The following is a 72,089-nucleotide window of genomic DNA, read 5'->3' as shown; positions in this document are numbered from 1 at the left end:
AGCTAGGAAGAGACCTCGAGAGGTCACCTCATCCAACCTCCCACTCAAAGCAGGGCTCATTAGAGCAAGGTTGCTCAGTGCCTTGTCTAGTCAAATTCTGAGTATTTCCAAGGGTAGAGATTCACCAGCCTCTCCGGGTGACCTGTTCCAGTTTTGAACATCCATATATTAAAAAAAAAAGTTCTTGTACTGAGTTAGAATTTCCCATGTGTACCAACTTGTGTTCATTTTCTCTTGTCTTTACACTATGAGAAGCATCTCTGTGCACACCTGACAAGAGTCTGGCTCCATCTTCTCTGTGCCCTGACATTAGGCAGTTATAGAGAGCAACAGGGTCCCCTTGAAGTCTTTTCACTTTAAGTCTGAACAAACCTAGTTCTCAACCTTTCATCATATGTCCCATATTCCAGCTTCTGATGGTCTTGGCACTTGCCCTATCTCAAAGTTAGGACCATATCAAAGTAAGGATCGTATGTTGCTTGTGTCTAATTTCCCTTCATCTGCAATTACCAACTGTTACAATTTGGCTTTTTCAAGCTCCTGGACCCTGAAACATGTAGCTATGGCACTTTTTCTTAGCAGAGAACAGTCCTAAGGATGTCTGTAAAAGCTCTACCCAAACTTACATATATTTACTAATTCATTCTATGAGTCTAAATACACGTGAGAGAAGGTAAAAGTATTTAAGATGTCATTCCAAACTCTCCCTGTGGACACACCTGAAGAGAGGCCTAATGATATGGCTACAGGGTGATCAATCCCCACATTTAAAGAATATTAATGTCACGTAAAATGAAATGGGCTTTTAAGTTAATTTGCTACTTCTAAGGCAGAACCATGCCAAAGTTTGTTTTTTTCCATCACTTTTAAAAAGTAGTAAGAAAAGAATACAAGATCGTATGCTTTTCTAGTGCTGACTTGTTCAGTAGCAATCTCTGATATGAAAGAGGTGTTTTGCCATGGTCTATTGGACAGAATGAAGAACAATGCCCTCCCCAATGTCATTGTTCATTGATGTATTCAGTGATTGCTACTTTTTGATCGGGAATGTGTTCAATCATGTAATAGGGAGAATTTCATCTCTCTGAATGAGCTGTTGAAGTGGAGGTTTTCCATTTAGCTAGATTCAAAAGCAAGTCTCAGGAGTTTTCAAAGAATGATTAAAGTGGGTACAAAATATCTGTGTACTGGAGAGCGATCTTTCTGCCCTTTTATGAAATATTGGAAGAATAGTCTACGAAGCGAACAAACTGATGCGAAAATTATATTGCAAGTCCTAGAATACACATACTGAAAACACTAAACTGCTATAGGAAAAGCTGAAGTTGTGGCATCAGTAATCTATTTTTATAGACAGCCAGGGATATGCACTGATTAAGTAAATCTTCAAAAGTTTAAAATTGACATCAACCAAAATCTTGTGAATTACTAGTATTGCATTTTTGGAAGTATGCGTGTATGTCAGATAAATTTTCATGCACCTTTATTTTGTGCATGATAATTGCAAGACAGTTCATCATTAAAAAAACATAAAAAATCTTTTCTTCCCTCAGACTTTCCTATTATCAAGTCAAACCTACCTGCTTTGCCTTCAATTCCACGATTTTATTTTTCTTTCTAAATATAAATGCTAACTTCTTTCTGGAGCCAGTCATAACACAAATGGTAATTTGCTTGTATTTAATTATACATTTACATATAAAATGATAAGAAATTTGTATGTAGAAATTTGACATTCACATTTTTGTACACATGAATTACATATAGCTCTAAGTTGTCATTCAAATGCCCTATCTGGACAACTAGTACATATACAGTATTCATACTTGTTTTCTGTGATTACTGCTAGAAGAATTAGCTTTTGCAAATGATTATGTCTGAAAACAAAGTACATCATGGATATTAAAAAAAAAAGGAACCAAATTTTTGACCTTCTTAAGAGATTTGGTCTGGATTCATTGTGAAGAATTAGTGAGGACTACTGCAACTTCCTCTTTCATCTGATGTCTCATTCCTAGTTAATTGGACACTGAATTGGGCAGTCAGAGTGGAAACATGGATCAAAAGGATCTTAGAAATAATCATTAATTCAAACAAACTGTTTGTTTTTGTTTTGTTTTGTTTTTTTAAATTTGGTTAGTTTTGTCCTACACTGAAATAAAAGGTTGCTGAGCTGATAGTGCTGTGTGCACTCAACTGTGCTTAACTGATATGTGGGAAGGATTATGAGAAGAAAAATGTGAATTTTATTCCTAAAATGAGCTCCAACACTGAAGTTTTTTCTGGGGGAACAGGAGAAAGAGAGAGAGGTGTTTATGACTCATTCACCTTGTCCTTCACTCAAATTTCATGCTTGTGTTTCTAAATATGGTGAAAGAAAAGTCTTTCTTCACTTGCAACTTTGTGAACATTTTATTTGCAGTAAACACTGGTATATGAGCTTTATAGGAGGTTTATGATATCTGGCAATTATGAACAACATGTACTACTGGATTCTGCACAGTGATACAGTAACTGCAGACTGTATGTTGGGCTAATTGTGCTGCTGCTACCATCTATGCCACCAACTGCATTTTAGCTTTTTTTTTGGAACTGCAGACCTCCTTTCCACTTGAAATAATTAAAACCAGCAGATAACATAATACCAAAGTACTCCTAACCTCTAAACAACACTTCTGTATTAGTTCTGTAAAAAATTGTGAAAAGTGAAGGTAGAATTCATAAAATTAAAGTGTGCTATCCCCCACAACCTGGATAGTGAACAGAGAGAGTTTCAGTCTTCAGGAGTGCTTATATTTTTTCACATCTTTCTTTTATTTAAATTATTAGACAAAAAACTTGGGACAGTACCAGGGCTTTCACCTACTCAAATTTCTTCCTCTTGTGTCCCCAGAAATTTCTCTGACAAACCAGAAACACCAAATGGTGCTCTCTTCCACAGATACCCTGCAGGCATATTTGGAGGTGGCTGTGCATCCTGACTGGGAGACAGTTGATAGTTGGCTCAGAAATAAGATGTTATAGTCTTCCAGCCAAGAAAAGTTGCCACAGCAGTGATGATGCCATGAATAGAATTTATGGGCTATTGTGTATTTATCCACTGTCATTGCTAAGCAGTACAAGCAGGCTAGCAAAACTCCCATCAGCCATAGCATCTGTTAAGCTTTAAAGCATAACTTCAAAATTAGACCCTGTGTTTGCAAATCCAGTGCCATGCAAAAAGTGCCATCTGGCCCAGATCTATTTGAGAGTAAATCAGTTTATTTTGTGAAACTGGGGAGAGACAGACCCAAAAAACCACAAGGCATTTGCATCGAGAATTTACAGTAGCTGACATAGACACAAGAATCAACCATTTCTGAGTGATAGGATAGTGCAAAACAATGCACACTATGACTCCCCAGAATAATCTCAGCAAGAGGGAAGAAGAGGGATTCCTATTGGGCTTTTCTAAAGTTTTAATAAGGTATAAGGATGTTTGAAAAGGAGATGGATTTCTATAGGACGTAATAAAATGCGATGTGGGTCCTAAAGTATCCTAAAACCACACGATTAAACTAGGTACCAGAACAAATAAAGACAGAATATTTCTGGAAATAAATGGCCTCATTTTACCTTCTGTAACACCTGCAAGCTGTATCAATTGCTTTGTGGTGGGAAAAGAATTTTCAGGCAGCACAAAAATAATCTCTGAACCTTAAGCACCTAGCAGTATCAAAAAGATGTCACAGCTCGTCAGTGATTAGTTCCTCGTGATAGGAACAGCTTCTGGAATATTGAATGGGTAATCTTTATTTGACACTTTTTGAGAGACTTCAGATATGTGCCAAGAGCCTGAAAAATAATACTTATTCTAAACTATAGTTATAAAAGAAGGTCAAAAACTTAAACTGCTGGTCAACTATTTTTCTGGATTCTGCACGCACAAGTGAGGAACCCTGGAGATAGTATTCAAAGATACAGACCCAAGCACTAACATTAAAGGAGTGAAGAAATAATATGGAAGTTATCAGTCACAAAGTATTTCAAACTTACAGAGTTTTAGAGCAATGCCTTAGGAGGCAGCCTAAAAACAGCACTGATACAAGGTCAGGATTTTTCAAGTGAAGCCCTGAGAGATACTGAATTCAGCTGTGCTGAAAGAAGTTGGGCCTGGCCATGCTCTTTGGAATGGGACAAGTTGAGCCAGTGTGAGGGCACGGTGGCTGTGCAGCCTCATCCAAAGTTAACAGGATGTATCTTGAAGAAGCCTCTGCTGAGTAAATCCAACTGACCACGTTGTTTTTTGGGGCCTTTGCATTGTGATGAGAGGAAAATCACTCACTAATGGAAGATATGTTCAACTTCCACCTTCCAGAGAGAAAGCAGAATCTACAACTAGTCACTTCTGGATATCTGAGTTGCCATTCCAGGCGCTCAATTCTATGTTCCAGGCAAACAGACAAAAACCCTGCTAACAGTATGTGTTGAGGTGGGCACTAAATTAATTCATACTTCAACAAGTAGCGCAATCTGAGATTTGTGAGGAATGAGGATTTCTTTAAGGCAGACCAGGGAGTAACCTCAGCAGAAATCATGACGTAGATGCATGCCCCACAGCTGGGAGCATCCTGGAATGAAACCAGGACTGTATTTACGAGTCAGATACAAGCACCTGAGAACAGGCATTAATCAGAGGATTTTGTGTATAGTGGTTGATAATGGGAGAAAAGTCTTTCCTCAGCAGCTCTCCCCTTAATGTCAGAAATTTTTAAGTCATGCTAAATTGTTTCTCAAATCAGAAATGTTATATGGAAATGGGGGGCTCATTTTTCATTTTAGGTTGCTATGCTCTTGAGTTTCCATGTTCAAACAATGAGACACTGCACTACTGAGCAGTTTCTCTGGTATGCTGATAAAGTAAATGGGAAGGCAGTCTTATCACATAGAGAATCAAGCAACTGATGGAAAAGGCAAAAATAACAGGGAGGTATCCAGAGCTTGAAATGTTTATCCACTGTCAGATACACAGATTGACTAGTCAGTAAACCAAATGAGCGGTGAAAGGAACTGTTGAGGCAGAGCAAGGAGGTGAAAATCATATGGTGGAGAACCTGGAGTTCTTTTCTGGGTTGGTTCTTTTGATTTTAGTAATTTTATCTCTTTGTGAAGCACTGCCTCTCTTTATGTTAAAATACACACTGTTGCAAGACAGGCATTCTTTATTTTTTAGTAAGATCATATCCTATAGAAGAAGCCTCTGAGCAGCAGCATCAGAGACAAAGGTAGGGCCATGGCACAGTATGTGTCAATAATACATAGCAGGATCAGGAAGCCAGTGGATTCCTGGGGAATTCCCAGGCAAATGCCATGTGTGCTCACACCTTGCAAGTCTGATGTTGACTAGTGAGCTCCTGCCACACAGCAAAGTCCTGCTACTTACCTATAGTGTAACATACATATATTTAAACATTACACTTAACAATTTAAAATATGTTAACACCAAAGGAATTTCTTTGAAGTGGGAATTGAAGTGGCACCCATTTTAGGCTTCAAAAAATTACTAATAAAAAGAAGTTTGTTCCTAGTACTCTGCAAGATTTATGGAGATTCTTATCTTCAGACATGCATACTTTATTCTAGCTTAAGGTTGTGAAGGATTTGGATCTTATTTTTTAATACAATGGGTCTTGCTTATGGCAGTTATAAAATTTAAATAAGATATCTTATCAATTGTACTACATTAAAAATTATAATTTGGTGCATTATCAATTAAAATGTAAAGCAACTGTTTTCACATTATTTTTATAAAGCTCAGACCTAAGATAATTTTAAATCAAGCAATTTAAAATCACTGATTCAAATCACTCCCCTACTGTTTTGCCTCTTTCAGGAGAGATGGGATTAAAGACTAGGGTTTTTTTATGAGAGAAATGTTTGAAAATGTTTGTATGTGACTGCTTGGTCGGGAACTCATGATTTACACCATTAAAGAAAGAGAAAAAAAAAATCTTGCAGCAGCATTGTGGCAAAGCTTTTAAAGACAGAACAGTCAGGGCATGTAAAACTGCAGTTACTATAGTAACAGGATCTTAGTCCTTTATAAATGAATGTGGAGAATTTGGGGATGTACAATCTGACATAACAGCACCGTGAAACTAGTCGCATTCATCACTCTTAGCATAAATTTGTGTTACAGTAGAATGAAAAAAGCCCCATCTGCGGTGGAGCACGTAGAGGGGGTAAAAAGGATTACACTAGGGATCATGCATGTGTATGAGGAGATGGACACTGTTGTAGAGAGTGGATAACACAAATAGTCAATGCCTTGGTGTGATTTCCTCAAACAAGACTCCTAGATTAATTGATGACATTAACAAACTCATAGATAGAATTCTTAGGAGATCCTGTATAGAAAGAAGAGGACTTGGATACTCAAGTAACACCTAGAAGGAAAATTAGAGAGGCTTGGGAAACACCTCTGTTCTGAAACTTGCAGTTAGATGTATTTTGGATCCACGCTTATCACCACTAGGTCCATTTTAAAAAAAAAGAGGATGTGTACTCCTCTTCTGAACCATTTGTAGCCTAGGGTAGGTGAATAGGGGTTTGTTTTGTTTTGTTTTTTGAGAGAGTAGCATTCGTTATATTACTTATATTTTTGCCTGAGGGCATAAGGAGAATAAAATTAGTGAGATTTTTATGGGTTGTCAGGTGTTCTGTTTGGAACATGTGTTTAATAAGTGTTAGATAATAACAGGCAGTAATATGTAAACTACATAATGAAGTTAGAAGCCTGAAGCTATGATTTTATTATAAAATCTTTATGATAAATGGTTGCTAGTTACTAAATCTGCTATAACTGGAGTCTGCTATAACCTTCTTTTGAGAAGAAATCTGTTCTGCCCCAGATTTCCTTATGCTGCATGAACTTGAATTTACAACAGTTCCTCTGTCTAAAAGGGAGAAAATAGTAACCCTAAAACACAGGGTGCTAAGACTAATGTAAATACTAATAAAAAGTATTATAGAATCTGAAGCACTTCAATAACATGCTCACATAACATGCTTAGAGTAGTTTAAATGAGCTTAGGGATACCGTAAAATAAATGCAGTTCAAGTTCTTTGTGCCTTGGAAATATTTCTTGTTAGTGGAAACATAGCTGTACATACCATAAGAGTACAGCACCATGTAATGTTATGGAAGTAGGGAGAGAAAATTAAATTTACTTTCCTATTCAGTGAGTTCTGCCAAGGCAGGAAGAGAGAGGAAAGAGGAGAAAAATAGTACTTCTTGTTTTCTTCATGTGCTCTCCATTCTTTTAAGTTACTGAGTTATTGGATTTAACTGGAATCTGCTGTGAAGGAGGATGAAAGACATTCACATCAGGAAAGGCATGAATGTGTAGATTTAAAGGGCATTATCTATTTTATAGACAATATCTTGAACTTAATAAAAAAGGTTTCATTAAGTGGTTTTATTTAGAGTTTTACACAATTAACAAGCAGTAGCATTTCAGAAGGTTGTAACTTTCCCTGCTCATTTTCCCTCCTATCCGAGTTTCACAGTATGAATGAAGTGTGTAAACTTTTCACAATAAAATAGTACTTGAAAGCCCAGGGGGAGTCCCTTGTCCAGACTGGCTGCTGGGAATCTTCATAAAGAGCTATTCAGGAGATAAATATTAATTACAAGCTTGAAAACAACAGCAGTATTGCAGTGATATGTCTCGGAGGCTGGACTGTTGTGATGACTTGCCATAGGTGAACATTTAAAGGCACATGCTAATAGGCTAATTGAACTGTAATGCATATTATTTTGGACATCTGAGCAGTGAAGTGTGGTGTTATAGAGCCCGTTGGCCATCCTTTCTCATCCTGGTCTTTCTCTAGATATAGCATGCAGCCTGTCATTAGTGTTCGAGTGCTCGTTGTGGGCTGTGAAATTTTGAGCTAAGTTAAAAATTTGCTTGGGTAGATGGAACATTTTTGTTATGCACTTACTATAAGAAATTTGAAGATTCACAAATCTTTGCCTTATAGTTAGTATGAAAAAAGAAGGGGGAAACGAAAGAAAGAAGAAAAAAAATTCCTGTGCTGCCCATTTAGATAAGATCAAGCAAGGTTTAGAGTAGTAATAAAAAACATTATGAGCTGTTGTATTCTGACAACAGAGTCGCTTAAACTTCAGTATGACTGGAATGAAAAGCTTAAGATAAAAAGGATGCTATTTGTCACCAAAAAGTCGGAATGTGCTGACAATTTTATAGAATTCAGGTTGGCCACCTATCAGCTAATGAATGCAATGGCTATTTTAAACCAGCATTAAATATATATACATTAGTCAATTGAAGCTACTGTTACTTGCTCATTAAAAATAATGTACAGACTGTGGCCTCTAAGTATTCTGGGATGGTTCTTTCCAATTCTTCCTGTTCAAACTGTTTCACTGTGTATAAACTGAGCACACAGATTACGACTTCTGCTATTTTAAGTTATCTGGAAGTCTCAGCTTTACTAGCAAAGGAAGATATATAAAGGTGATATAGGTCTGAGGCATGGAAGATCCAAGTAAGTATTTCAAAAATAAAATATAAATTGAAGCTCAGAATTAAAACAACAGTATTTTTGAAGGGCTTGAGGAGGATTCAGGCACTGTAGTGTCTGATCTAAGAGTCAATATCTTCTGTCTTATCTTTCTGAATGCCCTAGAAATTAATTCATCTTATGGATTTATAAGATTTCAAATAATAATGAGTACTGGAAGTCTAAGGACTGCAACATTTAGTCATCTTGACAAAAATATAATAATGTCTCCTAAGAAATATTAGAAAGCAGACAGGTGATATACTAACACATATGTAAAATCACTACTAGATGAAGTACTGTTAAAGATTACAGCATCTATAGACCAGTTCATAATGAATACATGATCACATCAGAACTGGCAAAAACTCTCTGGGAATCATTTATTCATTAAAAAATTGCATTTCAGTGCATTACAAACCGCCATCTTGACCCAACTTCAAGGAGCAAGTTCAGGCAAAGCGAAGTAATACATCTAGAAAACATTGAAACACCATTACTCAAAATGATTTGGGGTTTTTTTTGGTTGTTTTTTTTTTTTTTTTTTTTGAGAGCTGGTTGTCCAAGAGAATTGGGTACAAGTCCTAGAACTACTATTGAGATGCTGGTGTTCCTTCTACTTACACACCTTCTCAGCATCTGAGAAATATGGATTCAGCTCTGCTGTCTGCCAAATTGAGAAGAGGGACAGGAACTTAGGTATATTGCTTTTCCAAGTCAAGTGATATGGAGTATTTGAAGATGGCTTTCTCTTAATCTTTCCTATTTAAAGTGTTCCACTTTGCAAAAATAATGAATTATTCATTGGACAAGGAAAATAGAGAAAGTAAGAACTCTGACCTGAAGCATCAATTATTCATGCAACTTTAGATCCCATGACTTTAAGTGGAGAGGTGAATAGTAGTCAAAAAGTTTTTGACTAAAATCTTCTCAAGGATTATCTTTTTCATATCTTTGCCCTAATTGCATATATTATATGTGAAGATTATCCCATTATTTGTATGAAAAAGACAAGATCATATAGTAAAAATATTCGTTGGTGTCACTTTCTCCACTCTTTCTATATGCTTTTTACTCTCTTTTATTCTTAACAGTATTAAATCTTTCTATGCTGTCTGTTCTTGTTTCCCAAATTTCTGTAGATCATTCAGTAATTGCTTTTTTCCCCAGTTATGGACATTCCAAATTTAGCTGTATGGTTGATTTAAAACAAAGCTTTGAATCTGAACTAAGTCCAGCCTTACAAAAAGTTTCTTTAACAGGAGAGAGGGAAAAATCATACACAGCTGATCATTTGATTTAGGTATTCTTTCTCACAGGCTTACTGTAGTTTCACAGCCTGCCAGAGCCCCACAGAGTATATTAGCCAGGATATTATACAGTATAGTCGCCCTTTCCAGTAAGTCTCATTGTATAAATTTACCATTCCCTTATACTGTGACTTAGTTATCAACCAAAATGCAGTATTCATGGGGAGTTTCAAACAACTAATGGCTTTGTGATGCAATCATTTGAACATGCACCAACTTTTTTAAATTTTTTTTTTTTTTTTTTTTTTACTGGTACAATGCTGTATGACTTACAAAGGATTAAAAATGTATATAAATATATGTTGGTAGTAGCACAGCATCTGTAAAATGTTAATACATATTTTATGGTGCATTCACAGTACATTATGAATGATAAATAGGTGACAATAGATGCCTTTATAAAATATTTATCATGCACTCTGGTTTTAGTTATGCTATAAGCTGCTCAAGAGTCTTCAACAGAGAGTGAATAGAGTTATCAAGGTTACAGTAAGCTATTTATAATGAAATGTGCAAGCTTAAAATTAAGTACTGCAAATGATGACAAAAAGTTGACAAGCTACAATTATACAATAAACTGTAGTCTGATACAGAATAGCTCCCTGAGGTGTTCCATCTTTCTTTGAAACATGGCATAAGGAGCACTTGTATCAAATTTTCAGCCTTCGGAGTATAGCAAAATGAAATCATATCCATCACAAATCCCCTAATGAGTCTTTGAAGAAATGTATGTGGTAAGTTTGGAAATATAATTTTGGAAAATCAAGAACTATTTCTGTTGTTAAATGACTGATTGATGTCCTACATGTCGTTGTGGTACTGACAAAACAATTCAAAATACAGAATTTTTCAAAAAATTTTCAAATTAATTTCTTCTCCTTATCTAGGAGTGAAGAATAAGTTTTAGGTATCAGTTTTCTAACTCTACATAACCTAATATAACCTAATTCTTTTTGCTTCTCCAAACAAGCGATAAAAATTACAGTATAATTTTATCTTCTTAAAACTTGCTTTCGGTTTTCCTTACTCCGAAATGATAAGCTTTAAAGGAATTTCAGATATTAATATTAGAAGAGCAGTGCTGAGATGAAAAGAAATGGTAATATTAGTTCATATTTAATTAGGAGACAAAACTTTTATTATACAGATATATATATGCTTTTTTTGAACAATGACTATTAAAATATTCCTTGAGAGATAAGACTATAGTCTAGAAAAAGTCTACCTAGACTTTACAGAGACTTTAATCTACAGATATGAGGCTAAAAATAGCCTTTGTTTACATCACAGTTAAAGATCAATACTTACAAAAGAATTTAACCTTGTGAGAATATTTCCTACTGTATTGCTCTGTGTTCTGTGGTCTCCTGGGAACCTAAAAGTTATCTCTAAAGGAAGAAATAAATGAGTTTCTCCATCTAAGTGATGTCTTGATAACATCAGAAACTGAATTTTGGTTAAAAATTCTAAAATGGTCACTCTAGTGGAAACTTACCTATGCTGTCCCACTAACAAGCTCCAGACTGAAGTAGGAAGGACCACTACTAAGAAAAACACATTGTCCACTTTTCCATGTCCATTTAGCTTTTGACATGTCTACAGAAACTTCCATTATGCCTGCAAAATAATTCAGAAATCATCATCAGAATTTGATGTGTATATTCTTGTCCTGAAGAAATATTAGAAGTGTCTGAAATACCATTTCAAAATATTCAAAGGAGGTAAGTGTCACAAATCTCTCCAAAATCTGGAGTGATCTAGGCATCTAATTTTCTTGGAGTCTTGTAAAACTTTAGTGTCACTTCATATACAGTATCTTAGATAAGTTTTCTTATTTCCTGCTGTTACAGAGATAAATTCAGTGTTCCAGCACTGTTAGGATTCCCCTATTTTTTAATCTGTATTGTTCTGTAAGACTGGATGGCTGCAGTTTCCTAAAGTATTTACTGTCTTTTCTTCTTGCTATGGATACAGTGGGAAACTGGTAAAGTTAGTTAGTTATAGGCAAATCAGGATGTCCTTGAGCTGAAAATTTTTGAAGGTTAGACAGTACTTATGTATCAAATATACTTCTCCCATTCTTTTATCTTCTGTATATTTTTCTTGTAACTGTAAGGAGATGGTGTTTAATGTTAATTGCACCTTTGTTTTGGCCCATCAGGATTATTCTTGTCTTCTTCCCTTATATTCTTGGATCTGCAAATACAAGTAATTTTTAAAAAGAACATTTCTTCCTGGCTATTTAATCCACCATCCTTATAACTGACACTTAGCGCTATAGTGTTACCTAAAATACTAAAAGAAGGAATTCACTGTGACTTTCAAATTTTCTCTCTCCTGTCATGATTTAGTATTTCTTTCTTGATAGCAACATTATTTTCCACCTAAAATTATGCAGCTGGCAAAAACTAAAATAACAATAAACTGTTAAGGGTCTGGATCAGGATGTGGAGTTACATCAGCTGATGTAAATTATTACAGCTCCATAGTCTTCAACTGACACGCACCAACAGTCCTGACAGGGAGATTCTATTTATGTTTGCTTAATGAGATGTACAACTTCACAGGAGGAGAGTCTTTTCTTCTCTGAATGCCATGTTTGTTTCTAGCTTGTTGAAATGTTCATGAACTATATTCAATTAGAATTACTTAATCCTAAATTGTACTCCTGTTGGTAATTGCCTGACATATAAAAGGCATCATAGAATTGCTTCCAGGCACTGTATTTCCAGGAGTATTTTAATATTCATATTCATTAGTAGAGAAAGATTTTCTTTAAAATATAATATATTTTTAAAAAATATATCTTTTAAAAATACATATTTTAAAGTGGCTTGATTTGTAATAAATGTAGGTGAGTAGTCTGCCAGACTTGAACGGTAAATACAGTGAGCTAAATTCATATCCTATTAAACTCACACAGACAGGCCCTTAGCTGGTGCAACAAAATCATATCAATTTTCTGATTGTTTTTATTGCTTATTTGTTCCAAAATGACCTTCAATAAGCACTGCTTTCCTTCTCATCTCTTCAAACAGAAAGAGGTCAGTAAAAACATGGCTGTCAAATATCTGTCAGAACAGATTTATTGTACTGCTTAAACCTGTTGAAGTGGATTTTTTTCTCCTTCTCTCCTATAATCTGACCCAGGGGTTAAACTCTCAAGTATATTATTTTATTTATTTTTTCTCTTGCTTCTTGACAACCTACAAGAAACAAAACAGGTGTGAGTCAAATCTCCGGGGCATGGAGTGTTTGAGTGAGTATGAAGCTTCTTACTGCTGGCAAAACTGGCTTTAAAATATTGCCTGCCCCCAGGTATTTTCATCAGTGACTAAAAAAAAACCAAATCCCATTTTATCTTGTAATTCAATTCTGGTATAAAACTGATGCTTCACACAGGATCCACTAAAGTCACAACACATGCCTTGAGCTGAATTTGCCATCCAGCCCAAGTGGAGCAAACTTTGGGAGGTTTTCCTACCTTTGTCCCCTCCTCCCTCAAGGAGACCTGGTGCAGAATCAAGTCCCTGACAGGTTAGCACTGGAAAATCTAACTAAGATCCCTACATCCGTGTACTTTTTTTCCTCTATAAAAGTAGGATAACATAGTGAAAGGTGAAGAAAATCCTGTTGAAACAACATGCTTGTATTTACCAGTAACTGAGATCTGCCATTATTCCTTGTTAAGCTATTACAAAAATGAACAAGTGCTTATAAAATACCACTCATTCCGAGATGTAAATTTAATGCCATTATCTCTTATTTCAAGCATACATTGCATTTAGTAGCTGCTAAAGACTGTCAATTTGCAGAAACTCTTGTAAAACAGTTACTTAATTTCAGGGGGGATGATAACATATGGTAAACACAGAAGAGGTCATTAGCACAGCTACATGGATATTACCTTAACTGCCACATTGCTGGCAATATGTAGAAGCTGTTTTGCAATGTGCTAAGACTAGACCAAGTACTCACTAATGTAATGTTGAGAAGACTCATAATGGCAGGCAGCAAAAGAAGTCTTAAGCTTATATTTGCACCTTTAATATGCCAGTAATCCTGAAATGCAAGGGCTAGATGGTGAGGTACTGTCAGTGAGAACAGCTTGATTTTCTTCACTGGTTGACTGCTTTTTATTACCAGCTAATAACAATCTGGCTCATTCTATCTTCTTTGAGACCAATGTGGTTTTTTTGCTAATGGAAGTGTTCTCAGTAGCTATGAAAAGGATAATAATGTCAGATGGTCAGATACTGGCTACCATATGATTGGATTTCTGTGAATATGATCACCTTTTCCAAGAAGAAATTTTGGAAGAAGGGAAGTCTGCCCATTTGTCCAGGATGTCGAGTGCCTGAAAGATATCTGGAAATTTAACACACAGCTGACAATGCACTCCACAGTGCACATGCAACATGCATCCAGTGTGTTGTAGTGTGCATTTTGAATGAAGGGTACCTTACAACATAGTTACAGAACATAGAAGAGGAAAACAGCAACATAGATAGGAAAGCAAATCCTGACCTTCTAAGATCCCACAATGGGTAGAGTCTACAAGCAGAATGGGATGCTTCAAGCATTGTGTTCAGGTGGGCTGGTGAGCAGTTAGAAGAGTAATAAACTATACCCGTTTCAGTGTTTTAAAATAGACTTTATATTTTTAATAAATCTTTTTGTGTTTCAGAGGAGCTGTTTTATATCCCATGAAATCACAATGAATCTATTACAGGGCCTACCCTCTGCTGGACCTGCTGAACCAGGCTTTACATACACTAGCTATCCTGCTATGAGGTGCAGCCTAGCTGCAGGAGCTCTGCAAAGGCTAATTTATCCTACTGAGAAGCAACAGGTTTAATTAGCTCATGCATTTCTCACTGCCGAAGCAGTTACACTGTTTCTGTTACCTGAACTACTTCTGTTGCTGTCCTCCTGGGTCAGTATGCTCCCCTGTGGTAGACAGTTTAGGCATGTTGCACGGTTGCACTTTGTAGGGAATGAATTCACCAGTGAGTGAAGAACTAAATTTTCACACCAGAAGGAGGAGGTCTTGAGACCTGACATAGTGATGCACTGCAGGCCTTGTGAAAAGCCTTCCAATTGGCCTGGTAACTGTGCCAGCCCCTCTACTAAAGGGATCTCTTACCCCTGGGATAGCATTTTCTTTGGCTGTATGCACACCCACTGCAATTTGCTCTCCCACCCCTTTGTCTCCCACCCTACTTCCTCATTCCTGCTCTAGCCATGTTGTGCTGTTGTTGCTTATTAGACCAGTTAATCCTGCTTCTTATCTAAAAGATTCTGAACCTCTGAATCTAATGATATCCACTGAAGATGTAAACATCAATTGGACTTAAAATTAAATCTTAATCCCATTAAAACTGTAACTCGAATATTCTTTAGCCATGTTATACATACCTATGTACCTAGTATAAAATAACTTTTTAAAAATACTAACTGTCCTTATAAAAGGTGCAATTAGAACAACGATCATTAAGGTAGATTTTACAGTAATATGGTTTACAGCTTTACTTAGTTTATGAAATACAGTGTAGCAGGTGGAAAATCTTAGTCTGTTTGCCTGTAGTTGTATCTTGTACATTAGGAAAGATGCAGAGGAAATATTTCAAACCAACCAAACTTTCCAATTACCACCTTCCCCCAAAATAAAATGTGATAAATAGACGTAGAAAACACATTGACTTACGTAAAGAAAATTGCAAGCTCAAGACAGCTTAAGATGTAAACTGACACAGTGTCTGAAGACTGCTTTACTGCCTTCTGTTATGAACTGCTTGTTTGCAAAGTCATTAATGCAATGATCACTTGTTGATTATTCCCAGGACTTCTTCAGTACAGCATCAACACTGACACCACCTTTTTTTTTTTTTTCTTCTTCTTGGACTAAAATTTTAATTAAAATAATCTTGTTTGTAGGGACTGATGTTCACTGTTGAAGAACAAAAATAGTTTTATATAAACTATGTAGTATATTTGATATTGTTGTCATAACAGCATTTTATGGAGTGTCCTTCATGAAGTAACTTGGCACACTATGCAGCACATGAAAATTTAGTGGATATTTTTATAGTACATAGGACTAAAGTAAGAAAGGAAACAAGAGATTGTAAGATAGATGCAGCTGCACAGGTAAAAGAGTTACTATGAACTGTGGCAAAACAGGGTGAAGGGACAAACAAGGTCAGGCTTAGAGCAGAATTAATGGGCAAGAGAGTAGATGGATCTGAGATTTGACTTACAGTGAAAAGTATAACCACCTGGACAAATTGAAAAATTTTGCAGTGTCCCATGTGTCAGCAACATCCTTTTGCAAACTTAAGAGCCATTCAGAGGCTTAAGCAACTCAAGTTAAATCCTCTGCTAGGCTAAATAGTGCTGTTCCATTGACCACAACAGGACTATTCCAGTTTACCGAGTTGATCTGACTTGCAGTTTTTCCTGGTAAAGGGATCACAGACCCCTTTATTCTACTGAAAGCTAGTCTCTCTCTTCTCTTCTCTTCTCTTCTCTTCTCTTCTCTTCTCTTCTCTTCTCTTCTCTTCTCTTCTCTTCTCTTCTCTTCTCTTCTCTTCTCTTCTCTTCTCTTCTCTTCTCTTCTCTTCTCTTCTCTTCTCTTCTCTTCTCTTCTCTTCTCTTCCCTTCCCTTCCCTTCCCTTCCCTTCCCTTCCCTTCCCTTCCCTTCCCTTCCCTTCCCTTCCCTTCCCTTCCCTTCCCTTCCCTTCCCTTCCCTTCCCTTCCCTTCCCTTCCCTTCCCTTCCCTTCCCTTCCCTTCCCTTCCCTTCCCTTCCCTTCCCTTCCCTTCCCTTCCCTTCCCTTCCCTTCCCTTCCCTTCCCTTCCCTTCCCTTCCCTTCCCTTCCCTTCCCTTCCCTTCCCTTCCCTTCCCTTCCCTTCCCTTCCCTTCCCTTCCCTTCCCTTCCCTTCCCTTCCCTTCCCTTCCCTTCCCTTCCTCTTCTTCCCCTCCCCTCCCCTTTTCCTCTCTTTCTTTCTCTCTTTCTCTTTCTTTCTCTCTTTCTCTCTCCTCCTATTCTCTTTCTCCTTCTCTCCTTCTCCCTTTCTCCCTTTCTCTCTTTCTCCCTTTCTCTCTTTCTCTTCTTCTCTCTTTCTCTTCTTCTCTCTTTCTCTCCTTCTCTCTCTCTCTTTTTCTTTCTTTCTGATACACAAACAATAATAGAGAAGACTGTTCTACTGAACATTTTTCTATCATCTGGTTTACTTTTAAAGACCAAATGTCAGAGACAATTGTCAGAAATCTGAAATGTGAGAAAAAAAGAACTAGATAACTTCTAGCTGAGTAATGCCTGTGGCTGTTGGAAAAATTTCTGTCTAGAAACAAGGATAGAGTCAGACCAAGGTCAGTCTAGTCCAGCATCTTGGGGCTGTAATGGTGGCCAGCAACCTATGCAAGAGTACAGAGCAGACTAGGGGCCTGGACAAACATGTAGCAGTATGTCCTATGAATATTCTAGCTTTGAGTGATTTCTGAGTCAGACATTTCCTGAAGCAGAGATCTTTGTTTTTTAATGGGACCCATGGAATTTCTTTAGTGATTTTGTCCAATGTTTCTTTCAACCCATGTAGTCTTTTAACATCTGCCAAGTTCTGTGTAAAGTAATTCATAACTTAACTACTACATAACTTTACATGGTATATGAAGAAATATCTCACCATTCTACATTGTGCCAAGAAGTTTGCTCTGATCCTGGCTCTGCAATTTTATTTGATTTCTTCCCCTCTCTCACTCCTTACCCCTTTGTATTGGAAGAAGCAGTGAGCAATCAATCTCTACTCACTGTCTGCTTTCCATTCACAGTATTATAGACCTCTCTCTATTCAACATTCAGTTGTCTCTTTTTCAAACAGAAAAATATTAATCTACTCAGTTGCTCATTTTACAAAAGGTGTTCCACACATTTGACCATGCCTGTAACCTTTCCCTGTACCTTTTCCATCTCCAGAGTATGCTTTTTGAGAGGAAGCAGACTCCAATTTATGCAGTGGCATAATAACATTGTCTGTTCTAGTCTTTATTACTTTCCAATCATTTCTAGCACTAAGTTTGCTTTCTAACCACTACCGAGCACTGAGTTGATGTTTTCACAGAGATACGTATTCTAATACGAAAATCTCATTCCTGTGTGACTGTCAGTTGAAAGACCATCATTGCATAATAATGTTGTGATAGTTTTAATCCTGGCTGCATCATCTTCACTTACCTGCATTGAATTTTATCTGTGACTTCCTCACTAAGCAACTTACTGCCCAGGGTCCTCTGCAGTTCTTCAGAAGCATTAGCTTGACATCCATCCTTAATGCAGTATAACAAAATCACTGTAATAGGTGCACGCACCATCCTTTTGGGATAAAAATGGTTTTAATGGTTTTAAAACTCCATTTATAGAAAGAGATGCTACCTGCTGACTGCTCATTCTGTGGGGATTTGTTTTATTTGACTGAAAAACATTAATTTAAAATGAAATGAATGCATGCCAGGACACTATGATACAGAAGTATGACGTTCATTCCAAAGATGGTAAAAGAAACGTACAATTTCTCTGTCGACCATCACCTCTTCCCCAGTGATTCTCTAGTCTAGTAGCTAAAGCAAGAGGTAAGGAATTACAAAATCTGAATTTGAATTCTGTTGTTCTTTGTTGTCCAAAGTTTGGATAAATAGTTCTTTCATCCTCTGCTTTCTTTCTCTTTGTGGACATACAGTAATTTATCTATGAATTAGTTTAAGGTCTTTAGAAAAGTAAGCTTATATTTATTTTTGTTATTTATTTTACTATCTAAATAATGCATTTTTCTTATTCTGTAAATAATAGAGAGATGCTGCTGGAGGAGAAAGGCAGGTTGAATTGTCATTTAAGATATGTTTCTGTTTTAGAAGTGTATTCTCAACATCATTAAGACATGAAATGATGGAATAAGCAAAATGTACGATCAAGTTCAATAACTAGATCCCTCAGAAGGTACCTGAATAGTCTCCCTGCCCAAAACTTTGAATTTTTATCCCAAGGTAAATTACATATTGCAGTTAAAATTCTGAATTTATTTGAAACTAAATTAAAAAAATATTGGATTTTTTTTTTTTGAAGGAAGACATTTAATGTGGACCTCATTAACTGTCCTGTTGAAACATCACTGCAAATATTGATTTTTCTGTGGTGATTTTGATAATATCACTTCACTTTTTAGCCTGGCTTCCTAAGGAAATATGTTAATCATCAGCCTGTAAATTATTTTTGAACTTATTGATGACTTTAAGCCATATTTTGAAATGGATCAGTAATTTTAAATTCCCACAAATTTTGTGAAATAGGCTGGCAAATGAGCTCTTTAAAGGAAAGTATGAAGTTTGAACTCATTGTATGTTAGGCACCACAGAACCCACATTAAAGAAAAATTTAGGAATGCCCAAATCTTGGCTTGAGCTTTGTTTATGTTATTATTTTTTAATTTTAATTTTATTCCCTGTATTAATTTTCCAGTATTTTCTTAAAAAGCAGAGAATCTAGTAAATCTATCAATTTTCCCCACTGATAGGATCTGATAATGGTTAATGAGAGATATCTTCACAATCCTTTCCTTAGTTACAGGCTCCCATGAAGCATAAATGCTCTGAAAAATCTTTCTCCATTAGTTCCTGTGCTCATGAAATTGCTTGCTACATTGCATTTTGCAATACAAAATATATAAAAGAAGGAATGATTAAGTCAAAATGGAGTATCTCTTCAAAGTGTTTCTGTAGTTAGTCATGAAAATTTCAAATAGCTGCTTTGTTGAAAGACTCTACAATAAAAAGTCTCTCCACCAGAAAATCTTCCAACCACATTCTGCAATAACTTTGGCAATACTGGCCTTCTCTGCCCAAATAGTGCAATTCTGAGAAAGTGCAAACACTTCCCTTGAGCGTCATCAGTGTCTGGGTTAAATATGGAGTCTAGAGATAGGAAACATAAATTCGTTTTTGGCTCAGGAAGAAGGAAAACTGCACAAAATTGGAGACATGGAGGATATTGTTATTAAATACTCCTGAAACCAATTTCCCTTGGAAGCATAAAAGATTTCTCTCTCATACATGCTCCAGTGCAATGGCTCAGACACTGTGCTGTCTATGAGAAAAGAGAAGGAGTAAGCACAGAAGCATGGAAGTCTTACAGAGAAGACAGAAGATACCATTTTGAATTTCCCATTCAAGTTTTAGCAGTTACAATTCACAGAGACTATAAGGCGCATCAAGGTAATATAGCTAGTCAAATGACACAGGTAGAATTAGTGATCAAGTTCTCTAGATCTTTAGGTGTCTAGAATATTAAAGTTTTGTCTCAGATTTCATATCCAATGGTGTAACTTTCTACTGTATTTTCATATACTGTGTTGACCATGTGCTTTGAGTTTTCTGCTTTTGCTTTTTTGTAGCTAAAAATGAGACAAGTTCAGTCTGTGCAATTTGAATGAGGTCACATGATAAATTTGGTTCCCAGCTTTGGGATACACAATTGATGTCAAATGTCAGTGAGGGGAAAATACCTTATAGATTTAAAATCCAAAGATAAACAAAACAAGCTTTAGTAGAAATTACGTGATTTCTGGTCTTTTCCAGCTCTTTGCTTTGTTTACCACCCTGTCCCTAAAAGCTTGTAGTCCTGTTCATTAAGAAAAGGTCATGCTAATCCTCCCTAGCCACCTCTCACCATGCACAAGTGCTGTGCTGCAGTATGAGTGGTAGAAATATGCAGCTTGCCTCAGCAGGCTTTTATTTGGCTTTCAGACTCCTAATCAAAACTGGCATTTTATTGCCCCTACTGATTATGTCTCTGTTAAAACTAATGCACTCCTGTCTTGTGTGTTTCAAATGTTTACACCTATCCCAACTCCTGCACCAGCACTCAGGAAGAGTGTGGTTATACCAGTTACTGGAATGATCAAAAGGCAGTAATGAACTGTGTTGCAGTTTGTGAAAGACATGAAAAATAAAGAGATTAGAGAACTTGATAGATATAAATCCCATTAAAAACAGCTTAAGCATTTAAAAAATGAGAACTGTATACAGAAAAATGTGTTTCTAACCTCCAGCCCCCATGGGGATCTCATCAGCCTCTCAGCTTTCATTCTAGCCCAGCCAAAGTTTTTAAACTTAGAACATTCCTTAACTACTTATTGCTAGATATAGTTTTCTTTTAAATGAACATTGACAATAATTAAGTTCCGGTAAAATTAATTTAGAATGGCTGCCCTTAGAAGGACTCTGACTGCTTAAGTGCATTACTGTCAAGGTGAAAGATAGCCAAGGAAATATTGGAGCATTTAGATACCATTATCAAAGTTTTTTACTAAACAATGTAGGCTGTCTAATTAGGATGAATATACATTTTTGTCCATATAAAAACAGATGCCTGTCAAGATTTTGGCAACAAAATACAACCATAAACAGCTCTTCTATCTTCTCATTTCCCATTAGGTAAGTTTAAGGTAAGAGCTCCTGAAAGGCAAAACTTGATTGAAAAAATATAACCTAAGAAACTCAAAGTTATGGTCAGGCTGAAAAGGACTTATATTTTCTGAAATCATGGACGTTCACAGGAAGGACATTTAAAGGACTTTAACTAAAACTTAGAGAGTTTTCAGTTTCCTACATCCCTTTTTGACTAGAGAACCAACAATGTGCACCACAAGAGTATTGATTGTATAATTTCCTTTAAACAAACACTTACTCATGATTAAATATGATGCATTGACACACTGTTTTTATCCGTCCAAGAACTACAGATATTTTCATGTAGTATAGGACTGTTTTGCACCTGGAAGTCTGCAGATTCTGTGTAGAATGACTACTTGGATGCACTTGGGTGTGCTTCTTAAAGGGTCTGAGCCTAGGGTGTTGAGCCTGAGAAAGACTGAGAAAATGGTTGTTTTTAGTATATTATTTTGAAATCAGGAGTTGTGGATTATTATATGCTTTCTTCTGTATAGTTAAAGAAAACATAAATCAACATAAACAGATGTGGTAAATACACTCTTAATGTACTGTCAGGGTGCAGGTGATTACGCACCCTGGCAGGTTGGATGGATTACATAGTTTCTGATTTTTGTGGATGTTTTTGTATGTGCTGTGAATTTGATTACTTGTCTGTGCCTTTCCATAATCCAAGCTGAAGTGATTCAGAGGAAGAGTTGGTAGTGGTTTAAAATCATAGCCTACTTCAGAAATCTCTTCTAACTCATATGAGAATTTCCTTTGCACTGACTCACTGTCTCTTCACTCCTTGTGTCTTCTGAATCCAGTGTGCAGCAATATTCTTTCAGTTGTCTCACGGCTATAAGATGTATGTTCTGCCTTGTGTGCCTGGCACGTTAATCGTTAATAATAAGGTTAAAATGGATTACTGTCTTAGGATATCACACAGACTATTTTAAAAATACATGTCAGAATTTAAAGTTCTGGCCGACAACTTTGCACACATTTGAATTATTGTTCAGTTAATTTTGAAAGAGAAGAGCTCCATCAGTTGTAACAGAAATTACATTTCTTTTGTTTCCTGATATTGTGTCATGGTTTAAGCCCAGCCAGCAACTCAGCCCCACACAGCCACTCGCTCACTCCCCACAGAGGGGATGGGGGAAAGAATCAGAAGAGTAAAAGTGAGAAAACTCGTGGGTTGAGATCAAGACAGTTAATAGGTAAAGCAAAAGCCACGTGTGCAAGCAAAGCAAAACAAGGCATGCATTCAACCTTTCCCATCGGCAGGCAGGTGCTCAGCCATCTCCAGGAAAACTGGGCTCCGTCACGCGTAGCGGTGACCTCGGAAGACAAATGCCATCACTCCGACCATCCCCCCCTTCCCTCTTCTTCCCCCAGACTTATATACTGAGCATGACACCGAATGGTGTGGGATATCCCTGGGGTCAGTTGGGGTCAGCTGTCCTGGCTGTGTCCCCTCCTGACTTCTTGTGCCCCCCCGGCCTGCTCGCTGGTGGGGTGGAGAGAGGCAGGAAGGCCTTGATTGACTCTGTGTAAGCACTGCTCAGCAGTAAGGAAAACATCTCTGTAATATCAATGCTGTTTCCAGGACAAATCCAGAACACAGCCCATACTAGCTACTATGAAGAAAATTAACTCTAGCCCAGCTGAAACCAGCACATTCTGTTATTACAGAGTTGCAGACCTGAATTTCTGACTATTGCTGGATTAAGACATTGGCAGCTTATTTAGCTGTTGGATCAGAACAAGAACTAGCACACGCTCACAGGTGTCTCACCCCTGACCTGGAAGAATACCGCTGGGGTGAAATAATCCATCTACTCATTCAGCTTTTGGAACTTCTTTTGAAACAGCAGAAAAAGCTGCTAATTAGCACTGACAGTGATGGTGCTTTTTTTGTCCTGGAATCCTCTCCTAATGAGATTTCCTTTCAACTTGCTACAGTGCAGTACCTGCATTAAAGTGTTCAGTGTATTCAGCAGCTTTTAACATTCATTTTTGAAAAAAAGTCTTCATTGAAGTGACAGCCCCCACTCCCAACCACAAAAATTGAAATTTTTAACACTAAGTGAAATATTAATGGGATTTAATGCAAATGAATTGATACAGAGGGATGAAGGGCTTAAAACGCTGCTTATTTTGGCGACTGTTTTAATAGTTTATTGGAGGGAGGAGGGGTTGTCCTGTTCCTTTCAAAAGAAAATCTCTGGGATTTCTCTTTCATGTTTCACATATATGATGCTTCCTGTAGAATCAATTATGTAGTTGGTGCTTTTGCAGAATATTTACTATCACTTGTCTGCAAAGGAAAATATCCCATAAAGGAACTTGCCAGATTTATTTTGATGACCAATATGCTGCAGTGCAAACCCATCAGTCAAAGCTGGGCTTGAAGGAAAGAGACAGAAAAGCAGAGCGTGTGGCAGGTTTGTACAAAGCCTTCCAGGATTGTCACAGCGTTGAGGCAGAATCACCTGCCACGTGGAAGGGACTATCTGGCATCTGCTTATGCTGCTCTCTTGATACAGTCGATGATGCTGTGAATAAGGAAACCATGGAGGTTTTGTTTTGTAGTTCAGGTTCTCTGAGGTTTGCATATTTAGAGCTTTTGACTACCTAATGGAGTTAGAAATGAAAGGAGGACTGGACAATATGAATGTGTGAAGACTGATATGACACTTTCTTTCTAACTTTTCCTAATTTTTGTGGTTTAGGAGCAGACCATGTCCTATGTCAGTTTTCTTCAGCATTAAACATAGATTTTGTTTCATAGTACTGACATAAAAAAGCAAACCTCAGCCATTTAGTTCTTTTAATGGAATAAAATGCTTTACATGTTTAGACTGATATGTTCAAGACCTAAAAGCTGAGTGCTTCTTATCCAGCCATTGTAATCTTCATCAGTGATAAAATAATTATAACAATGTATCAACATGTTGAAGTTAGGGTTATTAACTGATAGTAGAACAGAATCTGAACCAGTGATCAGAACAAGAACTTCTTTAAAAGTTAAGTTGAAAATATGCATGTATTTTAATAAATATATTAATATATGTTCAAGGATAGGCAGAAGAAATGCTTCCTGTTTCAACAAGTATCCAAAAACATTTTGATCATCGATATATGCCACTGTGGAAGTGACACTGTGTTAGAATTATGAACAAATTAAGAAAACTCTAGATTAATTCTTACTTTAAGAAATCTGTTTATGGTTTTGATGAAATCTCCGTGTTTGGCCCTTTAATCTCATTTTCAATTGTTTAAAATAGAGTTCAACCATGAAAAGAGGCACAAAAGGGCATGACATATTGACATAGAAAGATGTGGATCACTGAGTCTCATGATTTCCACAATTTATGTCAGCAAGTTGATCTTGAAAAGTGGTTTTTTCCCAACTGCCAACACTTAAAACTCAACTTAGACCCTACCAGTTATATTGGTTTCTTTCCATTGTATATATGCTCACCACAAACAAATATTCTGAGGGCTAAATTATGCTCTCAGCTACCCTTGCTCAACTTCACTGCTCTCAGATTATGTCTGTAGTGACACCTGTGCAATTCCATTAGCCTTTCAGTGCTACAGGTCGCTGTCACCAGGAACAGCATCTGAAGCTAATGGGATTTCTCTCCTGCACTGTAGAATGAATGTTCCATAGCAACATTTTCATAGATGGTAATTATGCATTAGATGATAAGAATTTCAGTTGTCAGGATCTAGTTATTTTTGTGGTACTCATAGTTGAAGGAAAATGTTGTTTATAAATAGCCAGATTCTGAAACACTCATTCAAGCTGGGCAGTATCTTGCTTACCTTAGTGAGGCAAGGTACTGCTTAATGCAAATAAGGTTTTAGAATGTGGCCCAAAGTAGATGAAAGTGACACAGAAATCAGAGATACACAGTATGTGTGTCATGCCACATGTATTCATTTTCAACTTCACTTTTTCCAACAGACTACATTTAAAAGAATATAAGCACAAACTTAGTTTAAGGACATAAAGTTAAGGTCCTCTTAAATTAATTTATCTGAGCTGCTGCAGCATACCTTTCTTAGGCACTTCCAACACTGGAAAGTAAGAGATCATTAATAGAATGGTTTACTTTGTGGTAGGCATGAACATAGAGAACAAACAGTATGTTGCTTGTTTTTGTAACAAAAGAAACAAAACTATCATAGGGAACAACACACCTTCAGATTTAATATCTGCACACTTTCAGCAACCTAAGCTAGAGTGGACAGAATTATAAGAATTCTCTTCTACACTGGTAAGTGACCCTAATAGATGTTGCTGTCAGGAGACCCCTAGAACAATGAACCTGTTTTGGAGTCTGCTTTCCATACATTCCTTCCTTCAACCTAGTAACACTCTGCTTCCCCAGCCAGTGCTGCTGACCATCAGGCTGGCCAGTAACAGGCCTTCCTTGTTATGGGGGAGAAGTAGGAATTACAGGAGCTATATTCTCAAATAGTAACTTCTCTGAAAGTCAGGGTGAAAAGAGGATGCTTATTGCTGAGAAAATCAGGCCTTAACTGTAAAATTTAGAAAGCTATGAGTGATGAAAAGAAGGTCTGAAGCTTATTCAAGCACTGCTTCCATTATGCTATGGCTGTATTTTCTGAATGAGCTTGTGGTGGTGATGAGTAGGCAATTTAGCATTCCCTGGCAGAACCCCGAAGGCTGTCATTGCTTTGACCTTCTTCAACGCCCTGAATCTGACATGTATGCACCAGGCAATCATTTAAAGAGCCAGGAGAAAGGTAAATCAAGCATGATTTTGAGTTGTTGCAAAAGGATAATAATATATACTAAAACTAAACTAAATTAAATAGAAAAGAATAATGCAATTCCTAAAATAAAGCAAATCTCTTATGGGACAGAAACTGGAGCCAGCATATTTAGATATACATTAAATTGAAATGATGCTCTGTGAAATCAGACAAATAATTTCTGTGAAGTGAGTGACAGTGATGGGAATCCCTGGTTGCTGGGATGAGCAAGCTTAACTACACTAGTCAGTTAAATTGCTTTATGATTAAATAGTTTTAAGGAGAGACACTGTTTTTATTAAATTACAGATCTTAAGAAATGTAGACACCATGAGATGTTTCAGTGTACATGTACTCTATCCAAAATAGAGTTATACATTAAGTGTCAGTGATCTGCCTAGAAATTATGTTTCAGGAACATATTTATGTATCCTACATGCAGTGGTAAACTGAGCAACTATCCTTTTATTAACTCTTTTACTGATCAAAAGTACACTTTGTGAAGTAAAAACAAGCCAAGACAGCAAGTGAAAAAAACTGTGAATAGAAAGATTCATTTGTACTCTGACAGTTTTGAACTGAATAATCCTAGCCTGGGCTCCAGAATAGCTTTGTCTTCACAGCTTCCTAATGTGGTAGCATTTGATATGCTTTGCAGAAAATCAATCTTCTGGCAGAATTTTTCAGGAAAACTTGTATCAGGGAAAAAATACAATAGTGTTCTGATCATTTATACTGCAATAGTTTCAGTAATAATATAAAAAAATGAATGAAATCTATGCTAGAAAACACAGTATGTAAAACATAAAACAGAAGACTATTTCACCTGATTGTCAGGTTGTACCAAACTGAGGAAATAATTTGTTGAGCCCTGAACTTAGGCTCTGGAATTCTTTGCCTTTGCTGTCAGCCTTCTGGATAAATCACATATCGTCACTGTGCCTCTCTTTTTGCCCTGAAAAATAAAGATAATTACACTGATTTATCAATGAGAAATGCTATAAAACTATAGTTATTTTAGCCAACAATGTTTTCATTCATTCATCGTAGTGGGATTTGGTTGACATTTTTTTGCCAGAAGGAACAAAATATTAGCATCAGAGTTAAACCAGAGTCAAAAAGAAACCAGTTCAACAAATACAGGCAGAATATTGCTGCAGGATAAGCTTCTGGTACTTCCTATGTTATGTGATATATCTTATTTTCCAGCTGAGAGGGTTTTATCCAAGACCATGGAAGTATAGATAATTCTTTTCTTTGTTTTCACTGAACACTGGATCCAAAGTCACATTAGATAAGATGAATAGAAGGTTTCTGTTTGTGATGACTACCAGGGACTGATAACGGGAAAAACAGACAACTGTATGGTCCTTGTGTGACAAGAAAAAGACAGAGGCCAACAATTTATTTATGGACACTGTTTCTTTGCATATAGTATTCTCTGTAACATTCAGTCCCGAGGCTGTCTATTTTACATGGATTACATCTTTTGCATTATGCTTTCATTTCATAAACTTTATATGTACACACTGGCAATGGAGGGAAATTCCTTTAGGGATTCTAACCTACTCTTCATTGTTGACAGAGTTTTTTCCTAGGCTAGGGTCACTCCATTGGTCTGGTTCACAGCACAGTTATAGTTATTGGAGAGAGTAAACTGCAAAGCAGAAGCAGAAACAGAGAAGAGTTCAAAACTCTTAAAGGGCTGAGAAATTAATATCAACGTATATACCTTTGGAGGATCACAAGAGTCACTGAAGGACTGACTTTGCACCTATTTGCAACTTAAGTGGATAATTATATTTCTGTAAACTAGGTAGAATATGGTTGTCAAAGGCTGTCAATCTGACTTAAAACCTTTCATGCCAACCGATTAAAGATCATAAAATAAAGTCAAATCCAAAAGTATTACTAGAACGTCCTGAAAAAAGAGGAAACAATTTCACCAAATTAATTAATCAAGCTGTATTACAAAACTAAACAAATTAATAGTCAAGGCAATTTCATCATATTCTTTATCAGTTTGTGTGCCTATTTTAAACTGAGTTAAGAAGAAAACTGAACCCCTTCAGCTCTCAGTATTATCAACATCATGGAAGGACATAGAAGACTTCCTTGTCCCCCATCATTGAGCTGTAGCATCGTTGGGAATACAGCTGAAACCTTAAACCTCCAAGAAGAAACACCCGGAATATAAATCAAGCAGTTTTCTTTGTGCCTGTGTGGGCTTGGCCACATCAGTAAAAATACGTAACATTTGAATGCTTTAATATGTATTATTTCTAGTTATATATGTTTAGTTATATATATTTTCATATATACATAACCTTTGTTCCTCCAGTTTTCATAGTTTGCCCTCCACACACTGCTGCGACTTAGTGGTAACAGTTAAGATTTGTCTTTTTTAATAATGTAGAAAATAATGGCATTTATGTATGGCTGGCAGGAATGATATGCTGTAATCCTGATTCTTTAAACAGTTCTCTTTCTCCCATTCTATCTGAAATATCTTAGAACAGTTTGTGAACAGCTGATTCACAAAGTCAGGGAGAAATAAGTGCCTTAGAGGGCTTTATTCTTTGGAAAATATCCTCTAAAGTGCATTTGTTTGCTAATTTGCTCATTTCTGCCAGCTTCACATGTTGTTCTTGTTATCCTTGGACTGTGCCCAGTTGCCAGTCAGGTACAAGAAAGGCTTTCTCCATTTCTGTAGATAGGCTTTGGCAACTGATACTGCCCCAACATTTCCCCTGCGTTCTGAAGGCATGGCTAATAAAAAGGAGAGACGTAAATGTGATCAAAATGAACTTTCTTAAAAGTCCTACGATTTATGAGAAAAAATATGGTCATGTTGCTTTCTAGCCTCCAACAGAAAAGAAGGGGAATAAGCACAATGTTCTGCTTGTGTAAGTGAGCATATAGCAAGAAACAGAGCTCATTACTTATGCTTATACAGATAATTTACATAATGTGTGATCTAACTCTACCCGAGTAAGCACATGTGCACACACCCCACACATCTTTATCCATAACTTTTTTTCTTTTTCAAAAAATCAAGGATTCTGGCTGACATGACATCTTTAAGGGCATTATTAACAACCTTTTTTTTTTTTGTGTATCTTTTTGATTGCTGTATTGCTTTGATAGTACATCTAAGGAAAAAATATTTTCACTGTTTTTTAATTCAAGAAGTGGACGGGAGGAACTAAAACTTCTGGATTTATTCCTCGGTTTTTCAGTACTTTGAAGATACCAGATTCTCCTTTACAATACTATCAAGGTTAAAAAAAAGTTTGGAAAACATTATGATTCTCATGGGTATGTGCCATGCAGGTACTTCAGTGTACTGCTGCAGGAATTTCTGAAGTGGAATTAGAGGACAATCTTCAAGTTCTGCATTTAAACAGAAAGAGGTAAACTATTTAAAAAGAACTGAACAAGTTTTGAACTGAGTGATCAAAAGAGGAAAATGCACATGGCACTAACACTGGGTCTGACACTGTCAGATTGCTCATGCAGTGTTCATATTCATTCATCACTTTTTTCAATTGCTCTCAAAAACCCAAGGAAAGAAAAAGAAGCTCTTTGAATAATTTAAATCAGTTCTCTCTTTTCAGTCATCAGTCCTTTTGTTCTTGTGTGTATCTATAACCTCACACCAGTCATTTTAATTTATCTGTGGTTGTGATATAACCATCTCAATGTCTAAAGCAGTAGGAGAGCAAAATGGAAAAGAAATATTTATAAAGTTTTAAGGAAAAAGAAAAAGCAAAAATCCTCTAATCTGACTAAAGATTTACAAAGGATTGAGTGATGCAGACTTCCTTTGCAAGAGATGCATTAGTTTGCTAGTCATTACCAACTAAAGGGGGCACCTAAAGAAGAATAAAAAGTGAATGGCTTTCTATTTAAGACTACCATGTTTATAAGGTTGTTTTTTTCTCCTCCTTTGATTTATATCAGACTTCTAAAATGCCCTGTTTCTGGAGACTCACCCAATATGATTAGCATCATCATTTGTATTACAATAGTACCTCAGAAGCCAGAAGTGAAATCAGCAGCCTTTTGTACTAGACATTGTATGAACAGTCCTTGCCTTAAAGAGCTTACCAACTAAAAAAGAAAATCCTAAAGATTTAGGATTAGTCTTCTGTAATAGGAATAGTGGCAGAAAGACTCATTTAAAATGCCCAGAAAAAAACCCTAAATGCATGGAGAAACTGAACCACCTTCTGAGACACAACTCTGCTTTGACCAGAAGATTCTTGTTTCTCTGAGGTACTTTATCACCCAATTTACAATTTGCAGTAATTTCAAAAGAAACATTCTTCATTTAGAACCAGACTCACCTCCATCCCATAGTAATCACTTTTATAAATTCACAACAAAAAATGTGGTGTCAGAGAAGTGAGATTATAGGCAGTATTAGTAGAAGAAATCATGTTTTGAGACAGGTAGTGTAATAACCAAAGAAAGGCTGTGTGCATGTCTCCTGGATTCTAATGCTGAGCACAAATCTAGTAATTGCAAGTAAATCTTTTGAAGAAAATACTCTGTCCACATGTTTTGTTTCCTTAATTCCATATGAGTTATATACAGCAGCACTTCTCAGGTTCACAAACAGCAACTGAGGCACAAAGCATCCTGCCTCTCATTTCAGCCTCTACTCCAGAAGCCGGGTACTGTGAGGAGATACGCACAAATCTACATGCATTGAAGTTGGGCATATGTTGAATTATACTAGAAAAAAAAATAAGTGACAAAAGGGTAAAAGAAAATGGTTGTGAATTTAGTCAAGTTAAGCTGAGACTTCAGACAGGCATGAAGAATGAAGATCAATGGAAGTGGTAGTAAGAAAGAAAAGAAATTTTAGTAAAAACAGATGGTTATGTCCACCAGGTCGCTTAGGCTTCTTCCACAGGAAGGTCAGGAAGTTGCACGACCTATATCTGCATTGCTTGGAAAGGATCTTGCATTTTTATATTTTGGTATCATGAAGGTACACTGTTTACACATCTTTGTTTTTACATACTGCAGCTTCAGACATGGGTAGAACCAGGAGACGTATTCTGCTTTTTGCAGGGTAATTATTCATGCTGAATATTACCCTTGGACAAATTGAGTTCTCATGTCTGGGGAAACAGGATCAAAGGAGAATGAAGGGGGCAGTTCTGCGCATATATATATCTGTCTTAATAAAGGACTTTATTCTTTTAAGCAAATGAAAGAGGATCTATTTTACTTTTTTTGGAAGCTTACTAATGAACTAAAGAACAGATGTATCTGGGAGACTGTCATCAACCCCCTGAGTAGCAATGATTTGAAACAGTTTGTCATATGTACTTGATCCTGATTAAAATAAGACAAATTAACAAGTTTCACCTCTCTTGATGGCGAACAGATAACTGTCATTTAGTGGTTCTTCCATCATGGACTAATTCTTGACTTTTTTTACTCCCAAATAGATAATTTCAAAATGTATTAATATTCAACAGTAGGATAAATGCAAGCCCCTGCTCTGTCACTTTGATGCTCGTTCTCAGCTGCAGGAAGCCCTCAGCCCTGAGTGCACTAATGGGCCTTGATTGCCCTGAGTGGCCCCACCAGGGCCCCCCCTGCTCCCCAAGGGCACAGCTCCATTTAAGCTCACATGTGAGCGTTCTTCATACTGGGCTGTAAGTCTGCCTGTTCGCAGTTCTGCTGTCTGTTGTTTATTGCTTGGGTCAGTTGTCACCCTGTCTTGTTATTGTGTCTTTGCCTGAAGACTGCAGGGCTATGGCTGGAGCCTGCTACTGTTGGGGCCCTGCTGTACTGGCCTGGCTGGGGCTTCCCTGGCTGCATGCACCTGGAACTCCTCTCTGCTCTGGGGCAGCTTCAGGCCTCCTGTCCTGATGGATGTGGCCCTGGGGCTCAAGGGGTCTCACTGAGTAATACAGGACTTTTATTTATCTTCTAGGAAAACCTACCTCCTTTGCTTCAGGTAAAATAGAAATGAAAAGCTTCAGGGTTATTTATTTCTCAAGTGTCTGTATAAGAAGAAAGGGGGACTCTCATATGATTTGTTGACCAAGTAAAAATATGTAATATGTCTAGTCAATAGCTGAACACTGCATAGGGTTGTTATTTTTTGAGAGTGAATTGTTCTGTTAAGCACAGGATGAGGTGGCGTTGCAGTGAGAGGGGAAAGGGATGAGGCAACTCAACAGCAATGGAGGTATGTCCTTAGGAGAACATGGGGCTAACCTGACCCTTCAGTTGCAATGCGTAGTACACAAAGTCAGACTCTGCTCATCTATCAGACTCAAATATCTGTGGCAGGACTTGTTTAGCTGTTCAGTATTCCATTACCGGACGTTATGAAATAGGAAACTTCTTAAACTTTTACACTATTAATTAATTGCAGCAGGAAGGCATGAATGTTTCTTTCTCTCTCAGCCATCCACAAGATGGCTGATGGTCCATGTGGAGCCTGAAAGAGACTGAAGGGGAATAGGCTTATTTAAATATATTCATTGTGAGGAATATAAAATCTCATGTTTGCTAGAAATAAAATACTGTTCTCCATACATCCTCCCTAGTAGTAGTAGTAGATGCTAAGCAGGAAAAATGTGATTTGCTAATGTTTAGTAGGAAAACTAGTTCTTGATCTGTGCCAAGCTAGCCTAGGTTTCAGACCATTAAAGAAACTTTTGTATTACAAAATATTGATAGCCAACTAGATGAGTTAGGTTAAAATAAGTGAGTCTTTTAACTGTCATAATATGAACTGAGTAAGTGAACATGATGAAAATAAGGTTGCTGTTATTTTTTTCCCTAAGTAGTTTTACCTAAGGTATCTTATTTTTAGGTGCTGTCACAGATGTCTCTTAGTGGATGAAAAAAGGAAATTTCTGGAGTTTAGAAGGTGAGAAAACAGTCTGTAAAATGCTTAATATTCTTAAGTGTTAAATGTAGTAGGTCTGATGACTGCCTAGCTCTGCAAAAGGCTAATTATTTCATGTGCTGATTTTGGATGACAGTTTTAAAAGACTCTTCTCAAGGAAAACTATGGGAAATTTTACTGTGCAGCCATAGATGTAAGAACAAAAATATCCCAGGACTTTCTAAAGCATTTCTTTACAAGTACATGCTCCTGCAAACAGAAAAATTCAGAACTCAGTAGCTTAGCTTATCATTAGCTTTTATGATTCACTGACATTTCTGAATTTCTCACCATCATCTAAAAATGGTGTCAGTAAGGATAAAAACCCTCTTTTGCTATTTTTGCATCCTAGCACCAATATTTCTAATATAACTCTAATTTTCCTCTAGGGTCAGTAAAAATGCTTACTGATCCTTACAACTCCATTTATGTACAGACGAGCTTCATTCTAAGTGATGGACTCTCAGGGAATCCTGTGGCATTCTGTCAATTCAAGCAAAAAAAAAAAAAAATCAGTGTTGTGATGCTTTCAATGAAAAGTACTGTAGGTTTTTTTTTTTATGGAGAAAATGTTGCTCCCACAAAGACTAATTTTAAGTACCTACCTCTTAGGGGTGTGTGTGTGCTAAAAAATATTTGAAATAATTGATAAAGATGTGGTTGATAAGCTTAACCTAAAATAGCCATTGTGAAGTAGCATTAATGAAATAGCTGAGGGGGAAAAGTTATTTCTCTGTTGAAGTATGATAATTTTGAATTAGCTTTTCACTGTGAACTTGATTTTGTTAAATGCAAATCCCCATACTTTCAGAAAGTGTAAGCTATCATATCTTTGCCACAGCATAAAAGCATCCCTAGGGGTATATACTGTAGAATAGCTTAAAGACAGAGAATCCACAATCTAGATGACTTCCTCTTAATTTGTTCATGTAATAATATCCCAGAAGGTTTGTCTCCCTGGCTGCAAAAGGAGGAAGATTGCCTTTTTCTTGCTTTGCCTTTTTGAGGCTGAAAATGCTTAATGCCCTTTAAGGAGAGGAAAAAAAAAAGTAGCTATTTATTTTAATACTAGAGTTGCATTTTCATAACAACTAAGTTTAAGTTGATGCTGCTACAGTTAATCTCTTACTCCATCTGTATATAATCACTCCAAATTTGGGACAATTTTTACCAACTTTTCAGAATGAATCACGCTTAAGCAGCAACAAATCCATTGCAAAGTTGGTGTCTGCCATTTACCATAGCCTCAGGAATCACCAGCATTGTGGCCCACAATGTGGTAACCATCAGTTTAGGCCTTGTTTCAGGAAAACATTTCCATGTGTACTTTGCTGTAATTAGGAAATCATGTAAGCAAATTATTCATGACTTGTTTCATCACAAAATCTGAAACTCTATGGTGCTTAGGGGTATGGTGTAGTTGAGAACTGTCAATCTTAGGTTAATGGTTGGACTAGGTGATCTTCAAGGTCTTGTCTAACCTAGATGATTTTGTGATTCTGTGTTTAAAAATGGGACCAACCTTCTCCCATCCTCTCCCCAAAATGATCTCATTTAATTTTATTTGTATGTGCATGTGTACTTTCATATTTAATGATACAGTATCTCTGTGAATGTTTGTGCCATCTGATGTTTCATAAATTCAAAATCTGGATCTCTGGTTAGATCACTTGGGGTCCCAGAGGCGATGCAGGTGTAGCAGCCTCCACCACCTCTATTCAAAACACCTGGAGGACAGTAGCTCTTCTATTTGAGTCAAGTATGGGCAGCATAGGTCTGAGGAGACAGAAGCAGCAGTGAAATTTGCCTGTTTTTAAAAGCAAACTAACCAGCTAAGGAACCAGCTGTGAACCAAGTGTGTTGGTCCATCTCTGAGCCCTGCAGGGTCCCCATTTTGCTTTACAACTCTTTTCTGCCCTCTTCAGTTCAGGTTTTCATTTCTAGATCAATAAAACAACCTTGTTTTTGAATGACTTGGTTCTAGTGTTATTCATAAACCAGTAAAGCACAATGACTGCTAATCTTCATCCTTCTTTGAAAGAACTAAGACAAATAAATAGTAAGTTTTCGTATGTTGAAAGATTTTTTTTTTAGTGACATATGAAGTGGACAAATGTCCTATGTTTCTATATGTAGAAAAAAAGGATTAATACATAACCTACTTTGTGTTTTTGTTATCAATTACTGAGGTATTTGGTGGTTTAATTGCAACTACAATCTTATTTCTGAATAACTGTATAAAAAGCTTTTGTTTGCCTTCTAGCTTTCTCTAATCCTAGGATGATGGGTTTTTTAGCTTAGATAGAAATAAAATTTTAAGACATAGTTCCTCTTGGGTGGCATTTATAATGCAGTCTGATCTTCCCTCTATCCTTCTATGCGCATGTCAATGCATATTTTATGGAGTCTTGCCTTAAAACTAGAGTCACTGCTACTGTGAAGTGGATACTTCTTAGCTATGGATAATTAAATATATTTTAAAAATTCTTTTTTCTGCACTAGTAATTGAGATTTTAAAATCATTCATATGATAGTTGTAGTATAAAGGCCTGATATTATTAAACCTATACACTAAGATGTTAAACAAAACCTAGCAACTTCCATAAGAAACCTTATCTTCAACCAGGAATCTCATTAGTAGTACAAAGCAGAATTGCTGCTTACTCACTGAGAGACACATCTCTTTAACACACTTATTGGAAAATTTAACTCTTTTGTAGCATCCAGGACTTGAATTGATTTTTGAAGTTTTTTTTCTAAGCATTTTCTATTGCTTTGTAATGTTTTGTAGTGTTGGGAAGAAATATGAGAGATGTAAAACCCATAAATCACACTTTTAGATTGAATTATGTCTGAGATTCTTGGAGTGGAAAAAGCAAATGAAAAAAGAATATGTTTTTTTCTTCCATATTTCTTTCTTTCTGTAATCCAACAGCTCACATTAGCCAGGTCTGTTTACTACAAATGCACATTTAAGAAACCTATCTGTGACGGGATGCTAGTCAGGCAGCAGGAGTGCAAGACAAATAGCTGAATTATAATGTTGGACTTCAGAAGAGCACACTTTTGTCTTATTTGAGGATCTTCTTAGCAGGCTGTCATGGTGAACAGGACTGGAGGGCTTAAGGGGGTCCAGAAGAGCTGGGTAAACTTCAAGGACAGTGTCCTCGGAGCACAAGAATGGTCCATTGCAATGTGCAGAAGGTCAATCAAGTGTGGCAGAAAGGCAGTGTGGATGAACAGGGCACTCCTGACTCAGCTCAGATGCAAACAGGAAGTGCCCAGAAGGAGGAAGTAGTGACAGGCTACTTGGAAGAAATATGGAAACATTGCCTTAAGTGTACACAGATGGAGTTGCAAAAGTCAGAGCTTACTTTGAGGTCAAACTAGCAAGGGATGCGAAGATCCATGAGAAAGGCTTCTTTTTACATATGTTGGCAGCCAAGAAAAATTTGGGCCCAGCTTAATTAAGGGTGCAGGAGACCTAGAGACAAAAGACATGCATAGAATTACAGATGGAAAACAACCCCAGCTTCAGTAAAAATATATAAAAACTTTCTGTTTTGTTGTTTTCAAAATTTAATTTCATTCATTGTCAAACTGAAAAAGGAGTATCTAATTTCAGATTGTCTGAGCCCATTAGGATTTTTTAACTAACTCAAAACATTCATTCAAGTCTATTCAAGATTACACTTGTTCTCTTGGTTGGCTTGCTGCACTTGTTGCCCACTTGAACTCTTCACTGCCTCCTATAAATCAGTGACAGTGTTTTAGCAGAGTCACTTCCACCTGTGTGCACCAGCTGGTAGCAAGAAATGCTGTCCAGTGAGTCATACTAAAATTCTAAGATACTATTGTTTCTTTTTTCCTTGACATGTTTAAGCCTGTGAATATATATGCACAGATTCAAGTGCTCATTGCCATTAATGGTATTCCAATGTCATCAACATCTGCTACTAAAAATGAATTTTTCCTCCCCCCACCCCCCATTCCCCAAACCCACAAAGTTCTGGAAAAGTGCTATTCTTCAAGAAGTTGTTGCACTGGTAAATTTGTGATGATACCATCCAGTAGTGTCACATTTTCAATCACTTGAACTGAAAACCAGCAGCTTATTAGCATTTTATCAGCAAGTATCAATTCTGAGCTGTGATGTCCTCTTGATTAACAAATACCTAATGTACAAAAAAGGTTCCTTCTGCTTTCTCTTTAGGGAATCTCACAGAAGAATAAGGACTTTTGTCTTCTCCTGTTTGCAGTGAAGTCAGGTTTTATTACATTCCTTTGGGTCATGCAAGTAACTGCTGTGTCAAATATTTTAAGACAACACTGTGGAAATTAATGCAGTAGGATGACCTGAGTTAAAATTATAGTTTTGAACAACTGTGTTCAACACTGAATAAAAAAGTAAATTAATTCTCTATGCTCTCATTTGATGGCATAAAGTAAGGTGCATGGATTAAATTAGATTTGGGTGAGCTGTTTTGTTTAATTTGTGCCCTAGAAAAAGGCAGCTTTTTTGTTTTGATGAGCCAAACTCTGGGGGGCTGCAAACAGCAGTGGAGTTTCACCTCAGCCATGCAGCCTGTTCCAGTAGAGTTGGTGCTCAGTTTCCAGACTTTAGTGAGAGGGGTTTTTCCCGTTGATCTCTACCTAAGTGATGCAGAAGGAGTGCATCAGGTGTGCTTTGCAACATAGGATTTGCAGTGTTCAAATACTTCCTAGATGCAACACAAAATTGAAGGTTTAGTGTGCTGCTCACTGTTGCAAAAGCATGGATGTTACAAAGCTGGACTATAGCTTGGTATAAGTGGCCAGATCCTATGTATCCAGTTTGACACCTTTGTCTATTTGTGTAACACTGCAGAGATGGATAAAGCAAAGTGGAGTTGAGTCAGTGGCAAGCTTTACCTGATACAGCAGTTTCTCTGCCTTCCTTCTGTAATTTAGAGAAGGCTTCAGGGAATTTTTTTAATTATGCAAAATATGTTTATGGTGTTTGGCTGTCTAGGCTGGAGGGGATAGAATAATGGCATAGGTTCCCTTTCCTACTTGCTCAACAGGTGTAGCATGGATACAGACTCATTATGGTTGAGATTCTGATCCTGAAATAGTTTTTTTATCAAGTTACTGTGAAATTCAAAGTTAGTCTCAAATGTGTATTTATAGGGCATAAGGTTAGGGAATAGAATGATAATTTTGCATAGTGACTTCTTCAAAATAGTCTCTGAGGTACTTAGAATGGGAGATATGCTAAATGAGTCTCATGGTTTTGCATATGGTAGGGATCTGTTTTTAATACTTTTTGCCAAAGATTTTAAAGATGGATAGATTATAATTTAAATGTCTTAGCAGAAAACCTGTAAGTTGCCCTATTGTAAAATGGTGAAACTGCATGTTTGTTTGGTTTTTTTTTTTTTAAAAAAAGCTTCAAATTCCCAAACAAGCTGTCTTCAAATAAAAGCATTATTGAATTGTAGGTAGGAGCTTAGTATATGGCAAATAGTAAGGAGAAAAAAAAAGTCCTCTTAAATTCCATCCACTTATCACTCCCCACAGCTGGTGCTGTAATTTCCTATAGTCAAGTGACATTCTGAAAAAATTCTTTGTCTTCATGATGTCTAACAAATTATCTCTTTCTGCAGTGCTCCATGAATTTTGTATTTTCTGAGCCCTGAATCAGCAACTCCATGTCCCAGTGAGATAGTGCCAGCCTGGAATGTTTAAAAGCTTCTTAGAAAGGTGTATTGAGGCAAAGACTATACATAGCTTGGTGGGAGACTTCCTGTCTGTTCCAGCACATCTCACTACCCTTTTCTGGGTCCTCACACGTTCAAATATTAACTTCTTGCATATTTTCAGATCTTTGTTTATGAGTTGCCAGTTGTCTGTGCAGGAAAGAACAGTTTGACTGTAGGTTAAGTATGTTGAATCTCTGACTTCACTGCTACAGTCTTCTAATAAGGTAGTATTGAGTTGAGAGGGGAGAGTAGGAAGGACTAGCTGGACCTGTCCTAGAACTAGAATTGAGAGTAATGTATTCTGCCTTTCTGAGCATGACTGCAGTATTATAACTCTCATTTTCTATGGTACAGATCAGTCACATGGTATGGTGCAGTCAACGGATGATTGCAGATTGATTGCCAGAACTGAAGAAAATATGAATATTTAATAAATCTTTTTTGAGCTCTAGACAGAAATACTGCATAGTGGAGGAGCCTAAATAGAGAATTTATCCCTGTTACCAATGTTTGCAAATACTAGAAGAGACACTTGTCTTTATTGGATGCTGCTCTGTAACTCAGAGCCTTTTTTTGAAGCCTGAAATGAAAGGACTTAAGTTTACTATTAACTATTTATATTTTTAAAAGCGTATTTTTAATCTTTTTTTCCAAGGAAGTTGGATGGTTGTCTGATAACTGCCAAAACGGAAGGTACAAAATGCAGAGATGTCTGCTCTGTCTGGAAGGCTTCAAAAGGTATGTCATTTTGTGTGAACTTTTAAATTTTCCTAACCCACTAGACAATATTGCTCTGAAGAATTTAATTGTGAAAACTGCTAGAGCTGTGAGGTAAGAACATTTTTGTGTGTTGTCTTTTTAAGAAATATATCTGAAGAATGCAGTTAGTGAAGTAGTGCTATGTAGCTGATAAGAGAGATACATGCTGGAAAGATGTCGTGTTGACATTTTGGAAGAGGATGAGGAAGAAGAGGGTGCTCTTTAAGGAGTGGTGATCTCAATTCAGGTTTGAATCAAACATTTGATAAAGGATGAAATTTATGTTTTTATTATCAAGAAAAATAACTAAGTTCTTAGATTTAGTTGTTTGAGTTTCAAAGTTCTAATGGTGATAGGAACGAGTAGGGGAACAAACTTTGTAATATACATGTATATTTTTTTCATTTTTTTATGATCTCCTCATAATCACTGTATTTGAAGATGTTTAGACCCAGAAATACTGTCGTCTCTTGAGAACATGTTCCCCTCTCTGTGATTTCAGTCTGTTTGAGTGTGAATTTGTATATCTAAGGGCTTTAACTCCAATTGGACCTTTAGGCCTTTCTCAATATAATGAAAAAATTACAGCTCTCCTTTCAAGTCCGTGGAGCTTTCTTGTTAGTCCTTAACTCCACAAAGCAGCTTAGTTCGCTTCCTCAGTCCTCTCACTTGAATTGATCTCCCTGGATTGCTTTTTTTCTCTCCTATGACTCTGTCTGTCTCACGTGTTTCCAAATTGCCCCAGCTGCATTCTGCATGGAAATAAACACTTTATATCATCCCCAGGAAATTAATTTAAAACACTCAAAAAGGATTTTCCAGGGCTGATTTATATTCTAGCTATATTGATTTTAATTGTACTATTACAATAGACATGTATGAATTTTGTACTGCCTCATATAACCCAAGAATTGCAAAACAAGAACACATTTTGTACTCCAGTTTGTAAATGTGTTGCCCATGCCTTTGGCTGCTTTACATTCAATCTTCTAGTGTGAAATTCTCTGCAAATCATTTGAAATCTAGCATTCCTTTGCCATGTGTCTATCTTGCCATTAGAGGAATTTTTCAAGAGTAAGGGTGGGAGAAATGCTAGCAAAAGTAATCTTGGTTAAGCGACTGTTTCTGAGTATAATAATCACTTTAAAAGTTCATTGCAGAAATGGAATAGCACACAAAAGCCTAATGGGTAAGCTATTCAGAAGAAGGTAATGATTTAATTAAAAAAATTATTCCCAGTTATTTTGTGCTTTCTGACAGAATAATAAAAATAATGCTAAATAATACAGGATGGCAAGCAGAAATATAAAATAATATAATGTATTCTTGTCATGAAACATATCATATGATAGGCACACTACCAATGATTTTTTTTTGAAAATTTGTTCTGTGGATATAGTAGACAGGAAACAATACAGGACAGAAGTTTCAAGTATTATGAAACTGTTTACATTATGAACCAATAGTGATATGCTGTTACTGTACATCCTTAGTTCTAGTGTTTCATAACACTGCTATTATATGTTAATGGAAGAAATGTTCCCAGTATATTGACTTAAAAGATATTTTCTTTATAATGTGTTCAGTGATGCCAGATGATAATTTTTTCCACTCCTGCTTAACACATTTTGCTAAGTGATGAAAAAAATTAAAGCTTTTGTTGTTACTGCCTTCTGTATTAAGAACTAGCACACAGAACCATATGCCCTTAGTGGAGAGTCTTCAGTTCTCTTAGGTTATCTCTACTGTTTGTCTAATTTTTTATTGACCCTGATTATCTGTCACTCCAGCCTCCTCCTGAGGTTAGTTTCTTGTATGATCTGGTGGGTTCTACACCCACTGTCAATCTCTTCAGCAGACATTTTGCTAATGTAATTGCTTTTTACTTTCTTTGGATTCATAGATTACATATATCTAGATGCATCTTAAATCTTCATTACATACATTTTATACACTGGAAAACGTTAAGGCTCTTTAAGACATTGCAGTCTTTGTTACTAGGTAGACACTAGCACAGAATTGCACTCTTTGTTCTCCCAATTTCTTTGCTAATTATTGTTAAAAGAAGCTGAGAAGATACAAAGCTTTGGGAATTTGCTATTCTTGCTTTCATTTTATTTTAATGCAGTTTGTTTGGTCCATGTTATTTGGTTGGTTCAGAATGCATTTATGTAATTACGTTTGTTAGAGATTCACTGGTTACTATGGTGCTCTGAGGTTAATTGAGTAATCATTAGTTGCCTGTATTGTCTGGTAAAAATGAATTAAAATTGATTGGAATCCAAATGAAACACACATTCTGTTTTTATTGTATGAAAGGGTACAGTGCGGTTCCTCTAATATAGACATCTATCAAGTGCCCATCTGGTTAGCTTATAACATGTAGCATGCAGCAATATTTCTTTTCAATTTAAAAAAATAAACCACATGTTGGAACTAACTAGAATTTGTTTGAACCTTTGACCTATAGAGCTAACTTAGATTTATGGCTGTTTGGTTTCCATTTTAAGTCAGATCTAATTCTCCTGACAATCAGTTCTCACGTGATCTCTGAAAATCTTATATTCCACTAGAAATAATGCAAAGTCTTAATCACCATGAAGCAGGCAGTAACATTTTAATTTCATTTTGTTCAACTCTGCTTTGGTATTGCCCTTTGGTTTTCCTTTTACAACTATTTTGTGTATGTTAATTGCACTGAAAACCACAATAAGAAAACAATGAAACGTCATCAGAAGAAAACATTTATCATATAGGAGGCTTACAGTAGTATTCCATGAGAATATAATTACAATTTCTAAAATTATGAAGGTCTGGGCTGCTAAATGTTATCACTTCTGGACACAATCAGAAATAACTTTTTAATTAGAATGGACCAAATAATTAGGCCATTGATGTAGCTTCGAAAGAGAATTAACGTAAGCCAGCCTGGATACTTGCATAATACCAGTTCTTAGGGTAATTCTAACAAATGTGAAAATCCTTGTAATATGGAGATAGAAAAGAGGTGTGGTGTACTGTCTGTCAATCATAACCATGAAAGTGGATGCAGAAAGCTTACTGCTTGGGCACATAATCCTCTACACAGAAGCTGGCTGTTAGCTCCTTCTGCTCTATTTTCCCTGCCAGTTTTAATAGTTGAAATTTTAAGACAGTCAGTCATATTTATATATTCTCATAGCCACTAATGTGTCTTTTGTAGCTGATTAACTAGCCAACAGCCTTCTACTCATCATAGCTGCTAGCTAGAGAAACACTATTTTTGCCACTTCATATATGGCAAGAAGGGAGAGAAACTGCTTTCTTCTGCAAAAAAGAGAGTATTCCATATCACAAGACAGTATTTGAACTGGAATATATTTTTATCTTCTAACATGCTGTATTTATTGCAATACACATTTGTTATTCTGTCACCATTTTCTGGGCTTTTGCTTAAACATACCTAAATAATATATGTATCTACATATATATGCAAACAGAGAGTAAATGTGTTATTCCATGTAAATAAGTATATACATATACTGTCAGCTATTACTGGGGCTTTTTCCTTTCACTTTTAATAATGAAGAAGAATTATTTTTCTTTTAAACCACTGGATTAGATAGATATCTGATGGGTGTTTGGGCTAATCTAAATTCAAGGATATTCCATGAAATAAGTTTTTGCTATTTAAAAATATTACTTAGGGGAAAAATGTAAACTATAAATAGCTCCTGATTAACCAGGTGTGGTTGTATGAAATCATAAAAAGGCAAGGCATGGCTGCTTTGACATAGAATGATGGAAATGATGCAAATCCTACTGTAGTGTGCAAGTTGCTGATTTAAAGCTGGGAGACAGCTTGATTTACTCTTGCCTGTGGGCTAGGAATAGCAGTAAGCTTATTTTGACTATAAATGGAAAAGTATGACATAAAAGTCACACAGTAAAACATTTTGCTTGTATCCATTGGAACTTGTTTAGCTGCATAACTTTGGCAGTTTCTTTGAATATATCTCTCCATGTGTATGCCATCTCTGCCTGAGTTCTGTGCCACTACATTTCATCTGCACAGTTCTCTCATTTATCTTTTTCTTGTTCCCCTTCCTAAACCAGAGCTCTCAATCTATCCTGACAGTGTGCGGATGTAAGAATTACAAGAAATGACCCACACTAGACAAGTTTATCACAGCTCTTTCTGACTGAGTCATGAGGAAGGTTCTTATTTTGATTCACCTGCTAGACCTTCTGTCTATGCATTGATTTATTTGTGGCAGGGAAAGTTAAGTTATCCAAAATTAAGTATCTGATACTTAAATCTAAGGAAGGGAAAGGAGGAATGCATTTTCCCATTCTCTAGCTATAAGTTGGTGTACTACTTCATTCTAGAGCTCTCAAATGCTTATTACAATTTTATGCTGGAGAAACCTTGAGTAATTTCATTATGTAAAACAACTTGTAAGATCCTGAGTGAGGGGAAGCTCTCAAAACTGAACAGTCAGAAACAAAGCAGTTAATGGTTGGGATAATAGATTAAATGACCTGCTTGCAATTGTACTTAGCTAGTGGCAAAAGATGGGAAATTAAAGCACACTTCCAAAGATGTAGCCAGGTTAGCTGACCACAGAGCAATCCTCCTCTCTGCTTTTATTATAATTAAAAAAGAGTAATTGTTGATACAAGGATGATGGGATGTGCATATATTCAAAATGAATGTGTGAGTAGCTCAAGCTGGCATACCCATGGTAACTTTAGATATTGTAGGTACAAATAGCAGTGATGGGCTTTAATAGCACCAGGCAAGAAGGCAGTCTTGAAAGTATCTGGTCATAATGAAGCCTTTTGTTAGGGCTAAGATTTTATTCCTTCTGTGGGCTACAGTTTCATTTCCATGACCATAAGGCAGACAATCCTCATGTTTTTAAAACCTTGGTTTAATTTCTTGGCAGTACTTGTGTGAAAAAAGATGTGATGTAACTTCTTCCAGGCTATGATCAGCATAGACAAATGAGTTTTAAAACACCACTTATTTTCCTCATGTAGTCTAGTACCCTGGGATAGCACTGGTCATGGTTGCTCAATTGAAAGAATTTCTGTGATTATGTATGGGTTTGAAGTTGACATCACACTGAGATTAATAGTCTTCCAGGGGAATGACAATCTACTCGGGTGTATGCTACGGCATGAGTGTGAGCTTTAGACATTTCTGCTTTTGTTGTTCACCTAGAGACATACCTTTTAAGGCTGAAGAACAGGTGAGAACAATGGCACAAAAATAATATAGAAACATAGTCTTAAGGACTGAGCCTGTAAGTGCTTACAGCTAAGAGGAACACTTACTGCTGGGAGTAGTCCCATTGATTTCTATTATTTCACAGAAATCAATGGGACTACTCCCAGCAGTAAGCACTACAGGCTAGATTCTCAGCTACCTAAAACTGAAGACACCAAACCTCAGTAATGAGTGTTAGTTTGCACTGTTTGGTCTCTAATCTGCATTTTTGAAAGACTGATATTTTTTTTTTAATTGGTAAAGCATATCTATCTTTTTTTTTCCCCACCTGCATTTTTTCCCATGGGTTTGCCAAGACAGGCTGGAACACATCATTGCAATGTCCTAAGCAGTGGGGGATTCATTAAAAACTGCTAAAATCTTAGCAGATGCTTCTGAGCATGCAGAGATGATGTTCAAATTGCTTGTAAATTTTTATTCTCTCTTTCCTGAAGCCCATCAAAAATCTTGCTTCTGAGAAATAACTAAACAGTATTTCACAGCAGCTTTCCAAACAAATTAACCTTTGAGTTGAGACCAGGCATGGAAATACCCACCCCCGGAGGAGAATTTTTTGAAAGTAATGAGCTCATGTAAACATTGGGTATGCTGCAATAGTGAACGGTAATCTTAACCAATGCACAAAAGCAGATGTAATAGCACTGTAAATCTTTTCATCTATACCTGTCTACAAAAAGCAGAGTAATTGTTTTTACATGAGACAACTGATATGTACACATATTCAGGGCCATGTTATCACTGCTTCAATTTCACACAATTTGGTAGAAGCACAATTACGGTTATGCTTATCTCTTAAAAAACCCAAAGTTTTAGCAATTGCAATATGTTTCTCTAACATCCAAATACTGAGACTTTCTAGAATTGGAGAGCACTTCATGAATTTGACTTCAATGAATGAGACAGTGATATATGTAGGAATATATTAGGTATGAGAGAGGCCTGCGGTTCCATAACAGCAAGTCCTAGACTCTGTCTGACTCCCAGTATGTACTCTCCTAGCATGATATCTACATAGTGGCTGCCACAAGTTCATAACATCCAAAGTGAAAATGTAACAACTATATCTGTAATGTGCTTTTACAGATTTTTTCATTTCTGTGCAAAAAAGGGTGAAAACAGACTGGAGATTTGTGCTGGCAGTTAGTATAAAAGTATCAGTTTGTACTAAGCATGAGGTTATTGATTGTAGAGCTAAAGGTTAAACCTGTAGTAATGACATGCTTGAATTTAATGACAGATTCAAGAAAGCTGCTTCTAAATTAAGGACATTCCATATCTTTCCCACAAGAAATTGTTATAAAGACACATAGGAGACCAGTGGCAGGATTCATACTATCTTCTAATATTTCATGTTGGACTAACAGATATTAATTATGTTAACTGCAAACCACATAGCACATTGGTGTCATATTCCAACTAACAGACATAAGTTTAAGAATCCCAAGCATAAACATGTAATTAGCAATAATTTGGAATATTTTCAGATATGAGGACCAATAGCAGCATTTAATTTAGACAGCAAACTGAGATTGTTTAAAAAAAAATTAAAAATTGAAGACTAGCATAAAAGTTGCATTATTTCTAATTTTTGTAAAAGTTACCTTCAACTTGTGACATGAAATTATTTTTTTCTAGGGCAAAATCCAAGCAGATGAAAACTAAAGAGAAACTGTGAGGTTTTATAGATTTATTGTAAGCCGTCTTTGTTTTCATTTTACTTAACAGCAACAGCTATCTTGATTTGTGTGAGTGTGAGTCAGTAGATACAAACGTACTGTTTTAGAAGTCTGAAGCTAACTGTCTCCTACTGAAATCAGCTTTTTACAGTTAGTGAGTTTTAGGCGCATGTTTGCGAATTGGTGTGAAAAGGGATACTCCCAACCCTGGAAGTAGAAATGTTTTTCATGGGCATTGACCATAAATAGCTGTGATGTTACTATTGTGTTTATCTTGCTTCACAATGACTTAAAGATGATAACTAATCAAAATCAATCATGAGAGTCTCTACCCTTGAATAGCATGATCAATTGTTACCTACAGTGGGGTTGAGGTATTAGTTTTACTTTTTACTTCAAGTAACTAATTTTTCTGCTTTTGCTGTCAGTTGACAAATACTGCTGACAGCTCGAGCTCCAGCCCAAGGATACTGGGGCCAAAGGAAAGAACAGAGTAAGCCCTAGTTCCCTGTGATATGTCAACAAACCCAAGAACAACAGATGGGCAACAGATCAGCAAGAGTAGGAGAGGGCTAAGTACGTTGCCAAAGGCTCATGTTTTTCCCACTGTGTCAGGGGCCCCTCCAGCACATTTCCCTGTTCGGGGGCTCTGGCTGCCCGGGCCCAGGGCCGAGGCAGTGCAGCCAGTGGCAGGAGGCAGAGCTGCTCCAGGCAGCACGGTGAGGCCTCCCTTCCCGCCTGGCTTGGACTTGGTAGTATGGGCACTGGCTGGTGGGGCCACTGCCCTGCCCACTGTGTTATCTCACCCTCACTGTGCCCTCACACCTTGCTGTGCCCAAAAGGAAGCAAATTGCAGGACAGACTTGCGTGTTTCAGACATGCACAGGAAATATGTATATATATTCAAAAAATATCCCCTGCAATCTGATGGGGAAAAGAACCACACACAAACTTAATACACCAATCTCTACATCATAACTAATATCTGTTTTGATATTAGTTATGTTTTGATATTTTAAAATAAGTTTTGCAATAAATGTTTTCTATTAGAAGTTAAGAATATGATGAACTGCTGAAAAAGCAAATGAAATATAGTATATGGTGAACCTGTCACTGGAAGGACATTCACGTATGCTTCATGTACATATATATTCATTTATTGATGAAAAATAATACACTTGCCACATTTGCCATATGGAAAATAATGAGCTATATTGTTAATTAGAATGCAGCATAAACTTCTAGAAGCATAGCTTTTATTCAAAAAATAAAACCCCAAATCCTTGTAAAATTTGCATGAATTCAAGTAAAATTGAGTCACAGTTGCTGTGGGAATTTGTTACTTACTCTACTACAGCAGAGTGTTTTAAAGAACTTTGGAGAGTTATGGAAATACTTTTATCAGGAAAGCTTTGTGATAGATCCAGCTATGACCTATCAACTGTCATGTAATCATTGGAAGAAACTAATCCAAAATGGCATGAATCTGAAATTTCCCACAGGGGCTGAAAAGTTGAATGAAGGACTTCGAACAAAAGGTTTATTTAAAATGGAACATTTCAGTGCTGGAGGCTGTTTTAAGTGAGTTTGGCCAGTTACTCAGATGAAGTACTGGAGGAAAACTGCTCTATAGAAATGGTGACAAGAATAAGAAATATCTATCTTGTATTGAATTATGAACTTTACCAAGAAAAGTAAAAGGATGTCACGTAAAGAGTTCGAAGGTAAAGAGTTCGAAGCATGTAGTAGCTTTATACTGCTAGTTTGTGTTTTACATCTTCAACAACAACAAAGAAACTACAGACTATTGAGATGAACAAAAACGTTTGTATTTTTCTGTTTAGTGTTTTCTCAAGTACTTTGCATGTCTCACAATGCTATTGATTAAATTGATCAACAGAAAACAGATAGGTGTGGGAGGAATGTAACTGATGTGTTATTTTGTAGAGAAATGTAAAACAAAGGCAACAAATATTGTTGAATATAGCTTAGGTAAGGTTTGATGTAAGAAGTGAAGATTTACTTAGATTTAGGGAATAAATGCTGTTGAGGTAGTTGATGCAGTGACAGAATTTCAGAACACTTAAAATCTGTTAACTACAGAGAACTAACTGCTAGAGGGGAAAAAAACATAGACCTCACTGAAAACACATTTAGGTTTTATCCATCATGAAGGCAGTCTTGCACTGAGTTCCCTCCAAATTTGGTGTGTTCTGTTTACGATCAGTGAAACAGCACTCATACATCAAGCTAGTATTTGCTTCCCTAATAAAAAATGCACCCAAATTAGGCTCTTGTCACAAAATGACAGCTGAAAGTGTTGTCTTGAAGCTTTTGATTGTTAGTAGATAATTTACATGTTAGTTTTCTACGCTGACAAAATTCTGGCTTTGGGAGGGCCTCTAACAGATAAAATATGAAATCACCTTGAAAGTGTAGTGCAGAAATTACCCTTCTAAATCAAAGATATTGAGATGAAGTAGGGCATCCTTTTGCTAGAGGATATTGCCTTGAGAAAACCCTCTCAACAGAAATTCAGAAGCATATTTGTGCATGTTTGCTGGACATTTGATTTAGTACAAGTTGTGCAGTCAATATATTTCTCAGTTCATTTATGCAGCAGTTACTGTTTTCAAAGGACTGTGTTGTTGGAACAAAATTGTTTTCATTTCCCAGATAAATTTAAATCTTTTGCAAAGCAAATCAGCTCTGTAAGCAAATCAGGGGTGTAATAGTGCAAAGAATTTGTATATTTTCCTAACAGTCATGCTATAACATGATGTTCTTGCCTGGAAATCAGCATGGTAACTGCCCAACAACAGAAGTCTTGTAATTTTTCTCAAGGAAGATAGAATCAGCTGATGGTCTAAATAAGTGATTAAGTGCTACTACTTACTAAATGAAGATTAAAAGCAAAGGAAAAGCTATACAAACTTTGTTTTGTATTCTTCATTGTGAGAGAGTGCATGTTTTTAACACATCCTGCACATTAACTGCATGGTAACACACGCAAAGCACATAAGAACTTGTATCCAACTTGTTCTTCATCTCCACAGTGTACACGTTCTGGAATTTTAAGACTTCGGTCTATATCTTCAGGTGTTCAGTATAGTTTTTGTATTACTCTTAATTTTTGGGATTAAATCTGTTTTTGACATGACAATTATAATTCTAGTTTTTATACACTTGGTGTCCTTAGTACTTTGTAACTTCATGCATGACTGAAGTTAAACCAAATATTCTTCCCATTGATATTTTTGTTGGGCTCAACATCTAAGGTCTTTTTTGGAACAGAAGAAATCCAGTAAGCCCTGTTTCTGAGCTTTCAATAAACACCTTTTTCCTCTTACAAAGATCATGTTCTGTTTCTAAATTCTAGCAGCTGTTTCATAGGCTATCTTAGACAGCAGAAGTAATTTAGTTACCCAATTCACTTCTAGACACTTTGTGTGAATCTACAGCAAATGCAATATTTTCCCCTGGCCTACCAACTTTGGGCAAAAGTGAGTGTATCTCTCCTATCTACCAACCAACTGCGCAGCACCAGCTTTTGATGTAATCTGTATTGGTAATTTTCCTTTATTGCTTATACTGCACTGCTTTTGGCTTGTTGACTTCTATACCTAGAAGCATGCCAAACAGCCCATATGCTTTATACTGCTATAGGTGTTATACCCAGGACAAGAGGAACCCTATCTGCACCTTGATCCAGCAGGTCTTCTCTAGTGTTTGGCTGAGAATCCCGATGAATAATTCTCTTTCACTGCCTCCAGGAACCCACATTGTTTCCTGTGCCAGAACAAACTAAGGCACCTGAAGATAGCATGTCGATACTTGCTTGATAATAATTTATCTTACAGGTCATTTTATATTTCTGTCAGCACATTCATGCTGCTGGAAATTATCCTCACTAGTGGATCCTTACAATGAAATCTATTTGCGAAAATTAGTTTTGGAAAGTATGTTTTTCAATTCCAACAAGTTTAGGTCATTGGCAGTGCCATTATTCTCCTGAAATTATTTAGCTACTATCTTCTGTCAAAAGCCAATAGTGAACAACACCACCCATTTAGAAACTGGTAATCCTTCTGCAAATTAATTATATCTTCTCATCATTATAGATTAAAATATCAAGAATTATGCTCTGGGTTTGAACTTTATTTGCTGATTGGTACAGAACACTTTTTCCACATTGGTATGGAAATTTATTTATAAGCAAATTAAGTGTTGGACCAACTGCTAGACAATGGATTGACCATTGGACCATTGACAATGGATTGTCCAGCAAAGATCACAGAATCATAGAGTGGCTTGGGTTGGAAGGGACCTTAAAGCTCATCTAGTCCCAACCCCCCTGCCATGGGCAGGGACACCTTCCACTAGACCATGTTGCTCAAAGCCCCATCCAACCTGGCCTTGAAAACTGCCAGGGAGGGGCCAGCCATAGCTTCTCTGGGCAGCCTGTGCCAGTGTCTCACCATCCTCATCGTCGAAAATTTCCTCCTTATGTTCAACCTAAATGTACATTTTTTCAGTATAAAACTGTTGCCCTTGTGTCCTGTCACTATAGGCCCTTGTTAAAAAAACCCAAAACAACCAAAACCTAAAAAAAAAAAATCTGTCTGTCTTAAAAGCACCCTTTATATTGAAAGGCCACAATAATGTCTTCAGTCTGAACAACCCCAACTCTCTCAGCCTTTCTTCATAGTAGAGATGTTCCACCTCTCCAATAAATTTTGTGGCTTCCCTCTAGATCTGCTCGACAGGTCTATGTCTTTCTAGTACTGGGGACCCCATAACTGGATGCAAAACTCCAGATGGAGTCTCATGAGAGACAAGATACTTGTTCATTGCCTGGCTAGGATATAACTCTGCTCAGTCATAACTGTCTGACTTTCAGTATTTTTAAGATCAGGCAAAAGCTGTCATTAATTTTAGGAGAAATCAAAAAAGTTGTTGTCCTGCTTGTGTTGATGGAAAATCATACTTAAAGGCGAATGGGTGCTTCCTGAAAGAGGGACATAGTACCATGCTTGTTCCTTATTTGGGAACACGGAAGTCAGAATAAGGGTCTTGACAAAGAATTTTATTTGAAATAAAAGAGCTATGTAAGCATCCTAAGCCATCTTTCGTGGGATGAAACAGGCTTTCTTGAAATTGAACAAAGTACCTATAAAATGCAGTCTTTTTCTCTTATTTTTGTACCTCTGCCTCTAAACCAATTAACTATTTGGTCCTTCTTACTTAGAGTAATGTCAATTTATTGCTTCTTTAATGCTTATTTTGTATTGAGCGATTTCAGCCTTCTGAAACCTTGTTTCTCCATTCCAAAGGGAATGGTAATCTATACAGGGAGTAGAAGTCAACTTTCACAATATTCTGTAACCTAAGATGGGATGTAAGAAACCGAGGAAGTAATGGTGTATTTTTCCACTAGGGTCTCTGGTAAGATTTAGGGTATCAGTCTGGGAGACCCATGTCTCAGTAGGAGGTGTTCAATAATTTTTTGGCATGTAACAGAATGTGAGAAAGAGCTTGAGAGCATTGAGGTAACTACAGCTCTAACGTATGTATGGACAGGTCAATTCCAAAAGCAACAGCAAGACTTTGCTTAGCTGGGAGTAATCAGTAGCTTTAGGTACATACCTTATTCTTTTCTGACATCTGTCATGTTATATGAAAATAATTTTGATAACATGTCATACAATATAATTTTTATATATTTAAAGATTTTTTTTTTCCTTCCCTGGATGATTTCCTTGTATTTGTTTGACTCCTGGCAGACAGAATTGTCCTTCTCATCTCCTTCAAAACAGAGTGGAGCAGTATCTTTCCTGGAGACTACCCAAGGGATTTAAAATGTGGAGCTATTAGAGAAAAACCTATGATGATAATAATTAAACATACCTAAGTATGCTTGTAGCTTGGTTTAGAGAGCTGAAACTTATATAATTATTCTGATTTAGGCTGCCACAGGCAAAATGCTTTTCTTTTATCATGTACAGCAGCTTTTCTGATTATGGCCTTAAAAAATCACTGACTTTTTTGTGTAAAGCCAAGCCTTCTGTTTCTGGTTTTAATTCTTTCTTGAATTTCTGGCACATTATTTCTCTGTCTCTTCTGCCTTTGATTGTTGCAAATCTTTATCTGGTCACCTCTACAAAATTCAAGCTGTTGATAATATTCTACACATTAACCAAATATATGGGGATCATTTTATTATAAATGCCTGTAATAGTAAATTCCTTCCAATAATCTTTCAGTTTCTTTCAAACGTGCTATACAACTTCAAAAATTCTTGAGGATTCTCATGCATCTTTCTTATTTGAGTAATTTTTTCCTGTTAGATTCATCTATATTTTAATGGACAGTTCATTCATATTAATAATAAAGGGATTGGGAAATATTTAACATTTTAATACTTTTAGAAATTATTTATTGGATAACTCACTATGCATTTCCATACGTTAGAATTCAGCTTTATACAGCAAAAAAAATCAGAGTGACTTGCAGTGTAATGAATGTGTTGTGTGACTGTAGTTTAGAGATTGTTTAATCCAGGAGAATAACCATTCTGACTGTATTTCATTCTAAAAGAGATTTTTGAGGTGATTTTTGAAGGAAAGAGAAGAAGAAAATTATAGGGATTGAATGAAAGTATTTTCTGCACAGTGTGTGGGACAAATATTAAACTCATGGACACCAATAACAAATTTGCAATTAATATTCTAGTACAGGGACTGTCATTTAATTGATGAATAATAATTCCAAGCCTCAAGGTGAACTTTGAAGTTATAGCCTGCTGACCAGTAGGGAGAATACAACCAGCTGTGTCTAGTTTTGTGTGTTTTGGCCACATTGCTAAGAATATGATCATAAACCAATATATTTTAAAGCATTTTAAAAAAAATGTTTTAATCATTTAACATTTCTGTGTCTTCACATAGTAGCAATGTCTGAAGGCAACATTTGTGCTTGGTGTTCCATTGTGCCAGGCTTTTAGAAAACATTTGTGAACTCATAATTTATCGCATAGAGTGCACAATTCATAAATCAGTGGGCAGCTGTGAAACTATCCAAGGAGCCTGCAGTAGAGGCATCCTACATTGTACCTGGTGAAAGGATAAATGCTGAGATTTAAATCAATTTGTGAAGTTGTTTCAGATATAAGCAGAATCCATGTGTAAGCAAGAATTTAGAGCTTTAAAAATTAGTTGGAGATCTTTTCCTTTCCCATTTCACTCCTAGCTTTACAAAAACTTTTCCTGTCCTGGAAGGACTAGGGATACTAAAAAGATCCAAAACAACATGAAAAGGTCCACTTCTAGCTTCCATTCATAACATTGTCATGCAAAGAAAATGTAGATCACTGCACTCAGCCTGTGAAATGTAAGAAGTTACTTTGTGTCCTGCACGCAAATATAGGAAGAACAGACTTTTCACCCCAACTAGATTTTAATTCAGATTCATCACAGTCAAGAAATAACATGGAGAATCAAAAGTTGAGTCTTTCCAGGAGAAACCCATTTGCTTCCCCTCTGCTATGGTCTAAGGAAAATGGCTGCTGTCCGCAAGCTCACAGGGAAAACTATTAGACACATAACTTCGCACAATATAGAAAAGGCAACAATATTACAAGATGCTTTTAGCTTAATAGTGAATGTTGACCTGAATTTCTTGAAAAGTATTAAAAAATTAATAAAATTCTTGTGTAATCACAAATGTTAGTAAAACATCTTAAATGTTTGGAAAGGTTTCTGTGGTGTGTACCGGCTATGGGTAGTGGTTTAGATAAGTTGCACCAAATTTTCATTCTGACAGCTAACCTTTATGGTACGCTTTAATTGGATTGAGGTGCCAAGTAATTAAAATGAGCCTCCACAGCCTCTGGGCTGCCTGCCGACTGCTGTACAAAAATGGCATTGCCTGAAGCACCTGCTCCTGTTTCAAAATTAGAGAAAACAGTTTCCAAAAGAATCTGTTAACTGAGCAGAACACAAGTGACTTGGAAAAGGTAAAAAGTCACTTTTAAAATGAGAAGGTTTCCCTGTCATATATTATGCAAAATATAGACTGTTGGATCTTAAGTACTGCTAGGGTAAATTTTTGGAAATAATTCGGGATTAACTGAAATAAAGTAATATTCCTAGTCTAATTTAAGAATGTTTTCAAACAATTTGTACCCACATGTGAAATCAGTTTTCCCAAATCATCTAGTTCACATCAGTAATCTGGAAATTTTGTTTGATGCTGAAATGTAAATGCTTGACAGGGACAAATATTGCATGCCTCTGTATTCTGACTTTCGGTGGAAATGAGAGAAATTGCTTTTAAGTCTGAGTTTAGGATCCAAATCTTGTAAATGCTTGTCTTTACTGAACCAGAGTTGTCCTTTGTTTTATATAGCTATTTTGTCTAACATTTACCCACCTGATGAGCAGCTTTTCCTTCTCAGTGTTTACTTTGCTAGCCTAAATAAGCAAAGCCCTCTGTCTCTTCTTATGAGATATCTATTCCTCTGATCTGTTCCATGCTCCAGTCTGAATTCATAATCTTTGTGTACGGTGATCAGAAAGATGTGTGATAGCTCAGATGACGTCTCACCTGTGTTTTGAAAAAAGTATTTTTATTTATTAATCTCTGTATTCTTTGCCTGAAAGACTGAAACATGATAAGGATTGCACTTATTTTTTTTATGGCCTAATTATTTTGGGACTCTTTCATCTTGTGGCTAATATATCTTTGTCTTTCTCCTCCTCAGCCATTCCTACTCAAGTTGCTGCATACTGCAGAGATTCTGGTTATTAGTTCCCAAGGCTATGACCTTGCACTTTGATTTAGTTCCATTTCTAACATTGCTTTCCTTGAAGTCATAAGAATTGTCTGCAATAATATTGCAATCCTTCTTTTCATTAATCCCTCACAAGTTTGAGTCATCGACAAATCTTATAAGCGCAATTTTTTTTTTTGTTACATTCATAATTTATTAACTTTTTTCAATGATTACTGAGTAATTAAATTCAGAAAGTCCCTCCTGTCAATCTCATTGCCATGTCCTCTTTAGGCAATTCCTGAGTGAGGTCTTCTCCAGTATATGATTTATGCTGGTTTACAAAGCCGAAGTAGACTTAATCTATAACATTTCATTTGTCTTGACAGCTGGGCTGGGCGTAAGTCTCTCTAACCAAATGAATGTGGTATCTCTCTTTGGTAAATGACTTTCAGTTTATTTCATTATCCACTCAACTCTATGACTAATTATGCTTCAAATTTTTTCTTTTTACTCATTATTGAGGGTCTATTGGACCTAAAGATCAATTGCATCACCCATTCTTAAAATGTTACATTTGTTGTTTTTCACTAATATGGTATCAGTGTTGACTTTACAGATTTGTTAAAAAGAGTTTGAGACCATTCTCACTCAGTGTGTGACTAAGTATGCAAAATTATTTTACTGTAATTTTCACTTTAGCTGTACTTTGTTAACTTTTTTTTTTCTCCATCTAACACTTAACCTCTCTATTGAAAACCAAGACCTATATCATTTGATTTCAGATCAAACCTAGATTATCTTTCATCTCCAGTCCATCCTCTTTTCTTAGCAGCAAGCTGCTGCTTTCTCTGTTCTCAATTTCTTTATGAAATGGAAGATGCTTTTTCTATTTGTTTTAACTTTTTTTGCAGGATATGATTCATCTAGATTTTTGCAGTTCCCACTTTATCCCTGTTTTCTGGCCTTAAGACAGATTCTTTTGTTGTTGTTGTTGATAAGTACTTTCCCAGCATTCCTTTGAAGCTTTTATTATTTTTGCTTATACTGCTTATTTCTCATCCACTTAGGTTTCACTTTCCCATTTGGTGTTTCCAGCTCTTAAAGTATCCATTCCTAGATTACATGGTTGATAGAATACTTTTCTGTAACATATCACTCGACAGAAAAATTAAAGATTTTTTACTTTTCATAGCTATTTTCCCATAGAGAACATCTGCTACATTGCTGTACAACAGACACTGAATCTTTTTTAAACCACTGATGAGGTTTCTTCCTGTGCTTTAGTCTATCATACAATGCCAAAGGTAAAATTTCTCATTTAATCTTATTACTAGTGCCAGGGGATTAATGTCAGGTGGCACTTGTGGTGACAGTGAAAAGATTAAAAAATAATTCCATTAAACCTGTCTACTGCATTTGATATTTGAACCGTTAATAAGAGGGATTACCTTCCTTGTAGGCCATGGTAAAAATAAGCTCAGCATAATTGTCTTATGAACCAAAGCCCTCCCTACTTCTAATACATGAAAGATTCTATTTCATAACGATCTCTGATTAAGACATTCATTGAGAGTTTAGTCATATTAGACTAATGGGAAATAGCAACATAATAGTTCCCTAATTTTCTGATGAGGAACATTATAGGTTTTCTGAAAGTGTATACACACGGTTAAAACATACTCCTTCTTAAATTTCCACATTTCCATATAGCTTCTATTATGTTATTTCTTCAGCCCAATTTATCAGAAGGACAAAGTCAAAAATATAAATGGGAACAATTAAAAGAGCCAAAATAATTTACAAAAAGGTTCCTATTAATTTTTTTTCTTTATCAATTTGCTACATTCTCATTTTCCCATAGCAAGAAAAAGTAGAGGTTTTCAGACATTACATGCAGGTTTACAGCTGCGAGTAATTTATTATCATTTCTATATCTGGAAAATGAAGATGACGTACTAGGTCTGTGCATTGAAGTGGGACCTAGATTCAGTTCAATTGTTTTCCTCACATTCATGCTTCTAAAAGAGGAGCAGAAAGACCCTCTTGTTTTAAAGATGTAACCAGCACAGTGGTGGTTCTGGATATAATTTGATTTTAGAGGCTTTGAATTCTTCATATATGCTGTGCAATCATCTTTGTGCAAATAGACCCTTTACAATAAAGCTAGCTGGGTCTCGGGTCATGCTGTTCCTTGGTACACATGCTTATTTTATTGTCTGTAAATGTTTTAATGCAGTTTAAAAAATATTTTAAAATGGCTTACCACATACTGCATACATACTGCATCTGAGAAGCCTTTTGAAATATCAAAGGTATTAAACAGTGGTGTAATCAAATAAAACACATATTTTCTAATATTAGAAAAGTTAATTAAATTTCCATTTATGTTTGGTTTTTTTTTTTTACTTTATTAAAAATCAGGAAAAGATTGGACATGGAAGAGTGTAGCAAAAGTGGCAGGTATTACTGTAGATGTTACTGCCTGTTTTAGAGATAAGTAAGAAACTTCAGTGGGAGGCCACCCCTTAAATTTCAGGCATCTGTGCAGCATAATGTGTAGAGAGAACAGTGTGCCCAACCTCTCAGTTAAGTTTGGCCTGAATAAGAGAGGGATGGAACGTGGAAATTTCAATGCCGAGATGTTAAGACCTATAATGAAAATATGGAAACAATAAATTACTGTGTTTGATTTCCATACCAAGCAATTTGTATGATAAAAAGTAGCACTAGTTAATACAGGGATATACACTTTTACAAAATGGAAGAAAAACAAAACAACTTCTTTAGAAGGAAGTTACAACTCATAAATTTGAGCTATTTAAAAAGAACTTTTTTAAAAGAAAGGAAATAAACACATGAGTAACAATAACCTCAAAGAATCTGGATTTACAAAGTGCTTTATGCTAGGTCTTTACCAAATTTTCTTAAAGACAATAAGCTGTCATAAAATAGGAGGGAAAGCCACCTTGTAAACTAACAAGTGGTTAGGAGTGAGAAAGGGAATAAACAGTCAATGTTTTACAATAGAGGGAGAATACCAGTGGGGATCTGTGCTTAAATCTATGTTGTTTATATAAATTATCTGCGTTAGTAGATCAGTAAGGAAATTTGCTGATATGAGAAAGTCAAAACCAGTATGGCTACAAAAAGCTCAAAGTGAACTTGAGTACTGAGAAACTGAGCCAATAATATGGCAAATGAAAATCACTGTCAGAGTTAATAAATGCCAAGTCCTACACGTGGGGAAAAAAACAATCCATGGTATAGTTGCACTGTCCTTGTAACTACTAGCACAGCAATGGGTTCTAAATTCACAGAATCACAGAATTGTCTAGGTTGGAAAAGACCTTGAAGATCATCCAGTCCAACCATCAACCCAACATTAACAGTTCCCAACTCCACCATATCCCTCAGCGCTATGTCGACCCTACTCTTAAACACCTCCAGGGATGGGGACTTCACCACCTCCCTGGGCAGCCCATTCCAACGCCTAACAACCCATTCTGTAAAGAAATGCTTCCTAATATCCAGTCTAAACCTTCCCTGGAGCAACTTGAAGCCATTACCTCTTGTTCTATTGCTTGTTAGTTCGTTAAAGAGGCTCATCCTCATCTCTCTGCAACCTCCTTTCAGGTAGTTGTAGAGGGCGATGAGGTCTCCCCTCAGCCTCCTCTTCTCCAGACTAAACACCCCCAGTTCCCTCAGCCGCTCCTCGTACGACATGTGCTCCAGACCCTTCACCAGCTTCGTTGCCCTTCTCTGGACACACTCGAGTAATTCAACGTCCTTTTTGTAGTGAGGGGCCCAAAACTGAACACAGTAATCGAGGTGCGGCCTCACCAGTGCCGAGTACAGGGGTAAGATCACTTCCCTGTCCCTGCTGGCCACGCTATTTCTGATGCAAAATTGACTATTAACACTCAGAAAAGACTGTTAGAAAATGTCAGTTCAACCCCTAGTGGTAATCAAAAGGCAGTTGGGATATTACAGTTATTGGGAAAGGAATCACAGAATCATCTAGGTTGGAAAAGACCTTGAAGATCATCTAGTCCAACCATTGGAATGGAAAGTAAAGCAAAAAACATCTTTATAGTATGATGCATGCATACTTTCTATTCTGTGATATTCTAGTTGCACAGCTTTTAAGAGAATATAGCAGAACTAGAAAAAGTACATAACACAAAAGGAGAACCAGAAGACTGGGATGGCCTTTCATGTAGGAAGAGGCTGGACAGAGTAGACTTTTCAGCTTAGGAAGGTGAGGAAGAGAAAGTTGAGTGACATGGCACTAGGAAAAATAATAATAATTGTTGAGGTTTTAGAAAGAACAGGAATTGAGGGATTTGAGGTGAAACTCTCAGGGAACAGATGACGTAAAAGAAACAAAAAAGTGCATAATATGTACCTTCAGCATTAGAAATCATTATCATAGAATGTTTTGGGTGACAAAAACATAAATGCATTCAAAACGATTAATTAAAAGATAATTTATCAAGAAGTATCAAGTGCAAAGTGGAAGGCACAGTCTCTGGTTTAGGAAGCCTTTAAACCACAACCTGTTGGAAACTTGTAATGTGTATGTGAACAATAATGTTCTGTATGTGCCCGGTTTTATATACTTTACCCCAGGTCTTGCTACATATCCTTATCAGAGTTGTTCTGTTGGGTTTCCTTCAGTTGATCCCAGACTGTAATTCACTGAGTCCTAAAGCAGAAGGTGAGGAGTTGTCACTTTTCTATATTCCTTTATGTTATAATTAGTCATAATCTATCTATTTAAAAATTAAAATCTCTGTGCTAATATAGTAATGACTAGTGAAATAAAGTAAATGTTATTTGTGGAAGTGTCCATATGTCCCGTCCCGTTCAGACGAGGGAGACAACTGACACACCATACTTCTAAAAATCACTTCTGTGACGGAACTTCAGAACATGAATGATGAACAAATGATGAACTGCAGTTCTAAATATTTAGTAATATATTATGTTTTGTCTTGATTAAAAGCCAACCTGTAACATGTTTTATGACCAATCATCAGCAGTTTCTTGGGAGTCCTCACTGCTGTAAAAGGAACAGTTAAATCACATAACATGGTTAGGCCAGGGTTAACTACCACTCTTCCTCCTTTCTTGCTGCAATGAAAACAGTATTATTTCATCACTGTTTAGGAGAGACTAATGAACTGGCACAGATGCTAGTTTTACATCTTTTTATACTTTTGATGAAGAATGAGTAAAATAGAAAATAGATTTCTTCTTGCAGTATAACACAGCAAAACTTCCAGCAAATAACTTTGATTTTTTTTTTTTTTCCCCAGATTCTAGGCAGAGTTTTCAGATAAGCATTTCAGCTATGTTTTCTCTCTTTTACCAGAACATCTGCTTCTCAGTTCTCAGTAGGTGTTTTTGTTTACCATGCATTCTACCCTGATTGCCTGCTCAAGAGTACTCTTCCCAGTGATTTACGTGACTGAAACTCAGACTACTGTGGTAATGAGGACAAATATCACAGACCTTTTATTGTTGGAGACTATTTGCTCCTGTTTCTAAACAAATGTGGTTAATTTGCATTTGCAGCTTCTTATGTGGCTGTTTTCTTGAAATATGCAGTGTCTGAGTTTATTGGCAGGACTATTTGAGGAAATGTCAGAGGGGAAAAAAAAAACCAAACAGCAAAACCAAGCAATAAAAGAAGTGAAAAAAATGTAGGGGAAGGCAATGGGAGAATCCACTTCTAGAAGAGGGCAGTTGATCCATGAGAGAGGCTGAAAAAACTGTGTAGAGCAGGAAAGCAGTATTCAGGATAGAAGAGCCAAAATGTTTTGCTATGACTCTGTTGGATAATAGCTTACATCAGTAAATGCAGCTATATCAACTGAAAATACAATTCTAAAATGTTTGCCTCCTCTGTGAGGAGAAATATGCCATATAGCTATTATGTTCAAACCCACTTCGTAATTTCAAATTTCAAGGACTCTTTGTAAAACTAACAGCTTGTGTTTTTAGAAGTACAGTTAGAAGAAAAAGCATAATGCATAAATTACTGGCTAATTCTGACTAGTGGAAATCTAAGGGAATTGTATTGTGTCATACCTTGCTGTTAATTTATAGCGCTGTGTGAAACCGAGTGCAGGCCCATATTGTATGGGCTTGGTTGAAAACAACCCAAATACAAAAAAAGAAAGAAATACAAAAAAAGGTCATTCTCAGTTTTCCTGATAAGTTGTAAAGCTTGTCTTTGAGGAAGCATGCTGATGCTGTCTCTAGAAATTGTTTATATAAACCTATTCAGAAATTTAAGCAGCTCTTATTTAAACTACTCTTAATTCTCAGGAAGCTGTTCCAGAGTTTTATACCTCTGGTAATTAGATACTCCTTTAATTTTCAGTCTCAGTATTTCAATGGCTGATTTCCTATCCTTTTGTAGTAATGTGGACATGCACATTTACTTTTTCTAGCTGTTCTTCCTTCCTCATGTTTACCCTTCTCTCTCACTTCTTTTTATAGAAAATTATCTAATATCATAACAGCAGTCTTAGTTTTGCTCGGCTCTATAAACCATACTATTTTGATGTAATTTGTGAAGTAGATAATCTAGTCCTATGCCTATAGCGATTGCTTTTCTGTGTATGTATTCCAACTTCCAGCCATATTTTTGAGCACAGGAGACACAAATAATATTTCTGGTGTCCAGATGTGATGTTTGGATGATATCACACCTGTAACTTATACAACCGTATTGATCTTCCTTACCTCTTCTAGAAATATTTTGTCTGATAAATTCAATATCCTTTTCCAAAGCAGACTTACACTGATGATTCATAGGCACACAGAGTAATATCAGTGATTTGCTGCAGATGAGCATTGGCTTTTTAGAAATTTTATCAGTCCTGAAATGCATGATATTGTACTCTGTATTGATGGTGTATTATTCCATTTTCTGTACGCCAAATCAAGTTATTCAATTCCTCTTGATTTTCTGATCCTCTGTATTGGCAATACTTTATCAAAACTATTTTTATTAGCAACCTTCTCTCTGGGGTATTATTAGTGTAAATACTTAACAAAATTGCGTCCAAACTAATCCCTGAATAACCTCTTTAATGACAGTTCTTCGAGCTCAGCAGTTGACCTTTCAGTACAACCTGTTTCCCTTTTCCATTTAACCAGAAATCTCTGTTCTGTGAGGTAATGTATGTGCTTAGCTTTATGCACTGAGCTATACGACTGATGTCAAATTAAACTTCAGTGTGCACTTAAGAATTTTACTAGAATTTAACATCTGCTATAAGTATATGTTTCAGGGTAAAACTTCAGCATCAATGAAATTGAATTTGCATGTAGTGTTAGTATTTGGTGGAATAAGAAGAGAAGGTAAGGTGAATTATGACAAAAATATGGAACTATAGGTGGCAGTGATCACAAGTCTGAGTTTTACACTCAAACAACTGAAACTCTGAATGTTCTGCTGCTACTCCAGATCTGAGAAACATTCTCCACCTGCACGTTTTGGTCATATTTACGGAAAATTCATTTCTATGCTTTGTCAGCCAGGTTATTAAAGGTTCATGTTTCTACAACACTAATAAAAGTTTATTTTCTAGATGTTGTGCAGTGTATTGATTAGGATGCAAGAGACGTTATTTTTTTCATTAGCTAGAATAGAAGGAAGTGGTGTATAGAAATACTATTCACTAAGACTAGTCTTGTGAGCTTAATATTGTTTTTTACAGCTGATCTTTTCTTTGTTTTTAAGTCCATTGAGCTTGATAGGTTTTACTTGCCCTCTCCATTAATGTTTGACTGTGTTGTTTTGCTGTATTTCATGTAAATTAAAAAAGCTAATATAAGTCACTATAATTACATACATAGCATAGCAAAGAGGGAAAAAGGGTGTCAGCAGGTAATAAGCCTTTCCTAAGATGTGGTAACAAAAGCTTATCTAATTCTAGCCAGAAGTGTGTGTGTGTGTACACCCAGCAAGATGTGTATGTGGAGTCACACTGAACCTGTATTTGATTTACTTGTATGAATGTTAACTGAACTTACGCTGCGCTATTGCTCACAGTATTGCTGCCAAACATTTGGAAATACCAAAAAAAGTGCATTTGTTGGAAAATGAGATGCTGTTAATGTAAAAATCAAAAGAGCATCTGTATTAAGCCAGCTTCATCTAGCCCAATATCCCACATCTGACTGTAGCCAAAAAGCAGTTGTAAAGGGAAGAGTACAGAAAGTAAGGAAGTACCATGATGCTTTCCCCAAATATTCTGTCATCAGACTATAATTCTGTGGACCTTTTTTCCTAACCCAGCAGTGATCAATTTACAGCCTTTTGTTTGTTTGTGAAATGGAGGCTGTAGCCTCACTTGAAACATCCTGGCAACATGAGATATTCCGAAGTTCTACCAGTAGTTCCTGTGACAAGGTCTCTTGAATTGACATTCCAAAACAAGCTCATCTGCAAGGTGTGACAAGACTAAAAACAGCTGCAAGAGAAATGCAGTGTTGACTCTCATAATCCTGTTTGTGTGGAGTTTCTTCAAAGTCTAACGTTGATCACCACTGAGTATTTTGTAAAGGAAGACCTAAAAAATCAAGGGAAGGCATGATGAATATCTCATGCAGTGCAGGAAAGGAACAATACTGTTCATAAATTCCAGTAGTTTCATGTTGTGAAATTGAAACTAAGTGAAGGTGAGAGCCAAGGTTTTATGGATAGCCTTGATTGAAGCTCTCAGATCTTCAGATTAGAAGATGTAACTGCAATCCATTCCCACTATTCCTGCCAAGAGTCTGAAACTGAACAATTTCCTTTCATGTAAATGAATGGTTTCCTTTTTAGTAACAAGGATCTACAAAGATAAGGCTGAAATTCTAAAAATGACCCCTAATTTTAACTTAGGAAACTAACTTCCTGGTGATGCAGATAAAGTGTTCTGATGTTTGAAAAAGCTGGGTACCAGAAATGAACTTTAGGCAGTCTTTTAATTTCATGGTTACTGTCACTTCCTGTACTTGCCCAAGCTTTCTTGAGGTCAGCTTGATTGTGCTTTGAAGAAAGAGCAATTATCCCCCTCTTAATTAGGATTTTAAAAAAAACTTGGAATCCATTCTTAACCCATCTTAAAAGTATACCTCACTTTTCTCAGGTTGGGTAGGGTAGCAGTTTCCAGGTTTTGAGCAACTGACATTTTTTACTTTTTTATGCACTCTGAGATTTTGGGGTGTTTTCTCCCTTGTTGGTATGAAAAAGCCTGTTGACTTAATGCCAGCAGCCAGAATCAAAGCTTCTCCTGTTTCAAGACTGTGTATGTATTCAGATGTTGATGCATCTGCACTGCTTGCACATCTCAGTGAATTTATCCTCACAGGGCTACCAAAAAGAATGTAAGCATGCTTCCAGTTCTCTGAGATGGAAAAAATGAAGTTTTGAGAAATTATCACAAAGTGGTAGAGGCTGGGACAGGACCAAGTCCAGGATTCAAATGCGTTCATTTCCAGTCTTCTGCCGTAGGTTTGGAGACAACAGTATGTATTTCCCATGCTTTTGTCTATTAAGAATGATTTGGGAACTGAGTTGTTACTGTGTATCTCTCTTTACTTATGTTTTCTCATATGTGAGTTTTAACACTTTGATTGGCATAGAAACTCTAAGTTAAGAAACTTAAAAGCTAAGTAGGAAAGATTATGCTGTCTCATGAATAACAAATGAAGTGTGACTGGGAAGCACATTTATCTTTTAAATTGCACATAACTAATTTGTAATTACAGTCAGAAACAATGTTGCCACCTTAGTTTAAAATCCCCAAATAAATCTGGGATTTGCAGCCAAAGTTTAGTATGTGACGTTGGTAAATATGCCACTGGGCAGAAAAATCTGCAGGATTTGGTCCAGAATTTAAGTTTATCAGACTGCTTGGAATAGTCGTTAGCAGTTATACCTATGGTTAACATCTAGGGTCCATCCCAGAACAGTTTACCATTGTGCTAGGTGAGGTAAGAAGAAGAAATGGCCTTTCCACATGCAGTTTAGAATCTGAGATAGGTATAATCTGAAATAATCCTTAAATAAAAAGATGGAAAAAGTAGGAAAAGAGATAATGGTATAGTCCTTAGATGCAAAAGAAGCAAAATGCTTTCTAACTTCAAATTATACTGTATAAAGTATGTTAATCTCAGTTTTGTATCAGCTTCAGAGTTGGTTAAGTCAACAAAAGGGCACCTGACCTTTCTCAGCTTTCTCCTATATTGGGGTCACCATTAGCCGGGGTCCTTATTTCTCCATGCGGGAACAGAAACGACGCAACACCAATGTGATGATCAGGTCATCCATCTTTTTTTTATTCCAATCCTGGTTACATTTATATTCTACTAAGTTCCGTACACGCACTCATCTATCTTCTAATAGGCTACAGGTCATCTACACGCGCTGTTCACGCGCCTCTACAAGCATTTACATTGGTTAATTGCAATTAGCACGTAAAGCCCAAAACTTGCCAAAACTCCCTTATCTCATACCCTGTTTTGCTCAGGCTTGTGTGCTTTTGCTGACCACAGGTGTTTCTCACTTATCTGCTATCTTGTGTGTTTTTGCCAGCCTTATTTTGCTGGCCTTGTCTTCGTCCTTGCATTCTTCTGTCTGCACTAACTTTCTTGGCCCAGACTCCTACACTCCTAGATCATGAAATTGCATGGAGGGTCAGGTTTGCAGGCAGCATTACATTGTTTTAATCAATTTAACCTGATGCATGCAAATAAAGATACCTAAAAACCTCCTGATGACTAAAGTTCTAGTTATTTGTGTATACTGCAGAATCCACTGAGAAATTTTCAATTATTTCTTTACTCTGCTTTTACTGTAACTTTGTTCTTAGCCATCCTAAGCAAAGCTCTTCTAGTGACCTCAGTCCTCAGCTAAGTCATCCCTCACTTGGCTAGGTAATTTCTAAAGGAAATACTGAGTTTTTCCCCCTTTCTGAGTGTTAAGCTACATATTTCTTTCAGAGATTTCTCTCTGTTGGAGGTCAGACTGTGAGTGAATAATACAATACCAGTGTAGGAAAAGTATTACATCTTGTCAGGTGGTAATTTGGGAGGGGAATCATGACTGCTTTTGTTTGAGATTCCTATGATTCCACTTTTTCAATTTCACAACCTAATGAAACAATCTTTCTGTTATATTTTCGTTAGAATAATCAGTTCCTCTGGTCCTTTCACACTTTCTCTCCTGCTGACCTCCTTTGCCATGGGAAAAACTTCCAGAAACTGTCTGCAAAATCATCATATTTACCATTTAAAATTCCTGCATCAAGATGTCTTAAACACTTTGACCTTTGTTGGTAAATTGGTGCACAGTGACTACAGCTTAGTACTTTAATAGCTGCCCTGCTGTTCTAGACCCTCTTGTGTAATGTTTGTATTGTCATTTTTTTAACAATGAATTCAGTGGGATTAGTTATATTGCCTAACTTTAAATCCACTATTGTTTTTATATTTGAATATGACCACATATAGGTGTAGCCTATAGCTCAATTTATTAAAATACTGTAGCATAATTAAAAGTGTTTTAAATAATAGAAGAGGAAAATGAAAAAAGTATTTGATACTTCCAAAATTTTGAAATATAGAAATCTTAAATGAATGAAGTTATGTGTGCATTATTACACTGTATACCTTTATAGTAAGTCTACATAAAATATAGCAAGACCTGTACTGTGAAGGTAAACTTGGATCTGAATTTACTTTGAACAGTGTTTTGATAGGATGGATAGTCACTCTCTCAGCTAAATAGCATAATATAGGTTGAAATCAGATGGTTTTTGCCTTCCCAAATAATGAGGGGAGAGCAATGTTCCTTTTAATACCAGAAAAATGTGTAAATTATTTCCTCAGTAATGGAGACAGCAAAATCTCTGCAGACCGTTTCATATAGCAACATTTCACTAATAAGTTGTCTTTGCAAAAAAACCAACAAAACAACACTAAAACCAAAGTTTGAAAATGAGCCATGGGTGTGAGAGATGGGGGCTGTTCATCTGTGAGGAGCATCTAGTAATTATTCTTGACTCAAGAGAATTTTGAAAGTTGAAAAACTTGATTTATGTTATAGATCTGTTAACTAAAAGGGTATTCTTGATTGCAGGTTGTTCTCAGGTAAACTAAGACCTCTTTAGGCTTAATTTATTTGCTTAAGCCAAGAAGCAAAATACAAACTGACACCTGTAGGACTTTGAAGAACTCCTTTTTGGAGTAGAGGGGGTCTAACGTTAAGGCTGAGTTTACTCCAGGAGATGGTAGGGCAGTTCATGGAGATGATAGGGTGATCATGGAACCAGGCAGCTCATCTTAAGAGTCCTAGAAACATCTAAGGTAGTAACACAATAACAAAGCTGTAATGGTAGAGACCAATGGTGCCTCTAGTTCAGTATCCTGTCGCTGGCAATTCTGAGAGTTGATATGCAGTGAAGAATATAAGAACAGGCAAGCATCAGGCAAACACTCTGCGTGAATACTGTTCTAGCATCCAGTGATCCTTAGGTCAGGCACTTGCTAAATTAGGAGTGATGCTACGGCATCAAGTAACCTCGTATGGATCTTATCTCATCAGTTTGTCAGTGTAAAGTCTTAGGTATCTAAAATATTGTGCTGGAGGTTGTTCCAAAACTTCACTGCCTTATGTCGAGAACTTCCGTTTAGGTATTTTGAACTTGCTTTCTGCCAGTTTCTTTTGATGACCTCTATTCTCTTATAGCGGAAGAGGCAGTGAACAGCTGTACTGTCTGGGTTTGGCAGACTGCTATAGATAATTTTCTCTCAATGGTTTTCCAGGACAGAGTCATACTCATTTGAGCTGTCTCGCTTAAGGAAGTTGTTCTGCATAAGCCTTTAACTATTCATCTCATCCTTCCCTGGTTCTTTACCAGTTGTCTATCCTTCTTGAGATGAGTAGTACTTGCTTTAGATGAGTTCAGATGTTACTTTGATAAACCTACTGGCCCAGTTTGGTAGCACGAAGTATAATAATTTTTCCCTGTTTCAATCCTTCTTGGATAAAATTCTCCCCTTTGAGACTACAGACCAATGTTTTTATGATCTACCTATTGAAGAATCATGTTGAAAGGAGGAGGCTGGGCAAGAAAAATCTGCTTTTGACCCTTCCTTATAGATTTCTTTCACACATATGATATGTACACATGTTAAAATGAATATACACAATATACACATATCTGTATGTGAATACACACATATGAATATACACAACCTGCAGTGATCGTCAATATTCAGTCTCAGTGCCTGCATAAACTAGGAAGTCTGATGTTTTTAAATTCCAGTGTTCAGTAAGCTGAAAGAAACTTTTTCTTGATTAAGGAAAACCCCCAGAAGATTAAATCTGTTCATTACAGGAAATAATCATCACAAAACTCCCACAGATTCCAAACCTGTTTAGAATCTTTCTTTAAAACAATTTATTTTCTGTCGTGGAATAAATGAATGTAAATGTATGTTTAATTGTGCTTACTGATTTAACTGAAAAGTGAAAGTAAGTTCATTTGGACTGCAGGCCCTTCCAAGTGGACTAATGAAAGCATGATTCTACTTCGTATTAAAATCATCATTACTGAAGGAAAAGCTGTTATGGGAACCTTCAGAGATATATGATGAGATACACAGACAACACTCCATTTAGGCAAGGTTTTCCTATGTATTAGAAACAATGACCAAGATAAATGTGCCTTTTCTGCATAAGGCTGATCTAAATTTATTGCCTTTCCATTGAGCGATTAGGAAAGGTTTTCTGCGTTCAAGTTTACTGATATTTCAAAATGAGAAAAAATGTTCATGCCATATGAATTCTAATCTGATGTAGACAATTGAAAGAGATACACAACTTATGTCAACCAGCTGCTTTTCCAAAGCCAGATTCTAGGCAAAGCTGAGCATATTTTCTGGAACAGACTGAATAAAAGATGTTACTTTTGGCTACCATGAATTTAATGCTCGTCCTTCACTTACATTTCCTAATGATCTGCTTTTGACTTGAGAAAAAAAAATCTATGCTGATTTATACATTGTGAAGGCTGGTATGTTGTTACAGCTCAAATGCAGATGCTGTCACGGTCTTCTCAGTAAAAGTCAGGCTTACAAGACTTAATTTCAAATATTTTAATGCCAATAGTTAAAAATTACCTATTTCTAAGGGATTTGGGGGTATTTTTACATTTATTAGTTTATTATAAACTGTTAAGGTGATCCAATGATCACAGTGAAGAAATTAAAGAACACACTAAAATTAAACCTATACAGAGAACAATTATTTCTTGGTTTTGGCAAGAGCAAAATGACTTTTCAAACTAATCATGACTATGTGATTTGGGACTAGAGAAATGAGGGAAGGGATTTTCTTAAGCAGTATATTTAACAAAAGGTTAGAGATGAAGTAGTAATAGAAACAAATTCCAGAGCTGAACAAGAATGACAAAAATTACTGTTCATTAGGAGGAAAAGAATTCCATGAAATCAACAGTACTTTAATCTGTTTGCATACTCAGACTTATGTTAGTGTATTATGATAAATTTTCATTAAAGTTTTATGGCTTTGCCATTATATATTTGCATGATACCTGTATTTCAATTATCATTCCTTGCCACTACTTAGACTCTTATTCTTCTTTTATTCTGACATTACCTCTTTAGTTTAACAATAATGGCTACAACAATCAAGATAAAACTTTAAAGACTTAAAGTATGTGCCAGCTGGAGTTTCTGAACCCTGCAATTCAATTTAAAAAGCAGATTTTTGGTCATCTTTCAACTATTTGTTCAGTTCATAAATATATGACACAAATTCTAGATATGTAAACAGCTCATAAGCAGTAATATTAAGAAAAAAAATATCACTTAATGCAAGTGTGTAAGCTTCCCACTGTTTTCATTTAAGCCTGGTATATGGAGATGAAGCAGTTGGGGTACAACAGCACAGCTCATCTAGCAGATCTGAGAATGTGGAATATATTTTTCCCACTAACAGATCTGTACCATGTTTCAATAAGCAGTCCAGTCTGCTTGGTTGCACGTTCAAATCTCCGCTTTGACTAAGTAGATATCAGTTTAAGAAATAGCACAATTTACAATGTATTTAATAGCTTATTGCAAATATTTTATGATTTTGGTAGGCTCATGGGGGAACTTCAGGGACCAGTTTGTTTTACTTGGAGCTGTTGTTTCTGACATCTAACTTGAATACTGCTATGCTGTTTAGCTACTTATACGTCAACGTTTTCCCATGTAAAAGAGTATTCTAATTAAAAAGTTATGAAATTATTCTAAAACTTGAAACATTTTTTCTTGGGTATTGCCAACAGCACTTGTATCCTAGGTCTTTTATATTTTAAGCTGAAAAACCACAAAAGGCAAAATGGGCATTTCGGGATGCCCACAGAAGAGGCGGCCTTCAGATTTTTTTATTATTTTAAATTTTAAAAGGCATGGATCCTGTAGAAGAGATGGCATTTGTGGTGCGCTCTTTGGCTGTCCTCTTCACTGGGAGGGTGAGAAACGACCTCTCTGAATTTTTCAAGTAACCTTTTGTGGATTCCAATGTGGCTGTGTAGTGTTTTAGTGCACAGTTTACCAAATGGTAAGATGGCTGCAGCTGCAAATATTTTTAGATGACTCCCTTGGAAATTAGCATTAATTACCTGAGGCATGTGAAAGCTCAGTAGATTTTTTATTTCTTCCAAAAAACCAGTTTTTTTTCTTTTAAAGCTGCGCACAGCCCACTGGGCTGCCTCCCTCAGGGGCCGTGAGCTGGCACCTGCCGGCTGCGCTGCCACCCTCGGCCCCATCTGAGGCCTGTGTCTGTCGTCGTTGTCCCCCAACATGGCGCAGCGAAACTGCCCAGCTGAACTGTCAAACGGGTAGTGTGATGAAATGAGGAAAACCAAGATTTTCTGCGACTGCTTAAAATCCCAGGCAGTGTAGCCAGCCTGCGCCCCGCGCTCTGACAGCGAGTTTTCTGAGGCAGACAGGATAAGATGAGGGGTGAGAGCCTGAGGCGGGGGCCAGGCACTGAGCGGCGTTGTGCCGTGGCCGGCGGGGCACCGGGTTGTCCTCCCTGCTTGCCTTTCCCTGCCTCTAAACATGAGCCCCAAATTGTGATATGGGTTTTTATTGGTGTTTTTTGTTGTTGTTAGTTGTTTGTTTTAAAAGATGCAAGCTATGTTTTGAGAACTTTACATGAAAAAAAACCAACACGAAAGTGCAAGGTGATTCCCTTTTCCATAACAAGTTTAACTTGTGTATCCAAGAGGTTGTGGGGGATAATTCAGCAGTTTATGTTACTGCTGCTTTCAACTATTCTTTCATCCTCATTAGCAAGCTTCTGACAGAAGACAGATGCTTGCATTCCTCTGAAAATGCTGAAATTTGTGATCATCAAAATAATCTTTGTATCTTGTTAAGTAAATAGTGTTTAAAGTAGCTTTAATTTGTAGTAAATATTTGGAATTTAACAAAAGGAGTGTTAAAATGCTTTACTTCTTAATATTTCACAACCTAATATATATTTTAATTCACTAAATCTGAATCCTTGTGATATTGATTGTGATTATTTAAATAAAACAAATGTTCAGGAAAAGCCCAGAGCAGGAAGAAACCTGTCCCAAATGTCAATTTTTATACTGTTATTCTAATGGTCTTATAGAGGTTTTCCAGCTGCTTCCTCCTTCTCCCCCACATCTAGAACTATGCAGTGGTCACACTGGCCTCTACATCTCTCTCAGCTGTACTGAG

The sequence above is a fragment of the Strix uralensis genome, chromosome 8 (assembly GCF_047716275.1).
Source record: "Strix uralensis isolate ZFMK-TIS-50842 chromosome 8, bStrUra1, whole genome shotgun sequence".
NCBI classification, from domain to species: Eukaryota; Metazoa; Chordata; class Aves; order Strigiformes; family Strigidae; genus Strix; species Strix uralensis.
The sequence above is the reverse complement of the archived record's forward strand: the minus strand, read 5'-3'. Positions refer to the sequence as shown.